Raw genomic sequence first — 72,089 nt, 5'->3', positions numbered from 1 at the left:
TTGTGTTCTTGTCTATGTCCGATATGAGGATGAGAAAAAGTACTGGAGCAAGCACAGTACTCTGGAGGACTGAGCTCTTCACGGTGATAGACCAGATTTTATTTTGTTGACTATTACACATTGTGTTCAATTAGTCAGGAAATTGTAGATACATCTGCATATTTTTCCGGTAATTTCTTTTGAACGCATTTTGTGTGCAATAACACCATGGTCACATTTGCCGAAGGCATTGACCAAATCTGTATAAATTATGTCAGCGTTTTGTCTGTCTTCTATGGCATCTAATTTCAAGTCATAGTTGTGAGATTTTTCCTACGCTTACCTCCCTTAGGAGGTGGACCTCAAGCAGAAAGGAGTGCTCAAGTGCAGTTTATACTTTAAACTAGAGACCATATGAAGGCGGGAGCAACCGCCAGGACTTCACCTTATGGGTGAAATCCCTGTCACTTCGCCGCTGGCTCCTGTTATGCCGTAGCACTAGTAAGGGTAACCGACAGGTTCTCACAGCAAATTATTTTTTGAGTGGCGCTATGAATCAGGATCGAATTCCCAGAGGCGCCTTCATTAAAAGATCACATTACTAGAACAATCGTAAAATACAGAACATTAGTGGAACAAGAATGGTTGAAGGGTTGACATCAAAGACCGTTTTCTACAACAATTAACAGTTTATTAACAAATAAATAATTTACTACAATCGTGAGTTTACGTTACGTTAATGTCCATCCTGTGGCACTTTAAAGACAGCTACTTAACAACCACGAAGAGCAACGACGTCTATTCAATGACGCGAGGCTGACTACTGAACTAACCTGAACACAGGTGTGCCCACTGACGACGCAAATTTAATCCAGAAGACCAAGTTTACCACCACAGTCAGCGTTACGTTACGTTAATGTCCATCCACTGGCACATTGTAAGACACCTATTCAATAGCCAATCGGGAAATAACAACAGTCTCCATACTGTTGTGGCTTCGTGCTGACTAAATGATCTAACTGAACGATGGTGTGCCCACTGATGACATAAGATTGCAATCAAGAAACCAATTAAGAAACCCCTGCAATACAGTTATTATTGGAAACAACATTAAGGCAGGTTCTAAGACAAATCTCCAATAACCTCCTATCAGTTACGTTAACACTTCTGGCGACTCCCTGTAACTATGTTGCAAATGTAATTCAAGTTAGGCAAGGTGGGACCCTGAGACACTCCCCCGGTAATCCCTAAGTTACTTTAACTCTCGTCTCCAGAGACGATAATCAAGCAAATTGCCTGAATCAATTACTAATTGATTGTGATTAATTATGTTAAACACGAACACTTGTCTCCCACAGACAAACAATAATAGTACTCAACGTTAATCACGAACACTTGTCTCCTACAGACAAGTTAAAATGTTAAATAATAACTCATTAGCTCTTAATTACATCACACTTGATCCGTCAAGCATTCAGTGAGTAATATCTAATTACTGTCAAACGGACGACTAATTAAATCCTAATCGAGTTACATTAATCAAGCTTACCACCCTCTTGGTAGCTTCGCTACAGTTTATGACAAGTTTACTTTAATGAGCGTGTGTTAATTACCCCTAATTAACCTTGAGCAAATAATTAAGTGTCCCACGGACCGATAATTATACACGAATGCGTCTCGCGCCAAACTGCCTAAGCAGGTCTCATCAAACATTGTAAATTCACGGTAGAGATGTTAATTACCCTTAAATAACATCTGGTGCTTAATCAACTGTCCCACAGACAGATATAATTAATCAAACGAATTATGCTAGCCCAATGACTTCGCCCTACGACAGTCAGTCAAACCCTTGACGTTAATTATCTGACGTTAATTAACATGAGCCACTAATTAGCGATCCCACAGACAGGTGATTAGTCAGGAGCATGTTACGTTAACACACAATACTGTCGCCCTATCAGTAGTCCCTCGACACAATATGTGAATTCACGATGCAAATGCTAATTACACAATTAGCTAGAGTGAGCAATTAGCTGTCACACGGACAATTAATTGCACCAGAAACGTATCTCGTTACTCAATGCTGCTACCCTTTCACTAATTCCCTCATTAAACAATGTGCAACCCCTTATAAAGTTAAATACCTCCTAATTAACTCTCCCTGAGTCCTTAATGATCCAAGATCAATACGAGAACACAACAGGATCTTGTCTCCACAGACAAGCAACACAACAGGATCTTGTCTCCACAGACAAACAACACAACAGGGTCTTGTCTCCACAGACAAGCAACACAACAGGGTCTTGTCTCCACAGACAAGCAACACAACAGGATCTTGTCTCCACAGACAAGCAACACAACAGGGTCTTGTCTCCACAGACAAGCAACACAACAGGGTCTTGTCTCCACAGACAAGCAACACAACAGGATCTTGTCTCCACAGACAAGCAACACAACAGGATCTTGTCTCCACAGACAAGCAACACAACAGGGTCTTGTCTCCACAGACAAGCAACACAACAGGATCTTGTCTCCACAGACAAGCAACACAACAGGATCTTGTCTCCACAGACAAGCAACACAACAGGATCTTGTCTCCACAGACAAGCAACACAACAGGGTCTTGTCTCCACAGACAAGCAACACAACATAGGTAACACAAGTCACACCACTCAGTGATATATACGTAAATGTGACGGCCCCGCACGCTTGCAACCCACTGCAACACGCTAATTACTGTGAACACCCACAGTAATGACACACACGGTTTGGCAACAATACAAACGTATACACGTACCTCACTGCCCCACACCTCTGCAATCCCCTGCAAAGAATTACTGTGCGATTTGCATTGAGACATTTACATCAATAAATAAATCTGAGTACTCATGTTAACGGTCTCCTTACACCTCACAACCTCATTCACGCCACTGACGCTGAAACACCGAAGCTGAACATCACTCAACTCCTCACACGTGGTTCTGCCTTAACCCCGTGCATAGACCCGGTGTAGCCACAGGGTGTAGACACAGGGTGTTGATGCAGGGTGTAGACACAGGGTGAAGACACAGGGTGAAGACACAGGGTGAAGACACAGGGTGAAGACACAGGGTGAAGACACAGGGTGAAGACACAGGGTGTAGCCACAGGGTGAAGACACAGGGTGAAGACACAGGGTGAAGACACAGGGTGAAGACACAGGGTGAAGACACAAGGTGAAGACACAGGCGCGGCATAAGGTGGCCGTGTGGCCCTCAGGCGTACACAACTGGTGTGCAGGATTCATGAACCGTACACACACACACACACACACACACACACACACACACACACACACACACACACACACACACACACACACACACACACACACACACACAATGTGTGTGTCGTGTGTGTGGTGAATTAGGTGAGTACACACACGCACGCACGCACGCACCACGAGCAGAGTGGTGCTCGTACACAGGGCGTGCTGGTGTGCACGTAATGGCGACGCGGGTGAGGTAGAACTCAATGTCCCAACACTGACCCGTAATTTCACTAAATTACACTGTAGACATTCTCCACCACTTGAGAAACCCTCCCCGATCCTACCTCCTGCCAAGCATCTTAGTCAATACAACAGACGACCACAGATGTTGGCTATAACGTTCGATCACAACCCTCGAAACACAAACCGTAACACTCTCTATTTTCCGCTTGTTACAACTTGTAATAAAGTTGTTACATCTTGGCTTAACGTGTTTATGACGGATTAGAACGTTGTTACAACTTGCTATATTGGTTGTTATAACTGGTTAGGAGTTGTTAAAACTTGTTCGAACGTTGTACCAACGTCGTAGTTTCGGTGTGTGTTTGGCGGGAACGAGGCTGCCAGCTGCCTCTGTTCACGATATTAGATATTAAGGAATATTAAGATATTAAGGAATTGAGAACAATATTAAGGAATTGAGAAAGAGTCCTTTCTCAATTCATTAATATCTTTCCCCACGATCGATCAGATCGGATCCAAGCACGATCCACGATAGCGGGGTCACCATAGGGATAAGGGAAACTGATGAGTAAGAAGGCGTTACGGTGGTGGAGGTTATTTTGAGACGATTTCGGGGCTTAGCGTCCCCGCGGCCCGGTCCTCGACCAGGCCTCCTGTTTTGTTACACACCCACAGGAAGCAGCCCGTAGCAGCTGTGTAACTCCCAGGTACCTATTTACTGCTAGGTAACTAGCATCAAGGTGAAAGAAACTTTTTGCCCATCTGTCTCCACCTCCATCGGGGATCGAACCTCAGGACTGCGAACCCGAAGCGCTGTCCACTCAGCTGTCAGGCGCCCTGAGGTGGCAGACGGGCCACCCCCTCAGGGGACACCTCGCCCCCTCAGGGGACACCTCGCCCCCTCAGGGGACACCTCGCCCCCTCAGGGGACACCTCGCCCCCTCAGGGGACACCTCGCCCCCCTCAGGGGACACCTCGCCCCCTCAGGGGACACCTCGCCCCAGACAACGCTGATCCTAGACTGAAATTATGGCCGGGCTCTTACGATCACAGATCACACGGCCGGATGTGTTCTCGCTGCTCCAGCTCTCTCTCTTGCACCAAGCTCCGCCGGGTGCATGGACATAAGGCAGCAAGACTTTCTTCACTCTCGATGGTCAGACCCCAACCCTTAACTTGGTGTTGTATGCCGAGTGAAGGTGGTAGGCCATCTTCAGTGAAGTTCAAGTCTCAGAGAGAGATCCTTCGTCCACATGCATCCCAAATCCTACAAGGTCCGGGGAACGCCCCATGACAAACACCCGTTCTCCAAGACATCCCTCCTGCAGCTTTTTAAAGACGTTGCAGGAGTGACACCCAACGACATCAAACAGGAAGGCACGGACATACTTTTCTACTTCAATAGTGAGGAGGAAGTCAACAAACTTCTGTTTTCCAGCGCTGTTTCAGCATCAACACCTTCGTCTCAACTTCCCACGTCAGTACCTGGTTGCACGCTCTGTCATCATCCATGATCTCAGCCAATGGATCGTGGAACAGGATGAAGTAGACGCTCGAGCATTCATGCGCGACTTCAGGAAATCCATCCCGGGCTTAGGGCTCCACGAAGCTCACTTTTTCAACGGAAATCGCTCCTTGAAGCTGACTGATCGAGACCGTCGCGGCGGCTACTCAGGCTAACAGAAATGGGGTTTACAGCTTCGGCATTCACGTTCCCCCATTCCGTGTGAAGATGGAACGTATCCACAACATCAACCAGTGCCTCAGGTGCTACGAGTACACCCACTCCACCAGCAAATGCCAACAGCCCATTCAGAAGTGCAGCCTCTGCTCAGCCAATCATCACTATTCTATTTGCAAGTCAAAAACACTGTGCTGTTTGCTTTGCAAGGGCGATCATCCAGCAATCTCCATTCGTTGCCCTCGTAGAAAAAAAATCAAGAACAGGGAGAAAACCTCATCTTCTACCGGAGCCAGTTCATCTGCGGCAACCAACCAACCAGCGACTACCACAACTCCGAATTTCAACGTCCAAGCCGCCATTTTCCCAGAGATTCCGGGAGTACATACAACTGCTACTGGTACTGCTAGTCACTGGGGGCCCAGCTCCCAACCAACCAGCAACGCATCGAGCCAGCCGGCGCCACCTCCAGCCAACCTCAACCACTCACTCTACAGCACAGTACAAGATTTGACATAGGCGGCCAGTATGATAGCTGGCAATAACCCCCGGGAATATGTTAGGATTCTAAATATTCTCTACAAGGCAAATGGACTTCCAACTTTCAACGTTCCTGAGGAAGTTTACAACATCACCACTTCACCCTCAAGTTCTCACGATCCGGATCCGGTCCCTGACATCACCGTGAACGCCGCCCTGCTGACAGATCTACTGTCAACAGCTACAATGCCTGCTCCTCCTGCAACAACATCACAAGTCACCCAGACGCCGACGCCTCCTCCGATGACAACTGCAACAGTTCTACCTCTCACGTGCTAACCATCTGAGCGATCTACATCGGAGGCAGGGCTCATGGAGCCTCAACGTGCAAGGACTCATAACTCGAGATCTACCGCCTCCGCTTCTGAGTCAGCCGACTCATCGGATGACGACGTCTCGGTTGGAACACCAACACCTCCACGGAAGCACCTCTACACAACTGAAGAACACGACCTCCAACGACAGCTTCACCATGTCAACGAGAAGCAAGACCCACAGACCGGCCAGGAAGCCTGGGAAGAACAACAACACCGACAATGTGCGCCTGAGAAAATCAGGTAAACAGTAGAACACCGACGACATGCAGTAAAGAACACCGCAACGAGAAGCCCGGCCTCCTGTAAGACTCATTAGCGAGCAACCATGGAAATTCCACCCTACCACCAAACCACAGCACCAGCTGCAATTCTCACCCACGGTGGTTGGACCACCACCTTTTCTCCTCCCTCTTCGACTTGTCTCCAGTTCCTAGGTCAAGATTTCTGCATCCTCCCCATCCTTCTCTTCCTGACTTACCAGTCCTATGGTCTTGAAACTGCGAAAAAACTGGGGTCGCCAAGACGCTGGCCTCCCCCCCCCCTACCACCACCACCCCCTTGTCTTGTCCAATCAGAGCGAAGCCGGCAGGCCTACGAGATGCCGCTGCCAACTACCGCTCTTTCCCTCGTCACGTGACCTGTGACGTAGACGAGGGAGGCCTGGGATGACATCACTACCTAGGCTGAAGGAGGCACGGGGACTTCCCCCCCCCCCTCTCCTCCTCACCCCCCAAAAAAGAACTTTGGCTCCAGTTTCAAGTACCTCCTTATACCTCACTCTTCTGCACACATTTTCTTGGTAAAATATGTAAAATGCTGTAACTCCTTCCACACAGCAGTTACAGCCTCCAACATAGACTTAATGAACAGCTTGGGCTTTCTTCAGACTCTCTACAAGGGCTTGTTGTGTGTGAACTTATTGTTCTAGAGCGCTAGTGCGCACCCTAGTCTCTAACATAATCTAGAAGAACTAGCTTGGTATTCCATTCCCCCCTCACAACAGTGGTCCAGCAACTGTGATAGGCAAGAGCACCCTGTTCTGAAACCATGTTGTTCAGGGATTATGGAGATGCTGTGATTCCATGTATTTTGTGATCTTGCTTCTTAGCACTCTTTCTAAGAGTTTTATTATGTGGATAGTGCTATCGGTCTGTAATTTTCTATCTGCTGTTTTTAGTATGTTAGGAATAACGCTCTGTCTCCAAAAGATGAGAAGGGCCTGCGACAATGGGTTTTTTACAGTTTTTGATGAATATGGAGTTCCAAGAATCAGGGCCTGGTGCAGAGTGCATAGGCATACTGTTTATGGCTTCCTCAAAATCCAGTGGGTATAGGGTGGCGTCTGATATACGATTTGATGTTGGTATCATATCCATGAAAAATTCATTTGGATTATGAATCTTTAGTGTGTTTAGTGGCTCGCTGAAAACAGTCATATTGATTCCTCAGTATTTCGCTCATTTCTTTGATGTCAACTGTGAAAGTTCCATCTCCTTTTCGCAGGGGCCCGATACTAGATGAAGAGATGAAGTTTTTTATCTTGATTTTGCATGGGAGAAAAAATATTTCGGATTTCTCTCCATGTCACTGATAGCCTTTTGCTCTCTCTGCCTCTCCTTGCTTTTGTATGATTGTACTTGTGATTTTGTATGTTTTGTATGATTTTGTAGCTTTAGTTCAATTGTTTTTATTTGTCCACCAGCCTTTGTCGTTCTTGAGTTAGCGTGTGACTCTAAAGTTGTTCCGCAATTCGTTTTTTTCGCCTATAGAGAGAAAGCCGTTCCAGTTTCAGTCTGCATCTCTTCCTCGTTTTTCGTAGGGGTATGCGGTTTGAGCATATTTCTAGAGCTACTGAGTATATTTTTTCCAGGCACTGGTTCAGGTTTGCATTTTCTAGCTATTCTTCCCAACTTATTTCTGCGAGGTCTTGGCTTATTTGCTCCCAGTTAATCTGTTTAATATTTAATTTGAATTTGCTGAATTCTCCTCCACTGGGCCTCGGGACTGGTTGTGCAGGTCTACTCCCCATGCTTGTCAGAACTTCAATTAGGTTGTGATCTGAATAACAGATATTTGTAATCATTATGTTCCTGATAAATTCATCATTATTAGTAAAAGTGAGGTCCAATGTGTTCTCGTTTCTACTTGGTTCCATTATTTGCTGGTTTAAGGCAAATAAATCTGTCGCACATCCGGCACCGGTCGGCCGAGCGGACAGCAGGCTGTACTTGTGATCCTGTGGTCCCGGGTTCGATCCCGGGCGCCGGCGAGAAACAATGGGCAGAGTTTCTTTCACCCTATTCCCCTGTTACCTAGCAGTAAAATAGGTACCTGGGTGTTAGTCAGCTGTCACGGGCTGCTTCCTGGGGGTGGAGGCCTGGTCGAGGACCGGGCCGCGGGGACACTAAAGCCCCGAAATCATCTCAAGATAACCTCAAGAAGATCCGTAGCAGGTCATTTGCATGTGCCTGTTCATTTATGCTACTTCCTGGTATTCTCTCTGATATAACTGTATTATCCAGGTGCTTCCATTTCAGGTGCCGTAGGTTGAAGTCTCAAAGCAGGATGATGTTTGGAGCTGGATTTGTGAGATTTTGTAAGCAGTGTTCTTTTTTCATTAGTTGATCTTGAAACTGCTGAGGATTTGCCTGTGGTGACTTACATACAATAACAAAATTTATTATAAGGATAATAGCTACATTTAAGATCTCTATTTTGACTATCAGCACTTCCACCATATCGTTTGTGGTGTTTAGCAGATCAGTGCAGACGAGTGTGTCCTTGATGTAGAGGCTGACCTAACCCTATAGCCTGTGTTTCCTGTCACATCTGAAAAGACTGTACTCTGAGATCCATATTTCATCATAATGGTAGTCCTTGGTGTGAGTTTCCGTTAGGGCTACAAACACTGCATTTACCTCGCGTAGGAGGCCATCTATAGAATGAACTTCGTTAGATTTGAGTGTTTTTATACCCTGGATATAAATAAATATATCTATAAACAATAAATAAATATAAATAAATAAATATAGCAAATAAAAATGATGTTATCGTGTTTGTGGAAGTGCTGGATGCTTTACTTGGTGTTAAATTAATTAATATCTGAGGCTCTGGTAGGGAGGCCACTGTGTTTGCGTCCTCTCCAACATTTGACCGAGTTGGTGGTAGAGTGTGGACATTTTTAGCCATTCTTCTTCTTCTCCTCTTGCTAAAAAATCATCTTGGTAAATAGTGTTGAGGCGCTTTTCATAGTGGCGGTCTGTCAGATTTATTCGTCTGGCACCTCTTATATGAAAGATGGACATTTTATCTTGAAGCAGTCTTTCCTATCCAAGGAGTTCTTGCAAAGTTCTGGGTGAAAAAAATCACAGCTTTCGGTACATGTACCTGTACTAAGGAGATTTCTGCACTTTCCAGGGTGATCGTACTTACATATTTGTCCTTCCCGATGTCCCATGTTTACAGGTATCCCATTTGTCCTTCCCGATGTCCCACGTTTACAGGTATCCCATTTGTAATACCGACACGTTTTGGGACCTAGTTTTGTTTGTTTCCCTTTGCCAGAGACCGCGCTCTGCTGTGGCGCCGCCCCCCCCCGATCCCGTGCTCTGCTGTGGCGCCACCCCCCCCCCGATCCCGTGCTCTGCTGTGGCGCCGCCCCCCCCCGATCCCGTGCTCTGCTGTGGTGCCACCCCCCCCCCCCCGATCCCGTGCTCTGCTGTGGCGCCACCCCCCCCCCCCGATCCCGTGCTCTGCTGTGGCGCCGCCCCTGACCCCCCGATCCCGTGCTCTGCTGTGGCGCCACCCCCCCCCCCCACCCCGATCCCGTGCTCTGCTGTGGCGCCACCCCCCCCCCCCCCGATCCCGTGCTCTGCTGTGGCGCCACCCCCCCCCCCCCCCCGATCCCGTGCTCTGCTGAGGCGCCGCCCCCCCCCCCCCCGATCCCGTGCTCTGCTGTGGCGCCGCCCCTGACCCCGAACTGTGCTGTGACGCCGCCGCCCCCCACCCCTCGACCCCACGCTCTGCTGTGGCGCCGCCCCCCCCCCCGACCCCACGCTCTGCTGTGGCACCGCCCCCCCCCCCGCGATCCCGGGCTCTGCTGTGGCGCCACCGCCCCCCCCCCCACCTCCGACAACGGGCTCTGCTGTGGCGCCACCCCCCTCCCCCCCCCCCCGACCCTGCGCTCTGCTGTCACAGTAGTAGCCTGTACCAATATTACAGTGGGAGGCTTCACCAACATTGGTGGGAGGCTTCACCAACATTAGTGGGAGGCTTCACCAACATTAGTGGGAGGCTTCACCAACATTACAGTGGGAGGCTTCACCAACATTAGTGGGAGGCTTCACCAACATTACAGTGGGAGGCTTCACCAACATTGGTGGGAGGCTTCACCAACATTAGTGGGAGGCTTCACCAACATTACAGTGGGAGGCTTCACCAACATTACAGTGGGAGGCTTCACCAACATTACAGTGGGAGGCTTCACCAACATTACAGTGGGAGGCTTCACCAACATTACAGTGGGAGGCTTCACCAACATTACAGTGGGAGGCTTCACCAACATTACAGTGGGAGGCTTCACCAACAATACAGTGGGATGCTTCACCAACATTACAGTGGGAGGCTTCACCAACATTACAGTGGGAGGCTTCACCAACATTACAGTGGGAGGCTTCACCAACAATACAGTGGGAGGCTTCACCAACATTACAGTGGGAGGCTTCACCAACATTACAGTGGGAGGCTTCACCAACATTACAGTGGGAGGCTTCACCAACATTACAGTGGGAGGCTTCACCAACATTACAGTGGGAGGCTTCACCAACAATACAGTGGGAGGCTTCACCAACATTACAGTGGGAGGCTTCACCAACAATACAGTGGGAGGCTTCACCAACAATACAGTGGGAGGCTTCACCAACATTACAGTGGGAGGCTTCACCAACATTACAGTGGGAGGCTTCACCAACATTACAGTGGGAGGCTTCACCAACATTACATTGGGAGGCTTCACCAACAATACAGTGGGAGGCTTCACCAACAATACAGTGGGAGGCTTCACCAACATTACAGTGGGAGGCTTCACCAACATTACAGTGGGAGGCTTCACCAACATTACAGTGGGAGGCTTCACCAACATTACAGTGGGAGGCTTCACCAACATTACAGTGGGAGGCTTCACCAACAATACAGTGGGAGGCTTCACCAACATTACAGTGGGAGGCTTCACCAACATTACAGTGGGAGGCTTCACCAACATTAGAGTGGGAGGCTTCACCAACAATACAGTGGGAGGCTTCACCAACATTACAGTGGGAGGCTTCACCAACATTACAGTGGGAGGCTTCACCAACATTACAGTGGGAGGCTTCACCAACATTACAGTGGGAGGCTTCACCAACATTACAGTGGGAGGCTTCACCAACAATACAGTGGGAGGCTTCACCAACATTACAGTGGGAGGCTTCACCAACAATACAGTGGGAGGCTTCACCAACATTACAGTGGGAGGCTTCACCAACATTACAGTGGGAGGCTTCACCAACATTACAGTGGGAGGCTTCACCAACATTACAGTGGGAGGCTTCACCAACAATACAGTGGGAGGCTTCACCAACATTACAGTGGGAGGCTTCACCAACATTACAGTGGGAGGCTTCACCAACATTACAGTGGGAGGCTTCACCAACATTACAGTGGGAGGCTTCACCAACAATACAGTGGGAGGCTTCACCAACATTACAGTGGGAGGCTTCACCAACATTACAGTGGGAGGCTTCACCAACATCAGTCAAATATCTGATAGACGAAGAATCTTATAACAATCATTTTTTAGGAAAATTGATAAGTAATATACCATGATCTATGGGAGGGGATAATATACCATGATCTATGGGAGGGGATAATATACCATGATCTATGGAAGGGGATAATATACCATGATCAATGGGATGGGAAAATATACCATGATCTATGGGAGGGGAAAATATACCATGATCTATGGGAGGGGATAATATACCATGATCTATGGGAGGGGATTATATACTATGATCTATGGGAGGGGGGATAATATACCATGATCTATGGGATGGGAAAATATACCATGATCTATGGGATGGGAAAATATACCATGATCTATGGGAGGGGATAATATACCATGATCTATGGGAGGGGATAATATACTATGATCTATGGGAGGGGGGATAATATACCATGATGTATGGGAGGGGAAAATATACCATGATCTATGGGAGGGGATAATATACCATGATCTATGGGAGGGGATAATATACCATGATCTATAGGAGGGGGGATAATATACCATGATCTATGGGAGGGGAAAATATACCATGTTGTACGGGTAGGGATAATATACCATGAACTATAGGAGGGGATAATTTACCATGATGTATGTCCAGGTATAATATATCATGATCTATCAGCCTGCTAGCAGGATTAAAAATTCGACTGCTGCTGTACTCACCAGGGTTAAGAAAAAAAAATTACTCCGTGAGGTGCTTGTCCAACCACTTGGGCTGGACGGTAGAGCGACGGTCTCGCTTCATGCAGGTCGGCGCTCAATTCCCAACCGTCCAAAAGTGGTCGCTACCATTCCTTTCCTCCGTCCCATCCCAAATCAATATCCTGACCCCTTCCAAGTGCTACATAGTCGTAATGGCTTGGAGCTTTCCCCTGACAATTCCCTCCATGAGGTGCCTGGTTGAGATCGGAAAGTAATTTAAACTTGGGAAGAACAAGTCCAGTTCGGGCCTAATGACCTCCCGCGCCGTGAACCTCATCGTTCGATCACAAATACAAATTAGGAACACCAAGGGAACACCGGAGTTTATTTTCAGACAGCTGCTTGAAATGGAGATCATTTGTGTACAGTTCTGAGGATACTGATGCACTCTTCTTCGTGATATTGATGTGATCCTTCAAGAATTGCTGAACGGCTTGAGGCGAATGGAAGAGACACTTGGAATTTTGGATGCAAATGATGCCCAGGACCTCCTCACAAGGTGTCCTGGTCCTCCTCACAAGGTGCCCTCGTCCTCCTCACAAGGTGCCCTGGACCTCCTCACAAGGTGCCCTGGACCTCCTCACAAGGTGTCCTGGTCCTCCTCACAAGGTGCCCTGGTCCTCCTCACAAGGTGCCCTGGACCTCCTCACAAGGTGTCCCGGACCTCCTCACAAGGTGTCCCGGACCTCCTCACAAGGTGTCCTGGACCTCCTCACAAGGTGCCCTGGTCCTCCTCACAAGGTGCCCTGGACCTCCTCACAAGGTGTCCCGGACCTCCTCACAAGGTGTCCCGGACCTCCTCACAAGGTGTCCTGGACCTCCTCACAAGGTGCCCTGGACCTCCTCACAAGGTGCCCTGGTCCTCCTCACAAGGTGCCCTGGTCCTCCTCACAAGGTGCCCTGGACCTCCTCACAAGGTGCCCTGGTCCTCCTCACAAGGTGTCCTGGACCTCCTCACAAGGTGCCCTGGACCTCCTCACAAGGTGCCCTGGACCTCCTCACAAGGTGTCCTGGACCTCCTCACAAGGTGCCCCGGACCTCCTCACAAGGTGCCCCGGACCTCCTCACAAGGTGCCCCGGACCTCCTCACAAGGTGCCCCGGACCTCCTCACAAGGTGTCCTGGACCTCCTCACAAGGTGTCCTGGACCTCCTCACAAGGTGCCCAGGACCTCCTCACAAGGTGTCCTGGACCTCCTCACAAGGTGCCCAGGACCTCCTCACAAGGTGTCCTGGACCTCCTCACAAGGTGCCCTGGACCTCCTCACAAGGTGCCCTGGACCTCCTCACAAGGTGTCCTGGACCTCCTCACAAGGTGTCCTGGACCTCCTCACAAGGTGTCCTGGACCTCCTCACAAGGTGTCCTGGACCTCCTCACAAGGTGCCCTGGACCTCCTCACAAGGTGCCCTGGACCTCCTCACAAGGTGCCCTGGACCTCCTCACAAGGTGCCCTGGACCTCCTCACAAGGTGCCCTGGACCTCCTCACAAGGTGCCCTGGACCTCCTCACAAGGTGTCCTGGACCTCCTCACAAGGTGTCCTGGACCTCCTCACAAGGTGCCCTGGACCTCCTCACAAGGTGCCCAGGACCTCCTCCCTAGGTGCCCTGGACCTCCTCACAAGGTGCCCTTGTAACAGACTAGGCTGTTGTAAGAATTATCCAGAGTGGTTTATCGACAAAAGAGAATGGGAAGCTGAGCCCGCATGGTGACCTGACCCCCAGGGGAATTCGCGGTGGAAATAACCGACGCTTTGTTCATAGCTGCGTATAATGAACCATCCTATAGTATTCAGTAATTTAGAGAAAATTAGCCTTTATTCATTTTGCATTAAAATTGTATTGTATAATAGTACTGGGTACAATATCAAGAGTATTCTAATTATTGAGTTTAAGTCACCATCAGTGACGTCACGAATCAGATCTAACTTGTAAAGCGGAGTGACCGGCGGTCATAGGTCATCAGGGGTTGACAGGTCTACTATTTCTCAAAGTTTTAATAACCATTTTTGTGATCGGGAACAGCTCTGCCGTTAGATGTTTGTAATTTAATTCAGTAAAATAATTCAACCAGTCTGGATCAATTAAGTACAACAGAGGTTAATTGTTATAACTTAAACCTGGCTAGTAACTTGGTAAAACTTTGACTAGGCGGAAGGATACAATGTTCTAGTCTGGGCTAGGCCAGACGAGGACAAGTCAGTGTGGTCACGGAAGCAGCTGGGAGAGGTCAAACATCTTACCTCTCCCCGAGACCAGCCCAACATCTTAGCTGGAAAACATAGAGGTATAGTTGCTATGGTTATGTATAGAAATAGTCTCATTTGCCATTCAGGTCAAGTAGGGAGTGTTAAAGTGACAGGGAGTGAACATATTTAGCTTTTTGTTTTAGTTTTCTTTTAATAAATTAATTAAGTTAAGAATTTGCATTTTTATCGTTTCCATGTGTTTTATGTGTACACTTGTCCTGGTCACGTGGTCCACACGAGGCAGAGTTGGATTGGGCGCCGATTCTAACATCGGATCGGAATTCATCATCCCCATCTAATTAATTCCACACTCAAGTTTCCGAGGTTATAAACTACTAGTGGGGATCAAGCCCCTAGGTTGATTAATTAGCGTGATCGATCCAGACCTCGATCATTGCTCTTGTGTTACTGGTCTGGTGGTGGCAGCGTAGAGGCGACTCTAGAGTTTTGCTCAGAGCCTAGGTCACGTCATACTGGGTGTAGAATCCTAAGTCGGTCAATCGTCTTAGGACCACGTGGCGTGGAGTTGGCTTTGGTAAAAGTTTTGGAGTCCCTTGGTAGAGAATAAAAAGTAAGAATACGGGTAGAGGGAGTAGAAGGAAGAGAAGTAGTGAGAGGAACTTAACCCGTGTTACAATGGTGCACAGCGGTGGTTTCAACAATTTTGTTTGAAATTGTTGAAAGGCTCACGCGTCTAGCCGTTCGAACACGTGCGCGGATGCTAAGGAGACAGCCGCGGGCCAGGATTAGCAGTGCGCCCCACAACAGTGCGTTTGAGTGGGGATTGGCGAATCTTGGGTCATGCGGGCTGATATGATTAAGGTTTAGTTAGTAAGATTAGGCTGTTAAAATAGATTTATTGAAAAGGAGACCGCTCCGAGTTGATTGGACTGGGTACCATACTCGACCCATTGCAATTAATTCAGAGGTGTTGGGAGCCGCCATACTCTCAACAGCAGTTCCTTGAGGGCTGTCGGGGGCGGATATATCTGTGGGACGCCAGTAGATAGTCCGAGGGCGTTATTAGACGACCCAAAACGCTAGGAAAAACGTAATCCGTGAAGGGCGTTGCGGCCTCCGAGGGACGGACTAGTAACCTACCTAGCAGCGATTCAACAACTAAGTGATCGCACACTTAGTGGAGGTTGAGTCGTCCCTAGTCATAATTGTTGCTGAAAGCTGCGTGTCGCTCTGTTGGAACCTAGAGGGTGTGGCCCCTAGGCTAGGTGTGGTACGGCGAGCCGGTAGGAGCAATTATAAGATTAAGTCGAGTGCCTTTTTGAATTAAGTATACTTAAATTTATAAAGTAATTTCAGTTTATTTGCGTTGTTCTAGATTAATTTTTTCCCCTAAATTCAATCCCCGGTTAAAATTTTTCCCAAGTGTTTAGCGTTTTCTTGCATATTAGGCTAAGTGCGTACGTTAAGTTTTGTTATTCCCTGTTGTATTAGTCTAAGTCAGAGGCGTTGTTACTAGAGTGTAGTTAATCCTCTGGACTTAGGGCTATATGTCGGTCACGATAGAAAAGTGAAGGAGTTTAAGGGATAGTAAGTTGCGTGTAAATGTTATTTGTCCATGGAATATTTCTAAGTATTTTGGGATAAGTTTTCGGCTAAGTCGATGTCGGAAACTCGTTAACTGTAATTAATTTGTATTCGTGGGTCACGTGTATGTTCTGGGTGTCATTAGGATTCTCCAGTCGATGCGGATGATATTTTCTAGTTGTTACCAGTAAGACGGTAAAATTGTGTTTGTAGACTTAGAATTCTGTTTTCAGTAGAAACGTAGGTGAAAAATTTTCTAAGTCCAGCTTGGGCTAGAATCTGACTTTTTGGCGGAAATTCTAATTTTCATGTTTCGTGTATATTCTGGGGTCAGTATTACTCTCTAGTGCGCGCAAGGGACGTAATTCTGTTCGTAAAGCATTAAACAGTGATAATTACGTTTTTGCCGAATTTAGTTATTTTTTCGAGAAAATCGTGTCGTACTTTTGTCAGAGTCCATTTGAGGTGAAAATCTCGGATTTTGGACAAAAATTCGAATTGGTGAGTGTTGAAACCGCCCGAAGTGTCAGTATTGTTCTGTATACAACGTCAGTAGTAAATAATAACGTATTTATATCTGGGAACGAGAAACCCAAATTTTTGTGAATTAAAGGAGTTTTGTGATATTTGGGGTGATAGAAATTTTTTTTCCCTCGGAGTCAGGAAAATTGGCAGAGTCCAGCAATGGAGTAAAAACGCAGTTTTTGATAAAAATTCAATTTTTAGTAAGCATTTATAGGTCCTGGGTGTCTATATTAATCGCTAGAGCGGTTTATTAACGTAAAACTAGTTATTTTCCTTCAGAACAAAAATTTTGATTTTTCAGCGTTTAAGCGAAAAAGCGCGGGACTTAGTTTTTTTCAGCGCGGCTGGTCCCGCTCCATCAGTCATCAGTGGCCACGCTGTTCACTTCAAGCGCGTTTAGTATTCAAGTACAGTAAATATTCTTTATTAATCCATCACGAGTGCTGCGCGTTAGTTGCGTTATCATTTAAATTGTGTTATATAAATTAGATTCTTTAATTTTTTTTAACGTAAAGGACTTAGGTTTCAGCAATAGAACTGCGGGATATTTCACGGTCAGACACGAGTGCGGGGCAGATACTCATTCATTGGATTCACTTCAGCGATTCTCTCGATAAATCGTTGTATTTCCTATTTTGGGAATTTAGTAGTTTTCTCTTAGAAAAAGAGTTGTGATTTTTTTTTTTTTATTTGTGTAAGATCACGGTTGTAGTGAGTCCGGGTCGAGGGTGTACTGAAGGGTAGTTTAGAAGAGACGTGGCACACCAGGAATCACAGAAAATGTTTAACCCAGATAATGACCAGTCAGTAGGGACCAGTGGGAATGGGAGTGTAGAGGATAGCACCTCTTCCGACACCACTGGGGACCGCTCAGGTAGCTCAACTGGCACCACAGGTGGGGTCAGTGGGACTGAAGCGACGAGTTCACGGGTTCTGCATGGGACTGGGCAGTCGAGGGTATCTTTCCATCCCTGGAGAGATACTATTATTGACATGAGTGGGGAGTCTTGCGAGGAGTCGTCCCATGAGTGGGGAGAGCCGTCTTGGGTTCCCCCACAAATAACATCGACGCCATGCCAGCAGGGTAGACAGGGGGCCTCAGTTAGTATGGCAGGACGTCCCACTTCGCTCGTTAGAGAACAGCAACCCGTTCAACGGGAACATGAACAACCACACCAACAGCAGGAACTACCCAACATAACACCAATACCACAACACTCACAACACCTAGGTACACCTCATCCGTCACTACAACAACCCCAACCCCACCTCCCATACCTACCCCATCCTCAATTCCCATACCAACCCCATCCTCAATTCCCATACCAACCCCATCCTCAATTCCCATACCAACCCCATCCTCAGTTCCCATACCAACCCCATCCTCAGTTCCCATACCAACCCTTCCCCCAACCCCAGGCCACTCCATACCCATTCCAACCCCAGGCCACCCCATACCCATACCCATACCCATTCCAACCCCAGGCCACCCCATACCCATTCCAACCCCAGGCCACCCCATACCCACCCCAACCTCAATCCACACCCCAACCCGAGGCCACCCACACCATACCTCAGCCTCAACCCCAACCTCAATCCACACCCCAACCCGAGGCCACCCACACCATACCTCAGCCTCAACCCCAACCTCAATCCACACCCCAACCCGAGGCCACCCACACCATACCTCAGCCTCAACCCCAACCTCAATCCACACCCCAACCCGAGGCCACCCACACCATACCTCAGCCTCAACCCCAACCTCAATCCACACCCCAACCCGAGGCCACCCACACCATACCTCAGGCCAAACCCCAACCTCAACCCAGTTCCCAACCCCGGGACCCACCCACTGCCAGTAGCTCCGCGTCACATACAGAGGGACTTGTGAGTCTGATTCCCAAGTTGACTCTGCCGACACTCAGAGGTAGGGAGTTGTCGCTTATTAAGGTGGAACGCAACCGCCAGGTGGAAGACTGGCTTTGTGAAATTGGTTCGATGCTGGAGGCTGTCCCAGAGGATAGATCGAAAATTGCTCTCGCTATGGGGGCTTGCGTGCACGTAGCCGGTCCACTGGCGGGATTTACAGAGTTTCAGCACCTGACATCTTGGCCTCAGTTTGTCCAAGCGATTAGGGACAGATTCAAAGACAAGGTTTCAGAGGATGAGGCTTACTTTTATCTCGAGTCACTTAAGAGGGATGACCGAAGCACTGTCAAGGATTTCGGGTCAATATTAAAGAGAAGGGTTGACGACCTCACTAAGGAACTGGGGTTCGATTCGAGTCAGGCAGAGCAATTCGCTAAAGAGTTGTTCTGCAAAACGTTACCTTCCGATATGGGGCCATTGTTCCTTGCGGGGAGAGCGGGTGTGAGTTATAAAGACCTAGTCCAACAGGCCGCCACAGCCCTAGACAGGCAGACGCGCGCAGGGACATCGGGCACTCAGTTGTCGCCATACGTAGAGGCGGTAAGTAAAGGCGAGGGAGCCAAGCCGAGTCACTGTGGCGCGGGTTCATCAGGCAGGAGGCAGCCCTCAGCGGCAAGTTCGAGCCACCCTGCGCGGGGTAACAACAGGGATCCGCGTAGGTGTTACTCCTGCGGGATGCGTGGGCACATACAGAGGGACTGTAAAGTCACTATTACGAGAGCATGAAAGCAGTCTCCTAGTGATGGTAGGCCTACTTTTGAGATGAAAGTGGAAGGTGTGAGATTGACAGCTTTTGTTGATACAGGAAGCCAGGCAACGGTAATTAAAAAGTCAGCCTTCAGCAATTTTAAGTATGCACGTCTTCAACGTTGCGCAAAGACATTAACAGCAGTCAATGGGGAAAAGATTGAGATCGTAGGTCAAGGTACAGTTAATTTTGAGATTGATGGGGAATTGCAGCCTCACACATGTACGATCGTAGAGAACCTTGATTTTCCTGGTCACATCTTAATGAGAACTGATTTTCTGTCGCGATTTGATTATTCCTTGTCTGCTCAAAAAGGGGCTAGGAACTGCAGGTTGCAGTTGGGACAGACTTCCTACCCAGTGGAGATGATCGACCATCCCCCAGTGGTAGCTTCAATTAAGAGGAAGCTGAAATATAATGCGCACTTTCCAAAATTGATTTTTAAGTCTCTTCCAGACACAGTTAAGAGGTCATGCGCCTTGCATGCATTGACCAAACAGAGTTGCCCACCACATTCTGTTAAATTTATTAAAGTAGCCGTGGGACGTCACATACAACCAGGTACCACCCTTCAGGTGGCTGGGAGATGTGATAGTTTATTAATTCCTCATCACTTAGTTGTAGTGCTCGATAAAGGTGCACTCATTCCAGTTATCAATCTTTCACATAAGACTTTTCGCTTCAGGGCAGGTGATAGGGTATCTCAGGGAACCATGGTGGAGGACACAGAAATCTTTCACCATGAGTCAGCTGAGACGCCAGCCGTCACTGCACAATGTAGTGCACTGAATATGTTGAACACTAAAACTCCATCCCAAGTACAATACGAAACGAGAAATGTTGCACAGAATGTAGAGGAAGTGGAAAAATTAATTTCAGCACTTGATTTGCAACATGTTGCACAGGCAGATAGGAAGGCACTGAGAGGAGTTTTACGAAAATTCCCGAAATTGTTTGCGACAGAGGATGACCAGATTGGTCTCCTTGATAAGATCGAGCACACCATTCCAACTGGTGACCATTTGCCTGTGTACACAAGACAGTGGAGGTTGCCGGAACAGGCAAAGAACATTATCAGGGAGGAGTGCCAGAAAATGTTGAGACAGGGCGTGATAGAGCCTAGTACGTCACCATGGCTCTCTCCTGTTGTGCTAGTTCGGAAACCGGACGGTAGTTATCGTTTCTGTGTTGACTACCGGAAGGTGAACGAATTAACTAAGGGTGATGTGTATCCGTTGCCCCGAATACAGGAGATAATAGATCAATTTGGTGCTGCTAAGTATTTCTCAACTCTTGACGCAAAATCGGCGTATTGGGCGATTCCGGTGGCAGAACAAGATAGGGAAAAAACAGCATTCTCGGATGGTAGGCACACTTATCAATTCCGTAGGATGCCGTTTGGTTTGAAGACAGCGCCTTCGTCGTTTCAGAGGGCCATCAACTTTATCCTTAGTCCGGTACTGGGTAGGCATTCTTTAGCGTACCTGGATGATGTTGTGATATATTCCAGGACGTTTGAGGAACACCTGCAGGACTTGACTGAGACTTTGAAGTTGTTAGATCAGGCAGGTTTCAGGCTGAATGTTCAGAAGTGCACCCTGGCGGCTCAGAAATTCAAATTTCTGGGGTTCCAGGTGTGCCCAGACGGTATCCGACCTGACCCAGATTCTTGCCGCGCCATTGCTGACATGCCTACTCCAAGGACAGCAAAGGACGTGCGTAGGTTTTTGGGGGCGGCCGGATATTTTCGTCGTCACATTGAAGGTTTCGCTGGCATTTCAGCACCCCTGACTGATCTGACAAAGAAAAATGCGAAGTTTGTGTGGAAATCAGAACATGACGAGGCCTATCGCAAACTGAAAGACCAACTAATCACGACACCGGTATTGGCTATTCCTGATTTTGAGAAAGAGTGGGAAGTGCACACTGACGCCAGCGGTATTGCTATTGGCGGGTGCTTAATTCAGCGAGACGCAGATAATTTACCCCATCCAGTAGCCTATTTCAGTAGGAAGGTCAAAGGACCTGAAGTTCGCTATTCAGCTACGGATCGGGAGGCACTGGCAGTAGTAGAATCAGTTAGGTATTTCGAGCCTTACCTATTTCAGCGGCATTTTGTAATCTACACAGACCATCGAGCGTTAACACACATATTTAAGAAGCGAACAAAATGCCCACGAATGTCACGCTGGTCTCACGAACTTTCGGCCCACTCGTTCCAGATCTTGTACAAGCCTGGTCCAGCACATGTTGTGCCAGACACGCTAAGTAGAAATATAGCGGCAGTTCAAATTAATGAAAACATTGAAACCATTCCATCAGATAAAATGAGAGAATACCAGATGAGCGAGCCTAGATGGAAAGAGATTATTGAGTATTTAGAGGGAGGAAAATACCCGAAAAAGAAAAAGAATTTACCTATACATGATTTTGAAATGAAACAGGGCGTCCTGTATTATGTTAATAGCCAGAATGATAGGGCAGTATTTCAGCTAGTTATTCCGGACGCGTTGCGGTCATCAGCGTTAAAGCTTGCACATGCTTCAAAAATTGCAGGGCATCCGGGGGTCTTTAAAACGCACTTAAAAGCGAAGTCTCTATTTTATTTTCCAGGATTACTTTCTGAGGTAATCAATTTTGTGAAGTCGTGCCCTCGTTGCCAGAGGAGGAAAGGCACCCTTAAGGTACAAGCCCCACTTCAGGAATTTCCTGAAATTTGTGAACCGTTAGATCGTGTGGGGGCCGATCTGATTGATTTACACCACAGTCATGCGGGTAACAGATACGTGTTGGTGCTAGTTGACCATCTGTCTAGATACACTACACTAGTTGCATTACCTCAGAAGGATTCTCGTACGGTTGCAGATGCGTTCTTGCGTAGGTTCGTTACTGTATTCGGACCTCCTAAAGTTTTAGTCTCTGACCGGGGTCAAGAATTCAATTGGAATATATTTAGAGAAGTTTGTAAGATTTTAGAGACAACTTCGGCTTTTACAACGGCCTACCACCCACAAGCAAACGGAATGACGGAACGGACTAATCGTTCAGTCAAGGATATGCTTGCAATCCTTGCTGAACATGATGCAAACACCTGGGATGAACACCTACCCTATGTTCAGTTCGCCTTGAATACTGCCATCCACCAATCAATTAACACCCAACCACTTCATTTGTTTACTGGTAATTCATGCAATTTCCCCTCAGGTCTGCTTAACAGACATAATGTTGCATACGGGGAGGACTATCCTTCAGAGGTCCTTGGAAAAATGAGAAATGCATGGAATATTGCAGCTGAAGCGTCCAAGAAGGCACGGACTCGGTATGCTCATTTTTATGACAAGAAAGTGCGCCCTCTTGAGTTGAAGGAAGGAAGCCTCGTATTGAGAGTGAATGAGGCTGCGCCCGCCAATCAGAGCAGGAAACTAGCTCCGAGGTGGCGAGGACCATATAGAGTAATTAAAAGGGCGGGGCCGGTTAATCTTGTTATAAAAGGAGTGTTCGAGGACCAGGTGGAAAGGACAATTCATGTGAATAAATTGAAACATTATCATGCTAGAGAGGAATTAGAACTGCCTTCAGCGGGTCTAGTTCCTGACTCAGCAGTGCTGACTCATGGCTTCACCGACGAGTCAGAAGATGAGGATGACCCTCTGTCATCGCTCATCAGTAGTCAGGTGCAGTCTCGCCACCCTATGGTGACGAGATCTCGCGCTGTACAGTAAAGTAACTTCCTTAGTTAGTATAATTTAGTATTCATTAGATTTTCCTGTAAAGGCAATGAGATGTACTATGTCTATACTTGACTCAGGTAGCAACTTTTACCGTGCTCTGGGGTTCCACCTCCACCAAACCCAGAGTATATCTATGCTTCCGCTGTGTTGTGTCTGTCTGTTCCCAGGTCTGATTGGTACACCGACCCAGTTGTTCCAGCCACACGTGAACCCTTGTCTGTAAAGACCGAGGGGGGAGGCACGTTACACAAAGCCCTCCCCCCACCAGACCCAGTAACCCATACATCAGTTACTTTGGGGATGAGTGACTGTCCAAAAGTCACCCGGCCGACGCCTCACGTCACTAACGAGGTTGTCAGGGCCAGCGAGCTGTCCACATTATAGCAGTCACCGGAGGTGCCATACAACGCCGGGGTAGCTGTCTCGAGATCACCAATACCCACCTGCTGCGTCATCAAGACTGCAGCCATTCCAGCAGTGTTGGAGGAGAGGTCAAGAAATGGAAAGCACGTAGCAGTACTCAAGAATTTCGCCGGAAGATTAATGATTACGTCATCTGAAGTAACAAGAAAGCGGAAGTAAGGCGGTCACAGGTGGAAGGCACGGTTTCCCTACAGAGTACCGGGACTCGCCAATAGAAGGTCGCAAAATTGTCTCCTTTGGCCTAAAGTCGGCGGTACGAGGGTATACACAGTTGGTGTTTACGGCCTAGTAACCTGGTGATATCAAGAAACGCCTGAGATGACGTGAGCAATGATGGAAGACGAGATTCACCTGTTCTGCAAACAAGCAACCCGCCTCTACGACCTTCTGACACCACTCCTGCTAAGAGACACTGTTGGTACATCCAGTTCTGCTCTGCTGTGGTCATCTGCGCCGTCAAGTTTAACATCAAGACTGCCGTGTGAACTGTGATTGATATGAAGGCGTGTGGACTGTCGAGAGCAAGATTAATGGCCGAAGTAACAGTATTCTACAGCTGTCACTTGGCACTCAGCTCTACTACACTCTGTCGTCATTCAGTAGTACCGGATGGGAGTACAAGAGGACCAGGTATTGATGTCTACACATGAGAAGAAGCAAGATCGACACCGTCATAGTCAGCGACTACATTCAGCATCCAGCAGCATCGATTTTTTTTTCTCGTTTACTCAATATGAACAATTGATACAAACAACAAAGTTGGCTCTGAACATCTGTGTAAAGAACATCTGGACACTTTTGTTTAAATGTTGAAAAACAGATTTAGAATCAATACTTTTTAAATGTTGAAAAACAGATTTAAAATAATTCTGGTATAATATATGAAAATTTTACTCTATAAATTGGTCAGTAATCAAAATCGAAGCCCCTGTGTAATTGTCTCAGCCCAGAACAAACGGTTATGGAAAATTATGTTGTGCTATTTTTTTCAGAATGTTTGAACACAGGAGAGGCGGACCAATATAAACATTGACACTTCTAGTGAGTGAGAACACTTGGCTGTACAGTCAGCTGAAACCTGTGATATAGTATAGGAATTTTTTTTATATTTTTAGATACATGAAATAAACGTTAGGTGTGTTCCTTAGCATGTCAAGGTTGACATTGATGGGGAGTGGTTAGTACACGGATGTGAGCTTGATAGTTCCGTAGTACGCTCCCGGATGACTGAAAGTTCAGTCTGATGATATAACTTTAATGTTTGTTTGAGCACGGTGTGGCCGGCTCTAGAGGACACATGGACTTGGCTAGTGAAGAGCCAAGAGAGTTTAATAGCTAGTTTTTGATGGTAGAGTAGGGACATGTTATTTAGCTATGTCAGTAAGGATAGGATGTATGTTTCCTGATATTAGAGGATTGCTGTCAGTTGACAGCTGAGAAATTTATGAAATATGAACATATTTATTATGATGTTGGACTATTATTTGTCAAATTTTATTAGTTAGGTTAGCTTTTGTTTGTGGCATGAGTTGAATTGTGGGTTTGGATACTAAACCTCGTGAATTTTAACAAATTAACAAGGTTTACTAAGTGCTTGTGCGGGGGGGGGTTGTAACAGACTAGGCTGTTGTAAGAATTATCCAGAGTGGTTTATCGACAAAAGAGAATGGGAAGCTGAGCCCGCATGGTGACCTGACCCCCAGGGGAATTCGCGGTGGAAATAACCGACGCTTTGTTCATAGCTGCGTATAATGAACCATCCTATAGTATTCAGTAATTTAGAGAAAATTAGCCTTTATTCATTTTGCATTAAAATTGTATTGTATAATAGTACTGGGTACAATATCAAGAGTATTCTAATTATTGAGTTTAAGTCACCATCAGTGACGTCACGAATCAGATCTAACTTGTAAAGCGGAGTGACCGGCGGTCATAGGTCATCAGGGGTTGACAGGTCTACTATTTCTCAAAGTTTTAATAACCATTTTTGTGATCGGGAACAGCTCTGCCGTTAGATGTTTGTAATTTAATTCAGTAAAATAATTCAACCAGTCTGGATCAATTAAGTACAACAGAGGTTAATTGTTATAACTTAAACCTGGCTAGTAACTTGGTAAAACTTTGACTAGGCGGAAGGATACAATGTTCTAGTCTGGGCTAGGCCAGACGAGGACAAGTCAGTGTGGTCACGGAAGCAGCTGGGAGAGGTCAAACATCTTACCTCTCCCCGAGACCAGCCCAACATCTTAGCTGGAAAACATAGAGGTATAGTTGCTATGGTTATGTATAGAAATAGTCTCATTTGCCATTCAGGTCAAGTAGGGAGTGTTAAAGTGACAGGGAGTGAACATATTTAGCTTTTTGTTTTAGTTTTTTTTTAATAAATTAATTAAGTTAAGAATTTGCATTTTTATTGTTTCCATGTGTTTTATGTGTACACTTGTCCTGGTCACGTGGTCCACACGAGGCAGAGTTGGATTGGGCGCCGATTCTAACATCGGATCGGAATTCATCATCCCCATCTAATTAATTCCACACTCAAGTTTCCGAGGTTATAAACTACTAGTGGGGATCAAGCCCCTAGGTTGATTAATTAGCGTGATCGATCCAGACCTCGATCATTGCTCTTGTGTTACTGGTCTGGTGGTGGCAGCGTAGAGGCGACTCTAGAGTTTTGCTCAGAGCCTAGGTCACGTCATACTGGGTGTAGAATCCTAAGTCGGTCAATCGTCTTAGGACCACGTGGCGTGGAGTTGGCTTTGGTAAAAGTTTTGGAGTCCCTTGGTAGAGAATAAAAAGTAAGAATACGGGTAGAGGGAGTAGAAGGAAGAGAAGTAGTGAGAGGAACTTAACCCGTGTTACACCCTGGACCTCCTCACAAGGTGTCCTGGACCTCCTCACAAGGTGTCCTGGACCTCCTCACAAGGTGCCCTGGACCTCCTCACAAGGTGCCCTGGACCTCCTCACAAGGTGCCCTGGACCTCCTCACAAGGTGTCCTGGACCTCCTCACAAGGTGTCCTGGACCTCCTCACAAGGTGTCCTGGACCTCCTCACAAGGTGTCCTGGACCTCCTCACAAGGTGTCCTGGACCTCCTCACAAGGTGCCCCGGATATCCTCACAAGGTGCCCCGGACCTCCTCACAAGGTGCCCCGGACCTCCTCACAAGGTGCCCCGGACCTCCTCACAAGGTGCCCTGGACCTCCTCACAAGGTGCCCTGGACCTCCTCACAAGGTGCGTCGGACCTCCTCACAAGGTGCGTCGGACCTCCTCACAAGGTGCCCCGGACATCCTCACAAGGTGCCCCGGACCTCCTCACAAGGTGCCCTGGACCTCCTCACAAGGTGCGTCGGACCTCCTCACAAGGTGCCCCGGACATCCTCACAAGGTGCCCCGGACATCCTCACAAGGTGCCCTGGACCTCCTCACATGGTGCCCTGGACCTCTTCACAAGGTGCCCTGGACCTCCTCACAAGGTGCCCTGGACCTCCTCACAAGGTGTCCCGGACCTCCTCACAAGGTGTCCTAGACCTTCTCACAAGGTGCCCTGGACCTCCTCACAAGGTGTCCTGGACCTCCTCACAAGGTGTCCTGGACCTCCTCACAAGGTGTCCCGGACCTCCTCACCAGGTGTCCTGGACCTCCTCACAAGGTGTCCTAGACCTTCTCACAAGGTGCCCTGGACCTCCTCACAAGGTGCCCTGGACCTCCTCACAAGGTGTCCTGGACCTCCTCACAAGGTGTCCTGGACCTCCTCACAAGGTGTCCTGGACCTCCTCACAAGGTGCCCTGGACCTCCTCACAAGGTGCCCCGGACCTCCTCACAAGGTGTCCCGGACCTCCTCACAAGGTGTCCTGGACCTCCTCACAAGGTGCCCTGGACCTCCTCACAAGGTGTCCTGGACCTCCTCACAAGGTGTCCTGGACCTCCTCACAAGGTGTCCTGGACCTCCTCACAAGGTGTCCTGGACCTCCTCACAAGGTGTCTGACTTTGCCCAGCCTTGCTTATTTCCTTAGGTGTGTTCCGTCTTCTGGTAACCCAGAGTCACCAGAGAATGGCAAACTCCTGAAACCATCCAAGACAAGGCAATACCCCTCCTTGGGGAAACGACCAAGTAGACTAATCAACGTTCCCAGTTAGACTAAGGGCTCTGGGTATACTCACGGCAACACACATTGCACGGCAATTGCTTGCATTCTTATCCTCGACCTGTGCAAGTATCTCAGTGAGAAATCAGATGCTTAAAAACCTCCATTTAGATTCATGATCCCAAATTCATTTAGAGTTTAAAAAGTAGAATACTCTTTCAGGATCTTCACCTCGACCAGGTTCTCCAAACGACTGCTACCCAACGATATGGGATAGTCCCTTAGTGGAGAATATTGCTTCAGAAATGCTGGTGGGAGCTTGCAGGAAGGATTAAGCATCCCTCCTCGTTGAGCAGACCCCCTCATGGTGGAGTCTTCCTGTTGTCCCTAATTATTCCTTGGGCACCCGCCTGGACCATCGGACCCTAAGTATTGGTGTTGCCCTGCGCCTTGCCGCCCCTATCTCCACCGAGCACCGGTGTATCTGCGGCCATGCACGGGCAGACCAATAGGGCAGTCATGATCTCATCTGTCGTAAGACACAGGGAAAGATTGCCAGACATGAAGCAGTCAATGACATCATCAAGAGAAGTTTGGCTACAGCTGGGTGTCCATCACAAAGGGAACCTCAGTTGTGCAGACCTGACAAAATCCACAAACACCAAGATGGAGTCACCCTGCAGCCAGGAAGGAGAGGTAAACAGGTCGTGTGGGACTACACATGTGCGTCTACACAGGCTGACATCTCTCTACAGTAAAGTGAAACCTTAAGATAATGGTGCTGCAGTCTACAGGGAGAACCGGAAAACTATTAATTAAGTACATTGATTAAGGACATTGTTGAAGGTTCATGGCCACGTTGGCTGCTTGCTGCCCTCCTCCACGACGGGTTCCCCGCTCTCAGGCACTTGACACAAACTCGCTTGATTGGATTGTCAAAGTTTTTTATCGAAGTGCTGTCGACTCTGTCCCTGTCGCCTGGAGCTTGTCTGTGGGGAGATGTGGCGTTCCGATATCACCGCCCAGGTCCACCACCACCACCCAGGTCCACCACCACCCAGGTCCACCACAACACAGGTCCACCACCCAGGTCCACCACAACACAGGTCCACCACCCAGGTCCACCACCCAGGTCCACCACCACCCAGGTTCACCACCACCACCCAGGTCCACCACCACCACCCAGGTCCACCACCACCACCCAGGTCCACCACCACCACCCAGGTCCACCACCACCACCCAGGTCCACCACCACCACCCAGGTCCACCACCACCACCCAGGTCCTCCACCACCACCCAGGTCCACCACCACCACCCAGGTCCACCACCACCACCCAGATCCACCACCACCACCCAGGTCCACCACCACCACCCAGGTCCACCACCACCACCCAGGTCCACCACCACCACCCAGGTCCACCACCACCACCCAGGTCCACCACCACCACCCAGGTCCACCACCACCACCCAGGTCCACCACCACCACCCAGGTCTACCACCACCACCCAGGTCTACCACCACCACCCAGGTCCACCACCACCACTCAGGTCCACCACCACCACCCAGGTCCACCACCACCACCCAGGTCCACCACCATCACTCAGGTCCACCACCATCACCCAGGTCCACCACCACCACCCAGGTCCACCACCACCACCCAGGTCCACCACCACCACCCAGGTCCACCACCACCACCCAGGTCCACCACCACCACCCAGGTCCACCACCACCACCCAGGTCCACCACCACCACCCAGGTCCACACCACCCAGGTCCACCACCACCACCCAGGTCCACCACCACCACCCAGGTCCACCACCACCACCCAGGTCCACCACCACCACCCAGGTCCACCACCACCACCCAGGTCCTCCACCACCACCCAGGTCCTCCACCACCACCCAGGTCCACCACCACCACCCAGGTCCACCACCCAGGTCCACCACCACCACCCAGGTCCACCACCACCACCCAGGTCCACCACCACCACCCAGGTCCACCACCCAGGTCCACCAACCACCACCTAGGTCCACCACCACCACCCAGGTCCACCACCCAGGTCCACCAACCACCACCCAGGTCCACCACCACCACCCAGGTCCACCACCCAGGTCCACCAACCACCACCTAGGTCCACCACCACCACCCAGGTCCACCACCCAGGTCCACCAACCACCACCCAGGTCCACCACCACCACCCAGGTCCACCACCCAGGTCCACCACCACCACCCAGGTCCACCACCACCACCCAGGTCCACCACCCAGGTCCGCCAACCACCACCCAGGTCCACCACCACCACCCAGGTCAACCACCCAGGTCCACCACCACCACCCAAGTCCACCACCACCACCCAGGTCCACCACCACCACCCAGGTCCACCACCACCACCCAGATCCACCACTACCTAGGTCCACCACCACCACCCAGATCCACCACTACCTAGGTCCAACACAGCATCAACAAGTCGTGGCCTCATTCCGCCACTCGACGTAAACCGTCGCTTGTCACCAGATGTAAACCATTAGTGTCCATCCCCCACATGAAGGCGCCAGACACACACACAAACAAATGGGTGGCGACAGTTAGAGACTGTCAAAGGCTTATGGAAGCAAGACACTGACAGGCAGTTAGAGATCTCTGATGACAAACCTCAAAGTGTTGTTGACAATTATCTCTGTGGCAAGAGTGCCACATCTAGTTGTTCTTGCGGGGGTTGAGCTCTGGCTCTTTGGTCCAGCCTCTCAACTGTCACTCAACTGATGAGAACCTGTGGTGTAGAGGGTGTTGCTGAGGCTTCCTTCAGTTCATTGTTACTGTCATGTGGTGAAGTTGTTCGCCAGTTTAGCACAGCTTGAGGCCATAGTGAAGTTCAAAGGGACACCCCGTATACTGAGATGACAATATGGCGGCGACTTTGACCTTCTACAAGTGTCCACCACCAGGAGTGTGATACATGTATCATATAGGAGCTGTGGCGATTGTCAGAGCGCAGGTGGAAGGTAGGACGCAGGCAGGACGCAGGTAGGACGCAGGCAGGACGCAGGCAGGACGCAGGCAGGACGCAGGCAGGAGGCAGGCAAGAGACGAACAGGGATGCAGATGAACACAATGGACGGGTCAAAACATAGACGCCAGGAGAGGAATAAGCTGGTAATGTAATGGATGTGTTCCTATGACGGTGTTCAGCAGGAGCAGGTCTGTGTTCATTAAGAGCAGGTCGGTGTTCAATAAGAACAGGTCGGTGCTCAGTAAGAGCAGGTCGATGTTCAGTAAGAGCAGGTCGGTGCTCAGCAAGAGCAGGTCGGTGTTCAGCAAGAGCAGGCCGGTGTTCAGCAAGAGCAGGCCGGTGTTCAGCAAGAGCAGGTCGGTGTTCAGCAAGAGCAGGTCGGTGTTCAGCAAGAGCAGGTCTGTGTTCAGAAAGAGCAGGTCTGTGTTCATTAAGAGCAGGTCGGTGTTCAATAAGAACAGGTCGGTGCTCAGTAAGAGCAGGTCGGTGTTCAGTAAGACCAGGTCGATGTTCAGTAAGAGCAGGTCGGTGCTCAGCAAGAGCAGGTCGGTGTTCAGCAAGAGCAGGCCGGTGTTCAGCAAGAGCAGGTCGGTGTTCAGCAAGAGCAGGTCGGTGTTCAGCAAGAGCAGGTCGGTGTTCAGCAAGAGCAGGTCTGTGTTCAGCAAGAGCAGGTCTGTGTTCATTAAGAGCAGGTCGGTGTTCAATAAGAACAGGTCGGTGCTCAGTTAGAGCAGGTCGGTGTTCAGTAAGACCAGGTCGATGTTCAGTAAGAGCAGGTCGGTGCTCAGTAAGAGCAGGTCGGTGTTCAGTAAGAGCAGGTCGGTGCTCAGTAAGAGCAGGTATGTGTTCAGTAAGAGCAGGTCGGTGTTTAGCAAGAGCAGGTCGGTGTTCAGTAAGAGCAGGTCGGTGTTCAGTAAGAGCAGGTCGGTGTTCAGTAAGAGCAGGTCGGTGTTCAGTAAGAGCAGGTCGGTGTTCAGTAAGAGCAGGTCGGTGTTCAGTAAGAGCAGGTCGGTGTTCAGTAAGAGCAGGTCGGTGTTCAGTAAGAGCAGGTCGGTGTTCAGTAAGAGCAGGTCGGTGTTCAGTAAGAGCAGGTCGGTGCTCAGTAAGAGCAGGTCTGTGTTCAGTAAGAGCAGGTCTGTGTTTAGCAAGAGCAGGTCGGTGTTCAGTAAGAGCAGGTCGGTGTTCAGTAAGAGCAGGTCGGTGCTCAGTAAGAGCAGGTCGGTGCTCAGTAAGAGCAGGTCGGTGCTCAGTAAGAGCAGGTCGGTGCTCAGTAAGAGCAGGTCGGTGCTCAGTAAGAGCAGGTCGGTGTTCAGTAAGAGCAGGTCGGTGTTCAGTAAGAGCAGGTCGGTGTTCAGTAAGAGCAGGTCGGTGTTCAATAAGAGCAGGTCGGTGTTCAGTAAGAGCAGGTCGGTGTTCAGTAAGAGCAGGTCGGTGCTCAGTAAGAGCAGGTCGGTGCTCAGTAAGAGCAGGTCGGTGCTCAGTAAGAGCAGGTCGGTGCTCAGTAAGAGCAGGTCTGTGTTCAGTAAGAGCAGGTCGGTGTTCAGTAAGAGCAGGTCGGTGTTCAGTAAGAGCAGGTCGGTGGTCAGCAAGAGCAGGTCGGTGGTCAGCAAGAGCAGGTCGGTGTTCAGTAAGAGCAGGTCTGTGTTCAGTAAGAGCAGGTCTGTGTTCAGCAAGAGCAGGTCGGTGTTCAGCAAGAGCAGGTCGGTGTTCAGTAAGAGCAGGTCGGTGCTCAGTAAGAGCAGGTCGGTGTTCAGTAAGAGCAGGTCGGTGTTCAGTAAGAGCAGGTCGGTGTTCAGTAAGAGCAGGTCGGTGTTCAGTAAGAGCAGGTCTGTGTTCAGTAAGAGCAGGTCTGTGTTCAGTAAGAGCAGGTCTGTGTTCAGTAAGAGCAGGTCTGTGTTCAGTAAGAGCAGGTCTGTGTTCAGTAAGAGCAGGTCTGTGTTCAGTAAGAGCAGGTCTGTGTTCAGTAAGAGCAGGTCTGTGTTCAGTAAGAGCAGGTCTGTGTTCAGTAAGAGCAGGTCGGTGTTCAGTAAGAGCAGGTCTGTGTTCAGTAAGAGCAGGTCTGTGTTCAGTAAGAGCAGGTCTGTGTTCAGTAAGAGCAGGTCGGTGTTCAGCAAGAGCAGGTCGGTGTTCAGCAAGAGCAGGTCGGTGTTCAGCAAGAGCAGGTCGGTGTTCAGTAAGAGCAGGTCGGTGTTCAGTAAGAGCAGGTCGGTGTTCAGTAAGAGCAGGTCGGTGTTCAGTAAGAGCAGGTCGATGTATAGTTTGTTCTCTTCACCAGAATGTCAAAATCCAGATCATCAACAGTCCTCTTACATATCAGTATGATTTCAAATTATGTAAATACTTTAATGTCAATAATTTTTTATATTTGTTTAATTTTTAATAATCGAGTCCCACAACCCCATAATTTTTGGTCCCATGGGTACTCTAGTTAAGAAGCCCTGCACTAAACTTTTTGATTAAAAACTAAAATGGAGAAATATTTGATTTTGAATTAGAAGGTTTATGTTATTTTGACGTTTAATCTAGATCAACATGAATAGGTTGCAAGTTAGAGACTTCAAGAAATTCTAAATCTTCAAATTATTTTGAAACAATAGCTAAAGCAATCAAAGAAACCCCCGCATCACGTGATGAATTTTGTCACGTGAAAACTAACACGTGAGTACACGTATTAATGTCCCGTCAAGCATGACATTTAGAGAGGACGGAAGGCAAGACATCGCCGCTCACGGAGGCAAGACATCGCCGCTCACGGAGGCAAGACATCGCCGCTCACGGAGGCAAGACATCGCCGCTCACGGAGGCAAGACATCGCCGCTCACGGAGGCCGCTCAACAAAATCAATACCAGAAGACTGAGGCGAGTGTGTGTGTGTCTCACGAGGACTCCATCAGCCGGCGGCCCTCGGGGACTGATGAGCCACGCCTTCCACAACTATTGGTGAAGGGCGGCAGGCTGCAGGCGCTGAAGGTGGTGGTGGCGGCAGGCTGCAGGCGCTGAAGGTGGTGGTGGCAGGCTGCAGGCGCTGAAGGTGGCGACAGCAGGCTGCAGGCGCTGAAGGTGGTGGTGGCGGCAGGCTGCAGGCGCTGAAGGTGGCGACAGCAGGCTGCAGGCGCTGAAGGTGGTGGTGGCGGCAGGCTGCAGGCGCTGAAGGTGGCGACAGCAGGCTGCAGGCGCTGAAGATGGTGGCGGCGGCAGGCTGCAGGCGCTGAAGGTGGCGACGGCGGCAGGCTGCAGGCGCTGAAGGTGGTGGTGGCGGCAGGCTGCAGGCGCTGAAGGTGGTGGTGGCGGCAGGCTGCAGGCGCTGAAGGTGGTGGCGGCGGCAGGCTGCAGGCGCTGAAGGTGGTGGCGGCAGGCTGCAGGCGCTGAAGATGGTGGCAGCAGCAGGCTGTAGGCGCTAAAGGTGGTGGCGGCGGTAGGCTGCAGGCGCTGAAGGTGGTGGCGGCAGGCTGCAGGTGCTGAAGGTGGTGGTGGCGGCAGGCTGCAGGCGCTGAAGGTGGTGGCGGCGGCAGGCTGCAGGCGCTGAAGGTGGTGGCGGCAGGCTGCAGGCGCTGAAGATGGTGGCAGCAGCAGGCTGCAGGCGCTGAAGGTGGTGGCGGCGGCAGGCTGCAGGCGCTGAAGGTGGTGGCGGCGGCAGACTGCAGGCGCTGAAGGTGGTGGCGGCGGCAGGCTGCAGGCGCTGAAGGTGGCGGCGGCGGCAGGCTGCAGGCGCTGAAGGTGGCGGCGGCGGCAGGCTGCAGGCGCTGAAGGTGGTGGCGGCGGCAGGCTGCAGGCGCTGAAGGTGGTGGCGGCGGCAGGCTGCAGGCGCTGAAGGTGGTGGCGGCGGCAGGCTGCAGGCGCTGAAGGTGGTGGCGGCGGCAGGCTGCAGGCGCTGAAGGTGGTGGCGGCGGCAGGCTGCAGGCGCTGAAGGTGGTGGCGGCGGCAGGCTGCAGGCGCTGAAGATGGTGGCGACAGCAGGCTGCAGGCGCTGAAGGTGGTGGCGGCAGGCTGCAGGCGCTGAAGATGGTGGCAGCAGCAGGCTGTAGGCGCTGAAGGTGGTGGCGGCGGTAGGCTGCAGGCGCTGAAGGTGGTGGCGGCAGGCTGCAGGCGCTGAAGGTGGTGGTGGCGGCAGGCTGCAGGCGCTGAAGGTGGTGGCGGCGGCAGGCTGCAGGCGCTGAAGGTGGTGGCGGCAGGCTGCAGGCGCTGAAGATGGTGGCAGCAGCAGGCTGCAGGCGCTGAAGGTGGCGGCGGCGGCAGGCTGCAGGCGCTGAAGGTGGCGGCGGCGGCAGGCTGCAGGCGCTGAAGGTGGTGGCGGCAGGCTGCAGGCGCTGAAGATGGTGGCAGCAGCAGGCTGTAGGCGCTGAAGGTGGTGGCGGCGGTAGGCTGCAGGCGCTGAAGGTGGTGGCGGCAGGCTGCAGGCGCTGAAGGTGGTGGTGGCGGCAGGCTGCAGGCGCTGAAGGTGGTGGCGGCGGCAGGCTGCAGGCGCTGAAGGTGGTGGCGGCGGCAGACTGCAGGCGCTGAAGGTGGCGGCGGCGGCAGGCTGCAGGCGCTGAAGGTGGCGGCGGCGGCAGGCTGCAGGCGCTGAAGGTGGCGGCGGCGGCAGGCTGCAGGCGCTGAAGGTGGTGGCGGCGGCAGGCTGCAGGCGCTGAAGGTGGTGGCGGCGGCAGGCTGCAGGCGCTGAAGGTGGTGGCGGCGGCAGGCTGCAGGCGCTGAAGGTGGTGGCGGCGGCAGGCTGCAGGCGCTGAAGGTGGCGGCGACGGCAGGCTGCAGGCGCTGAAGGTGGCGGCGGCGGCAGGCTGCAGGCGCTGAAGGTGGCGGCGGCGGCAGGCTGCAGGCGCTGAAGGTGGTGGCGGCGGCAGACTGCAGGCGCTGAAGGTGGTGGCGGCGGCAGGCTGCAGGCGCTGAAGGTGGTGGCGGCGGCAGGCTGCAGGCGCTGAAGGTGGTGGCGGCGGCAGGCTGCAGGCGCTGAAGGTGGTGGCGGCGGCAGGCTGCAGGCGCTGAAGGTGGTGGCGGCAGGCTGCAGGCGCTGAAGGTGGTGGTGGCGGCAGGCTGCAGGCGCTGAAGGTGGTGGCGGCAGGCTGCAGGCGCTGAAGGTGGTGGCGGCGGCAGGCTGCAGGCGCTGAAGGTGTTGGCGGCAGGTTGCAGGCGCTGAAGGTGGCGGCGGCGGCAAGCTGCAGGCGCTGAAGGTGGTGGCGGCGGCAGGCTGCAGGCGCTGAAGGTGGTAGTGGCAGGCTGCAGGCGCTGAAGGTGGTGGTGGCGGCAGGCTGCAGGCGCTGAAGGTGGTGGTGGCGGCGGCGGCAGGCTGCAGGCGCTGAAGGTGGTGGTGGCGGCGGCGGCAGCGGCAGGCGCTGAAGGTGGTGGCGGCGGCGGCGGCAGGCGCTGAAGGTGGTAGTGGTGGCAGGCTGCAGGCGCTAGTAGATTATTTGATGCCAGATAGAGCCAGCTATGTAGGGTAATCAGATAAGAAAATCAGAAGCGGGGAGCCACATAGTGCCACTCCATATTAGGTCACCCAAGGTGTGAGTGGTAGCAGTCGAAAAAACAGTGAAGATAGGTATCTATTATGTGCCACTATGATCATGTTCATTTACAGTAAAGTAGCTGCCTATGAAGGGTAATCAGATAAGAAAATCAGAGGCGGGGTGCCACTTAGAGCCACCCCATATTAGGTCGCCCAAGGTGTGGGGCAGCAACAATCGTAAAATAGTGAAGATAGGTATCTATTATGTGTCGCTATGTTCATGCTCATGTTCATTTATACAGAAAAGTATGGTAGTATATTTGTATAATAAACACTCAGGTGAGCGGTAGTTACCCCCCCCCCCCACCTCCCCCTATGGGACAGGTGTAAAAACAGGATCCTCGCAGTAGGGGCGGTCCCCCCTCACCAGCCCTCCTCATACTTGATGACCTTGAGTGTACCGTAAGAGGGACCAGCCTCCCTTAGTTGTTTTTAAGTTGGATATATTTTAAGCCTCTATACTTAAAGAAGGAGAAAAAGAAATAATCCTGATGATTTATAGATTATATTATCAAAGTACATAGGGTTAAACATAGTCGTATTGTAGGTCATCTCCACCCACATAATATTTATTAACAAGACCTCTCCTTCTCGCCCACAAGTCCGTTGTGGGGTCTTCCTCCCCCTCCTCCTCCTCCTCCTGGGACGAAGATGATGACTCATCATCTCCCAGAGAGTGAATGGGATGTAGTGCGCCTCCCTCAGGTGACTGACTGCTGACGTCATAGGGTTCACTCTCGCTGGTGGGGTGTTGTCCTTCCTCTCCTTGTGGTTCAATGACGTCACCACTTTCACTCTCGGTGGACATTCCTTGGGCTGAGGTGTTGGGGTGGGGCTCGGATGGTATGTCTGGGTGACCATACGCTAGGCTAGTGTATTTATTTAGGTAAAAGCGCTTATCATCAAATGCACTTAAACCCCTCTTAGTATTGAATGTGGTTGCCATCTGCCCCCCTATGTTTCTTATTTGTGAGTAATTAAAAGTATTTACTACACCATTACTGTGAAGGGTCTCTTTAAAGTGGTTATGTGTTAAAGATCTTTGCACAGCTCGGGGAATACCCTTAGCGGTGATGGAATTTTTATTGTCAAGCAAAAGCACACTATACATTTTGGGCTTGAGTGCCACAACTTCAAGGATGTGTTTATCTGACACCTCTGACTTTAACAGCCCTAAAACACCCTTTTTAGAAGGATCATACAAGGGGTGAGTTTCAGGAAAATTACTCGTATCCATCCACAAACTAAGGGGTTCTTTCCCCATCTCATTAAAGACATCTTCAGCTAGTAAGGTGAAAATGAAACTGTCTGTATCACTATACACCAGTTGTACCCTATCTGAATAGTGGTTCTTAAGTACCCTGTACCAAAAATGGTACAAGCTGTATTTTGCTAGCTCAAGAATCTGGAACCCAATGTAATTAGGATGAGTAATTTTAATGAATGGTCTGGAACTGACAGACAATAATTTATTGTCGCCTAAATGCACCATTCGTTTAAAGCGGGGATTCTTCACCTCTCGTAAAAAGACCCTAGCTGAAGTCACTAGTTTGGTGTCAATGGCATAACGAGCTGGATTCAGTAGCGTTTTACCAAAAACACTGTTCGTCAGTAATTTGAAGAGTGTTTTCCTATCATTACTGCTGGAGGCATTTCTATTGTTAACGTTGGTGTTAACAAATTCTGCCATAAAATCTGACTGGTGGAACTCGTAAATTGCATGTATTGTTTCCACTTCAAGTCCTATCTCAATAAATAGTTGTAAAAGGTGAAGAGATATGAAATAATGTTTTTTGGGGAGATGATCTCCAACCAGTTTGATGTTTTTGGGGGGGGAGGTGTGTGATGTTATTTGTTTCCAGAAGTCCCCTACTAAATGGTGAGATATCCTCCATACTTATTCCCCTATGGTGTAAACAAAGGGGCAGATCGTCTGTTAGTCTAGCTATTTCGGGTCTTAAAAGTTTGGTGTCAATTAAGAGCCAGTACCCTTTGTTAGAAGAGAAAGGCTGTTCTGTCATTATCTTCCCCCCGCTAATGAAGGAGTTCATCTCATCAGATGATAGTCTCCTTAGCCCCCCATGGGGCAATTTCCTAGTCATACAACTCCCATAGAGGCTGTTAAAGTCGAGATAAAGTAAGAATGAAGACCTATCCTCCTGGGGGTTAAAAGATGGGTTGACATAGCGGTTGTTAGCTCTGACATAACTCCTAACTGCAGTTGTAAAACCCCCTCGTATGTTTTGTGATAAGAGATTGTGCAACGTCACATCTGCACTTAACTCCAACGATATTCTACTACTTTTCAGGAAGCAGTCGTAGGAGTACCCTGGGAGGCTGCAATAGTGTGTCAATTCTAAAGAATATATATCATTTAGAATTGCCCTGTGGTGTGTAAAAATGTCAGCCAGTAATCCTACATCACACCTCAAATAAATGAGGAGGTAGTCTTTTAATGTCCTACACCCCGTAGCCTCCCATACTAATTTAGAATGTCTATATTCGTCCAAAGTTATACCTGATTTGTTTAGGGAGCTGTAGAACATTTCAATAGGAGGGAGTGATGTGTCATTAAAGCAGCTGATTTTTGTGGTATATTCATAAGGGAAAAACTGCTTACCCTTTAAGAGTAGGTGGTGACTCTTTTTGGGCAAACCCTCTATCATTGAGTGAGTGAATGTTAAGGGGCTGGCTGAATCAATGTGGGTCTTTGCTAGGGATGAAAGACTACCTGTAATAAAAGCCAGTGAATCAAGAAATTTAAGCTTCCCTATTTCCACCTTAAGATATTTCGTCCCCTGTCTCATGAGGATATTGCTCTTAATATTTGAATCCATGGTAAACTCCCTCAAAATTAAGCCCATGTCATAAGACATATTATGGGCAATTAGAACTAAACTCTCCAGAGCATTCTTGTGGCGGAGGTTGCAGTAATTACATAGAGCTCCAATATAATTGAGCTTTTCCCTAAGGTGATCATGATGTTGAACCTTGAAATTGGAGGGGGTAAATACCTGCTCACAAAACTGGCAGTGAGTCTGTCTCCTAAAATGGATCATATCCTCAAGAGACATGTCTATTTCATAATGGTGGAGGGTAGATCTGATAATTTCCCATTTGGTGGCAACTCGCTGCATGAAATGAGTAACACTGTCCCCCCCAAAATAAGTAAATTTATCAACGACAGTGTGGTTCCTATCAACAATTATATAGCTGTATGCTATAGGTCTATGTATGGCTGTAACAGAACCTAGACAATCCTCAGTGCTTAGGACACACTCGAAATCAAAATAGCCCACATGGGAAGGGGCATAACCTTTCCCCGTATTTTTAAAATGGAGTGTGTCCCCAGGCTGAGGGTAAATAATTTTCTGAGTGATGTCGCAGGAAGATGAGTGATTTGTTAGCTCAGACGAATTTTGATATTCTGAGAGACAGTTTCTACAGAAGACTGTCTTTCGTTTGTGGCTGCGAGTAAAGTTCCGAAGGAACTTATCGAACTCTTTTATCAGGGTCACATGAGATTCCCCCAATAACAATAAAGGAACTATGATCGAGTACTGTCTGCTACCACGACGGCAAAGAGAGACGTGATAGACGCCATCTGTATGTTTGTGTATTGAATACAAAAAAATGGATAGTTTATTTCTATTCTCCAATTTAGAGATATCCTCCCAAGACAGAGGGAAGGATAAATTGTCGTATTTGACCATTTTCCTAACCCTAGAGTGAGACTCTACAAGTCTCCCTATACGTCTCCACTTCCACCCTTGTTGTGACGCCAGAAAAGCAGCAATGCACTGAATAATACATGTTTTATTGTTACCAGCCGGGTTTGGGTTGAAGACCTCATGCCGTCCCCTTAGAAATGGGGGATAAGGGACATAATCCCCCAAAACTGACCTTACACTTGCATTACAGATGACGATTTTGAGGAAATCGACATTATATAATATGAAACCACTCCCCTCTGTTTCTGAAAGGAGATCTTCCAGTCGTGTAATCATATAAGCCACCCAGCTATCAATAAGATTACCCACATCCTCAAGAGTTACCAGTCTAGCGGGTGTTGTTATGAAGTGTTCTCTAAAGTCATCATCTTCCGTGAGTCGTTGTTTCAAAAGTGTTACCTTTACCTCGAGGAGGATTTTTAATGATGAAGTAAAATTGCCATGTCCCCCAAGAGAATTCATGTAATTCTCTATTTCAGATATGTAATAGTCCCTAAAGTTGCTTAGGAGTCCTATAGGATCTGTGGCGAAGGCTGAGGGGATGGAATATTCCAGCCTAGTAAAGAGATTCCCCAGAGCCCCCACCCTATTAATTAAGTGTGGAGTGTCTATAGCATCCTCCTCATCTGGGGAATTTTCATCACTATTTAGGGCATTAAGTCTATTGATGACAGGGGGTCTAAGACCACTAGGGCCCGGCTGAGAGATGTCACCCCTATCACCATCATCACCATCATCATCATCACTCATCGCTTCCTCTCCCCCCTCCCCTCCACCTAAGGGGTTATTGTCACGCTGTGCTTTGTCATGTTCCTCCCCTACCTGCCTCTGAATCGCTCCTGGAATGGAATAATAATAAATAATAATAATAATAATAATAATAATAATAATAATAATATTAAAAAGGCAACACCCTCTCACAAATCCCCATGACATAAGTTCTCAAAAAAGATTCTTAAGAGAAATAAAGGTGGAGGGTTTATTCACTCACCACGGGGGCATGTTTGTAGATGTTCAGAGGTCAAGTCCTCACACACAGAGGTCCCACAATTATCACAAGGGGAAGTGTGGTGAGGTCTCAAGGATGTATTTCCACACAAAAAGCACAAGAAGCCATCCTCTCTGGAAGGGAGGGTGGGCTGGCGACGTTTACCTAATGAAGGAAATAGTGTATAATTTATATACACTCTCTCTCCCACACTCATGGGGAAGGGGAAAACCCCTCTTAATATTTTTTTTATTTGAAATAAGTGAATAAATAAATATATAAAATACGGTCATACCTCCAGCACAGGTTCTCCTGTGTTCACCACTAGACTGTACACATACAGTTTCTCCGCAGAAGAAACATGTGTAACACCTATGAACGAAGAGATGTGATGACCCCCATCCACAAATTCTACAAATATCACCAACTCGAGACATAACGATCACGCTTACCTAAAATAAATAAATAAATAAATAAATATATATATATATATATATATATATATATATATATATCCCCCCAGCACTCAAATCACTCCACTTCTCATTCCTGCCCCTACTTATCTATATAAATATATATATATATATATATATATATATATATATATATATATATATATATATATATATATATATATAATATATTTATATATATATATATATATATATATATATATATATATATAAATATATATAACCCTTATATGAAATAGATACTAATTTACTTACATCTCGGACTAGACGGGGAGGAGAGTGGATGGTTTGGTCACAATTCAATAATACATGATGTGGGGGAGGTGTAGCGTCCTTTTATTGACTCGGAAACGTGGGGGGCAACGTTGCCACATACAACACCTCTCAGTCCTTTTGTAAGAGAAGGGTTAGGCCTGCTGTAGAAAACTTTTTTTTTTTTTTTTTCTCTCTCTCTCTCGTCTGGAGGTCATCACTAGGGGACTTCTACTTCAAAAAAACATCAGGAGGACTGGCTATGTCCTGAGGGGGACACATCCCTTGATGGGTGAATACACTCACACTCACACACACACACACACACACACACTCTCACACACACACTCTCACACACTCTCACACACACACACACACACACACACACACACACACACACTCAATATATATATATATATATATATATATATATATATATATATATATATATATATATATATATATATAATATGAATATATAAGCGACCACTCCATAGGTAATTGAACCATTTATGGGGAAAATATGGAGGAGTGTGCGTCTGTCACAGACGAGCAACTTAATATTTTCCACCACCCGGCAAGAATATTTGTAGCTGGATTCAGTAATTCTGGGAAAACGACCCTAGTGGGGAATTTATGTGTTAAATACCACGGAAAATTCTCAAAAATTTTAGTGTCATCTGCAAATAATACAGAACAACCTCTTTCAAACATTCCCTCTCTGCGAAACAAGGTTACTGTCTCCCAGGATCTGATTAACCCACTAGAGTATAAAGATCCTTTTTCAAATGAGTCAGTTTTGTATATAATTGATGACTTATACCTGGAAGCCATACAGAGTCCAATTATAGCCAATATCTTCACAAGAGGGAGACACGGTAATATTTCCGTAATTCTAATTAGTCAAAATTTGTTTCCCCAGGGGAAATACGCCAGGACAATAACTCTGAATTGTAGTCATTATATATTAATGAAGCAGAGAGACATAAGCCAACTTGAAATTTTAAGTGGACAGTTATATGGGCGAAAAACAACTAGTAGTTTCGTTGAAATATACCGTCGGGCAATATCCCAGAACAAGTATGGTTACTTATTGGTCGATCTGACGGTTCCTGAGGCATTACAACTACGAACGAGCATCACCAACGAAGACCACTGTGAAATTGTGTATCAAATGTAATCATCAACGACAACAAAAAAATGTCTCTAACGACACAGAAACGAACAATTCTCACCAGTATCTATAATGACATTTCTAGCCCAGGTGGTTTCACAGGGTCAATTCAAAAATTGTATAAGGCTGCCAGACTTAAAGACCCCAACATTAGTGTTGCAGATGTGAAGGAATTTCTCCATGGGGAGCGATCTTACACATTACATAGAGGAAATTTAGTTAGGTTCCCCCGACGGAAAATATTAGCCCCTAAACCTCGTACCATAATTGCCTGTGACCTAGGGGACTTTTGTAGTTTACAAAAATACAATAATGGTGTTAAATATATTTTAATTTGTGTCGATGTTTATTCCCGCCTAATGCAGACTCAAACTTTAAAAACAAAAAATTCGAGTGAAGTGTTAGTCGCTCTGAAGAAGATATTAGAGGAAACGCCTCAGTTTCTCGGTGTAAGGCGGATATTCACTGACCGAGGTAGAGAATTTTACAACAAGTCAGTTCAAAATTATTTTAATAAGAAAAATATTAAATTATATAGTGTATTTTCGGAAATGAAATCTAGCATAGTGGAGCGAGCCATCAGAACTTTAAAACATAAACTGTATCATTATATGACTCAAGCTAATTCATTAAAATACACCCACATCCTCCCTAAAGTTGTGGACGTGTACAACCACACTTTCCACAGGATGCTAAAAAATACTCCTCATGCCATTCATAAGTTGCAAAATATTGAAGATATACGAAGACAGTTTAAGGTCATGTATTTAAACAATGACTCCTCCATAACTGCCATCAGTCCACGGCTGCACCTTGGACAGCATGTGCGATTGGCAAAGCGCAGGAATATATTTCACAAAGGCTTTTGGCACCAAAATACAGAAGAAATATTTGTAGTGTCACATATTGACAGAACACATCCAATCCCGACATATAAAATCAAAGATTTAAACAACGAGACGATCAGTGGCATGTTTTATGAGCAGGAATTGATTGCAACATCCCTTCCAGACTATTTTCCTGTAACGGTATTACAGTCTAGGAAAACATCGAAAGGACACAGAGAATATTTCGTCAAGTGGAGAGGGTACCCAGATTCTGCCAATAGTTGGATTAAAGCTCAAGACATCGTCAAATTTAACAAAAAATGACAGTTCAAGAGGACTCTCTCGTAGAGAAACATCATCAGTTGTTATTTTTATTAAACAATTTATCACCCAAGAAGCGGAATAAACTAATCAAGGCTTTAAAACGGCAGGAAATTGAATCAATTTGTGAAATTTTTGCCAATTTTCTGAAACGAAACATCCCAGTTCAACCTCAGATAATTAATGGCTTACAGAGATATCAGAACGACATACGATCTGTAGCGCGTAAGAAAACTCCCTTATACAAAAAGAAGCTCATACTGACCTCCAGACGTGGTGGGGCGATATTAGCAGCTCTGCTACCTTTGGCTGTATCGTTAATTTCCTCCCTAATAAGGTAATTGCGTAAATAAGTAACGAGAGAATAAAATGGTGAAAGAATATTGCCTGGTACCACGATTCATAGCTGAAAAATATTTATTTAATAAAAACAAGAACTCACTATCACCTCCTAATGCTGTGGGTCTGCCCTCCCCCGGTGGTGATGGTAGTGAAAGTATGTCCTTCTCTTTAAAAAACGAATCCACCCCAAGTAATAATATCGGGGGAGCCCGTAACCTACCCACCTGCGACTCCGGTAGGGGTGATGGGGGGGTGGGGGAAGAGGACACTCCTTCCTCCCACCTGACAACAACGGGCTGTGGGCGGTGTTGCCGTAGTAGCACCTCCAGACGGGCGGGGCTGGTCACACACCCTTTAAATGACATTGGGGCCCCCGGCGACCGTCGCCCGCCGCCGCCCTTAAAAAGAAAAAAAAAAACGCGGGCTGCCCGGCGCGACCATCGCCTTTTAAAAAAAAAAATAAATAAAAAAAGGGGACATTCCATCCTCCCGCCCGAAGTGCAAGTAATTGTTGCTGGCCACACTCCACATAAAGCCACCATCACACCCCAAAATCCAAGTCTGGACAACTTAATAAATGTGAATTTTAAAATTGAGGAAATTCCTCATGTCAAAGCATTATTGAACATGTTTGGACAAAACAGGCAACAGGTGATGTGGGATAGTCGCGGAAATTTATTAAAGCCTGTACAAAATTTAAATATTTTAGATATAATTAAAACTCTAGCCTTCACAAAGGGGCAATTTAGGGCAAGTGACAAGGAAGATGTAAGGGTTTTACTGAGGGTGGCTGGCATAGACCCAACCCTCATACGTAATTATCGCGCTAGATCTCAGTTAAAAGGGGGGAGGGGTATCCATAGGAGACCCCATTGGGAGCCGTATTGAAGACCTATATGAAGACCATCTTAAAGACCACCATATTCAGTTGCATATCCACCATGGAGCAAGCTTCTAGACCCACTCCTCCCCCAGCTACACCCCCAGAAGACAAATCTCCCTTATTAAAGAAGTTGGTTGCTACTCAGCGGTACTACAAGTATGTCGAGCACAAATGTAGATTGATATATGCATTGTGGGATTGTTATGACCGTCTTGTGTTGAGTGCCCCTCCAGAACGGTTTTTTAAGTCATTTGGAGAGACGGTGAAACGTTATGAAGAATATTCATCCCAGGAAATCCAGACGGAGATATGGCAAATGGAAAAATTAACCTTCCAACATCGAGACCAGATTACAGCCTTCGAGACTGGACGGAGTGTGTATGGACTTTTAAGGTAGGGAAGGCAGCCTCTACGCCACACCCCATACATCCCTCCCCCCTCCAGGTGGGGGACACAGGTGTATTTAAAGGCCTCCACCGTCACCCTCGGTCACCATAGTTGACGACGACTCTACCCCGTTCCTCTCAACCGCCCCTCCGCCATGGCTTTATCGTCCATTAAGTCAATAGACAGCGACATCACCGACACCCACGCCTTTGGGGTCGGTGATGTCATCGTGTATGACCTCCCGGCTGCTGTTGTGCGTCCCTATGGACTGGCAAGTGTAATTTGGAAATGTTACAACTATGCCCGTGTGGAACGTGAAGGACTGACTCGTGTCAACAGGGCCACAATACGTTACCGGTCTACCCCGGGTGACATCGAGGTGAAGATAGCTCCCCTACCCTCCGACGGTCAAGACATTGTCGAAGAGCCAGTCTTGTTCTTCCGCCCCACCATCGTGGCGCTAATTTCCGCTTTCGGTGCAGGAGCACCCTTCGAGTCCAACCCTATAGCTCAGGAGCAAGTGCAGTCTTCCTCCGACATCCACTACATCACCAATGTCACCCTGGATACTGCCAAGAATAGGCTGTTTTGGCTGAAAACAGCCCTAACAAAGGTTGGCAATCTCATGGTAAGAACTCCAACCATGTTTCGGCTGGTGGTGCCCCATGGGCTGGGGGCCTCCCGTGATGGCATGGACAACTGGCACAAGGACGTCGGGCCCATGCTCATTTCACTCAACGCTGAGCTGGCCAAGCATAACAAGGAGTTGGTAATCCTCAAACGTCCCTCTACCGTCACCCCATCGATGGTACCCCTCCCGAATGATGATCCCAGGGGAGAGGGTGATAGTAAAACTATCACCCTAGATGCAGTGGTGGGGGAGGGTGCCACCACCCCAGGAAGCTCTTCTCGTTCTACACCACCAGCACCACCAGCCACCCCCAGGAAGAAGAGACACCTACAAGAGTACTCATCCACCTCCAGCGCTGCTCCACCCCCACCCACAACATCTGGCACGGCCAAACGACGGATCGAAACCACTATTGACTTCGACCCCCTCTCAAATCATCGTATTGACACCATCCTCGATGGAGAGTCACAGGAAATATTCCTGTTATCCTCATCACCGAAAAAACAACGAAAGCTGTAACCATCAACGCTCAAAGAAGACGTGCCAGCACCACCACAGTCAGTAACAGCAGCAGCAGCAGCAGCAGCAGCAACAGCAGTACCTCCATCTACAACAGCTTCGGTGGTGGTAGCAGTAGCAGGTCCACCGACGATGGTGACAGTGTTGTCAGCGGTAGTGGTAGCGGCAACGGTACCACCAACTACAGCAGTTCCGGCGGTGACAGCGGCAGCAACAGTACCATCATCGCCGGCAGCGGTAACGGTAGCGCCAGCAGTACCACCAACTACAACGGTTCCAGCGGTGGTAGCAGCAGCAGCAGCAGTGCCGTCAGCGGTGGCAGCGGCGTCAGTGGTACCAACAGCTCCCCCAGCAGCAGCGGCAGCGGCAGCAGCGGACGACAGCAGTACCAACAGCTGCTGCTCTTTATATGTAATTTGTTATGGGGGAACAAAATGTAGTCCCCCCCCTGTTGTAGTTCTTTTAAAAGTAATATTTCCTTAGTAGATTAATAAAATAAAATATAAGTAATGATGTTTTATTCCCACCCCAGTCAGTACATAACTTAACAATGGACGAGGAACACTACATATACCTCACTAGCCTCGACCAAGAAGATATATACAACAACACAAGTTCAGCATTTACAAACACCATCCCCACTCTACATTTAAACCCTTCCATTAAACATGAAGTGGCCTTAGTCAACATACTCCTACCCAGACGAATTAACGCTATCATCAAGGATGAGGGGGAGTCTGGTATAGACGTCTATGCTACTTTTAAGCGAGGAACTCTTTCTAAAAGCCCAGAACATCTCATCTACACCTACACTCCCAAAACCAACATATTATCCAGAAACATCACATTCATCACGAGTGAGCTTAGCCGACAAATAATCACCGACATGAAGCTTAGCTTCCGAGGTGATTTCAAAATATACTTCTCAGAAAGAGAACCAATCCTCACCTATGATCAATCCTTAGAGCGCGTGTTACTATCCTCTACACTTAACAATGAAGGCACTGGTTCCTTATATTCTCTTAGTCTTCAATTTAAACACAGAATAGCTAATGTACTTGGTTTTGACAGCAGTCGCAAATACACCATTTATCAGGCAAAATCAGATGACATTACAGCAGCCTCAAAGATCGTGGCCTCATTCCCCCCAGACAATGACGGAGGTTGTGACTATTTACTCATTTATAGTGACGTCATCGAGCCGGATCGTTACGGGGGACAAATTGTAAATATCTTAGATGCAATCAATTATCATGACTCTTATTCTAGAGGGGCTCATCCCCTAGTGTACAAGACATTAAATACTAACACGTTGGAGAAGGTGAGCATTAAGATAACAGATCAGTTTGGGCGAAAGGTTAGTTTTGAAGATGGGAGGTCGGTTACGGTAGTCTTACACCTCCGCCCTAAGGTATAACAATATAATCTATATAAATATAAATATATATATATATATATATATATATATATATATATATATATATATATATATATATATATATATATATATATATATATATATATATATATATATATATATAGAAGTGTTTACCCACATCATCGGTTATTATAAGCAGAGGAGTCGGGATGCGAGTACCTTTCCACACACCCTCCCAGAAGGAGTATGGGGAGATCTTCTCCCCCCTCTCTGGGAGATACGGGGTGAGGGGGGGAGCGATGAATGACATACGCACATTCCAAGCGCCTTATCTCAGATCTGGTGGTGGTTTTTTTGGGACCTTAGCCGGCTTGGCTCGACGAGCCATACCATTTTTCATGAAAACTGTAACGCCGACTGCTATCGATTTTGGGAAAAATGTTCTTGGTGATTTAACCAGTGGTAGACGGGATGTAAAGAGCGCTCTGAGAACTCATGGTATTGATGCTCTTAAGACTGTGGGGAAGAAATTGGTAGCAGGCGGGAAAATTAAAAGACTCTCTAGGAGAAGAAAAAATAAAAATAATAAATGTAAACGAGCCCTTGGGTATAAAAATGATGTATTTTCACTACAGTAAGCAGTCATACTTCACCTTTCGGAGGAGATCATGGCGGAGGCTAGTGGAGCTGGGTTGAAAATCCCTGTAGAATATTATACTTCCAGTATTATTGACCAATTTCCTAGAAGTAACAGAATACGTAATGTGGAGAGTTCAATTGCCTCCACACAGCAAATAGACATTCTACCTGTTAACCTCCCTATTAATCAACGTTTGCGGGATAATTACTTAGAATTCCGCATCCCCGGAACCCAGGGCGCCTTCTTAGATCTAGCTAATATTGTTATAGATTTTAAGGTATCTTTAACGAAAGATGACGATACCACAAAATTGGAAGAGGATGACCATGTGGAATTTGTTAATGGGTTGTCAAATACCATGTTTAAAGGTGTTCAGGTGTTTTTAGGAGAGCAGGTAGTTGAAACAAATTCTAATTTTAATTATTGGTCGTTTATTAAATTAATTACCTCCATGCCTCCATCAAAAATGTCTTCCTTGGGGAGGATTGGAGCCTTTCGTAGGGACTGGAGTGATGATGGTGTAATCCCTAACGAATTTACTAATACATTTTTTACTGGGGCAACCGCCAAGGATAAAAAATTTATGACCGATTTAAAAGGTAAAGGATTGTCAATGTGTTTTCCCCTACTATTGGACGTAACAACCCTAGACCAATACATATTAGATAATATAGATGTGCGCCTAAGATTGGAGCTCTCCCCACATGCTTGGGTGCTAAATACAAGTGTGGACGATGGCTCTAAGTATCGGCTGCATATGGATTATGCTAAGTTGTGGGTAACACGAGTGTTCCCATACCCAAGTGCTTACCTAGCCTTAAACAGCTCACTGTTAGCATCCCCCGACCCCATAAGCTATACTTTCAATAAAACCATTTCTAAAACATATGTCCTAGCAGGGAATCAAACTAGTCTCTTAATTGATCAGCCTTGGGCGCAAGTAATTCCTCACAGGATATTCATGGTAATTGTGCCAATGAATTATTTCGCTGGCCTTCACCAAGGTAATGGATTATATTTTGAAAATGCAAAACTGAAAAATATTGCCATGTATTTGAACAATAATGCAATTTACCGAATTGGTGGTGATTTCGACAATCATTATGCCCGCCTTTATTACGAAACTTTGAAGACATTAGGCTTAGAGCGTGATTCACTTCTAGCCTATGACACTTTTAATAAGGGAAGATCGATATTCGCCTTTGACTTAACCACCATCCAAACAAAGGATTCCCTCCCTGTGGAGAAATCTGGCAACTTGCGTATGGAGCTTGAGTTTGGCGGTGGTGTTACATATAACAGGCTGGTTTTACTGTTTGGGGAAACGACCGGGGTACTATCCATCGACGGACAGAGAACTGTTCTGTGTGACGTGCGAGCTTAAAAACATAATGAATTGTAATGATATAAATATTAATTTAAAAAATAATCTAGGGGATCGAGCACTCTACCTAGGTTGTTATAATGCTGATGAAATAGAACATTTAAATATCTCATCAAGAAAACCTATTGTTCTCATAACTAATATTTTACCATCACATAGCAGATTAACTATGGGACATTGGGTAGCTATTTATGTTGATAAAGTTAAACATCGAATGTTTTTTTTCGATAGTTATGCAATGTCGGCGGTTACTTATGGACATTATTTTCAAGGATTTATTAAAACTAACACAATAACAAAGGTGTTTGGAATGTGCTACAGACTCCAGAGTGATTTTACCCTTGCTTGTGGACTGTATTGCGTAATGTTCGTCCATAGGGTGAGTCACCTGGGGTTGCCTTCAACAGTACATTACTTACATAATGTATTTTCAAGCGTTAGTTTAAAATTAAATGATAAACGAGCCCTCGCTTATGCGAGACGATATTTTCCTATGAAACATCACTGTGTTAGGACATTTTGTAGAGGAGTAAGGGTTGGTTCTTATAGGTGGTGTAGAGAATATTTTTGTTAGCTAGGCAACCCACCTAACAGGGGGATTACCCCACATATAAAACACCTCTCACCCCACAACCTCCCTAGAAGACCCCCATCCCCCTTATCCTACAAATGGAAGGCGTCTCCCCAGAAACACACGCAGGGAAGATTGAAGTCCTTGAAGGGCCTGGTTAGTATTACCCTCACTTTCTGGTAAAGATTTATTTTTTTTCCCACAATAGAAAGTTTGCTCAACCTCTATTTTACCTCTTCTTTTTTTTCAGTGCAATTCTTAGGACCTGTCCACATTTGTAGAGTAGTAATTCTACGAGGAAGGTCTGCCCCAAACAAGATGCTGTTACGTACCCTAATTGATGATGCCTGATGTAGAGGACACAAGGACGCTCCTGCAGGGGGAGAGGTATGTACTAACTGTTCTTAGAGGAAATAGAATATTTTTCAAATAAAAGATATAGTCCTATAAATTATTTTCCCCATCTCTTTCCAGAACACTTCAGATGAGAGTCAGAAGGAAAGTCGTCCAAAAGACAACCAGCCAACTCACCCCACTCCCCCAAGAGAGGGGGGAGGGGGTCAAGACCTCCCCCCACTCACCACGGATGGGGAGACGTCAGAATTCTACTCAGATGAGGAAGGGGAGGTGGAGGGGGGAGAGGGATAGGGGCCATAATTAACTTCTTATACATCATTTGTGATTTTTACCTAATAAAACATTAATAAATTCTTTGATTTTTTTTAACCCCTGGAGGAGATTTATAATTTAATACCCCTATATAAGACCCACTCAACCTCCGCTGGGTGTGGAACTCTGTTACGGTAAAGTCAAGGCCATTAGGTGCGAGGAAGGGTACGGGCGACCACCCTCACCGGGAGGAACCTGTTTTACACCTGCCCCATAGAGGAATGTGGGGGCGTAACTGGCACTCACCCACGAGTGTTTATTATACAAATAAATTCATTTTTACTTAAATATATTGTCATACTTTACTGTATAAATGAACATGATCATAGTGGCACATAATAGATACCTATCTTCACTGTTTTTTCGACTGCTACCACTCACACCTTGGGTGACCTAATATGGAGTGGCACTATGTGGCTCCCCGCTTCTGATTTTCTTATCTGATTACCCTACATAGCTGGCTCTATCTGGCATCAAATAATCTACTGGCGCTGAAGGTGGTGGTGGCGGCAGGCTGCAGGCGCTGAAGGTGGTGGCGGCAGGCGGCAGGCGCTGAAGGTGGTGGGGGCGGCAGGCTGCAGGCGCTGAAGGTGGTGGTGGCGGCAGGCTGCAGGCGCTGAAGGTGGTGGCGGCAGGCGGCAGGCGCTGAAGGTGGTGGCGGCGGCAGACTGCAGGCGCTGAAGGTGGTGGTGGCGGCAGGCTGCAGGCGCTGAAGGTGGTGGCGGCAGGCGGCAGGCGCTGAAGGTGGTGGGGGCGGCAGGCTGCAGGCGCTGAAGGTGGTGGTGGCGGCAGGCTGCAGGCGCTGAAGGTGGTGGCGGCAGTTGGCAGGCGCTGAAGGTGGTGGCGGCGGCAGGCTGCAGGCGCTGAAGGTGGTGGCGGCAGGCTGCAGGCGCTGAAGGTGGTGGTGGCGGCAGGCTGCAGGCGCTGAAGGTGGTGGCGGCAGGCTGCAGGCGCTGAAGGTGGTGGCGGCGGCAGGCTGCAGGCGCTGAAGGTGGTGGCGGCAGGTTGCAGGCGCTGAAGGTGGCGGCGGCGGCAAGCTGCAGGCGCTGAAGGTGGTGGCGGCGGCAGGCTGCAGGCGCTGAAGGTGGTAGTGGCAGGCTGCAGGCGCTGAAGGTGGTGGTGGCGGCAGGCTGCAGGCGCTGAAGGTGGTGGTGGCGGCGGCGGCAGGCTGCAGGCGCTGAAGGTGGTGGTGGCGGCGGCGGCGGCGGCAGGCGCTGAAGGTGGTGGCGGCGGCGGCGGCAGGCGCTGAAGGTGGTAGTGGTGGCAGGCTGCAGGCGCTGAAGGTGGTGGTGGCGGCAGGCTGCAGGCGCTGAAGGTGGTGGCGGCAGGCGGCAGGCGCTGAAGGTGGTGGGGGCGGCAGGCTGCAGGCGCTGAAGGTGGTGGTGGCGGCAGGCTGCAGGCGCTGAAGGTGGTGGCGGCAGGCGGCAGGCGCTGAAGGTGGTGGCGGCGGCAGACTGCAGGCGCTGAAGGTGGTGGTGGCGGCAGGCTGCAGGCGCTGAAGGTGGTGGCGGCAGGTGGCAGGCGCTGAAGGTGGTGGGGGCGGCAGGCTGCAGGCGCTGAAGGTGGTGGTGGCGGCAGGCTGCAGGCGCTGAAGGTGGTGGCGGCAGGCGGCAGGCGCTGAAGGTGGTGGCGGCGGCAGACTGCAGGCGCTGAAGGTGGGAGACATGGGGTTGTGGCTGCGACTCTATCACAAGATACGCTACTCTAGTGATGTTATCGGGAGCAATTACCTGGGGGAAAGTATCGACATGGGAGGGACAAGACCCCGGATCATGAACGAGTCCTGTACATAATGTGTCGCTGAGTGGAGCAGCATCGCGTCCAGCAGACAGTAGTCAAGCCTGAAATCACGTTCAAGGGCCTTCATCCATTACTCTAGCACGGTGCTGGAGAGCTGGTTGTTGGGGGGGGGTGAAAGGGGGTCAAAGTGCCGTTATAATCTATCGTTTCCAGCCCTCTTGATCGAAGGATGCACCGCGGGTTGGTGATTAGGAGGTAACTTAATGACTCTGTCGGTAGTTGAGATGTTACGTCTGACTGTATGGAGATTATTGACGTCAAGTGAACCCTTGACGTCATAAGACTTCAAGTAATCACTTGATTACGTCATTACGTTATATCTGACGTCAAAATAATTTACATAATGATTGTTGACAGTGGTAGAACAGTTGGCCAGTGTTCCAGCGATGGATGTTGACCGGTGTATCAGGACGCTGGCGCCTGAAGTAGGGTGATGAGGACGCTGGCGCCTGAAGTAGGGTGATGAGGACGCTGGCGCCTGAAGTAGGGTGATGAGGACGCTGGCGCCTGAAGTAGGGTGATGAGGACGCTGGCGCCTGAAGTAGGGTGATGAGGACGCTGGCGCCTGAAGTAGGGTGATGAGGACGCTGGCGCCTGAAGTAGGGTGATGAGGACGCTGGCGCCTGAAGTAGGGTGATGAGGACGCTGGCGCCTGAAGTAGGGTGATGAGGACGCTGGCGCCTGAAGTAGGATGATGAGGACGCTGGCGCCTGAAGTAGGATGATGAGGACGCTGGCGCCTGAAGTAGGGTGATGAGGACGCTGGCGCCTGAAGTAGGGTGATGAGGACGCTGGCGCCTGAAGTAGGATGATGAGGACGCTGGCGCCTGAAGTAGGGTGATGAGGACGCTGGCGCCTGAAGTAGGGTGATGAGGACGCTGGCGCCTGAAGTAGGGTGATGAGGACGCTGGCGCCTGAAGTAGGGTGATGAGGACGCTGGCGCCTGAAGTAGGGTGATGAGGACGCTGGCGCCTGAAGTAGGGTGATGAGGACGCTGGCGCCTGAAGTAGGGTGATGAGGACGCTGGCGCCTGAAGTAGGGTGATGAACGTGTGTTGCTCCCAATGCTGGCAGTGTTGATGTTGCACGACGGTGTTATAATATCTTGTGATATTAGTCCAAAACTTCCTTTTATGGTTGGTGCTGTGTAGGTCTTTAGTTAGTTGCTCGAGTGTCTTGTAGAGTGTCGCGGATATTACCTCATCGACATTGTGGAATTTTTTGGTTTACAAATGGAGAGAGGAGGTTGTTGCCCGGTTATTCGTGTTCTCAGCGACCAGAGTGATCAAGGAAGCTGTGGATCAGCTTGTCTTTCGAGTCTGCCATGTCCACCCTCTTGGGGTGAACGGTAAAGCAACGGTCTCGCTTCATACCGGTCGGCGTTCAATCCCCGACCGTTCAAGTGATTGGGCACCATTTCTTCCTGCCCGTCCCATCCCAAATCCTTATCCTGACCCCCATTCCCAGTGCTATATAGTCGTAATGGCTTGGCAAATCCTCCTGATGCTTCCCTTCCAAGTCTGCTCCATATTTACATGAATGTACTGTACTGCTTTTCCTTGAGTGGGGCTGGTTACCGTGGGGGGGGGGGGGCGGCTACCATGGGGGGGAGGTTGTCCGCGGTTATCTTGAGATGATTTCGGGGCTTTTTAGTGTCCCCGCGGCCCGGACCTGGACCAGGCCTACCCCCCCCCCCAGGAAGCAGCCCGTGACAGCTGACTAACACCCAGGTACCTATTTTACAGGGGCATAACAGGAGCAAGTCCAGCGTGTTGTCCGCACCGCCGATCGGCTGTGCGGACTACTTTGTGGAGTGAACTACTTTGTGGAGTGAACTACTACTTTCCTGAACTACTTTGTGGAGTGTGTAGGCGCGACTCGTCTGATACTGATGTCTGATATTCCTGGTATCCTGATATTCTCTCCTCTTGTTTCTGTCGGGGACAGGAAGCCTGTTAGGTTTCTCGAGGCTCCCTAGCTATTGATTTTCCCAAGCAGGCAGCCCACAACAGCTGACTAACTCCTTGGTACCTGTTTACTGATAGGTGAACAGATGCGTCTGGTGAAAGGAAACACTGCCCAAACATTTCTGTCCTGCGGTGGAAGTCGAACCCAGGACCTCGGGGTTGTGAGCCGACTGCGCTACATGATCCTATGTGTGTGTCGTTGATGTTAATTAACAATTATATGTTAATAGTACTAATAAATACTTAATATGATGATTGATGTCTGTATTACAGAATCCGTTGATGATTATCATAGTTTTGGGACTCGTTGTTATGTCTTAACTCAGTAATCATTTCTGACAAGAGCAAGTTGTGTTAACTTCCAGAAACTAAAGACTCTTTTCATTCAGGAGTTGTTGTGTTGTGTTTTAACATTCATTGCTTTCACTGATTTTTGTAATACTCACTAATCCCTTATTTTATACCCAGTACATTCCTTGTTATACCAATATCACCCTTGTTATTCCAACAACCAAGTTACTCTACCCCCTATTCCCTTTTTATAACCAATATTTCTTGTTATACCCATTATTCCACTTGTTATACCCATTATTCCACTTGTTATACCCATTATCCCACTTGTTATACCCATTATCCCACTTGTTATACACGATATTCACTAATACCCCCAATGCCCCCTCCCCCATATACTCAATAACCCACTTATAACCATACCTCCCATATTTTATCCAATATCCCTATGTTTATTGATGAATAAACAACATAGGGATATTGGATAAATTAAGGGAGGTATTGGTTATAAGTGAGTTATTGAGTATATCAAGGGGGCCATTGGGTGTACTAGTGAATATTGTGAATAACAAGTGGGATAATGGGTATAAGAAGTGGGATAATGGGTATAACAAGTGGGCAGCACCCAGCACTGCCTGGTGGGTAAACATTGAGCAGAAGAAGAGCAGTCTCTTCTCATACACCGAGAAGAGACGGTAGACAATCTGCAGTGATGCGGTAGTCATTGGGACCTTCACCGTCATCAGGATCTACCGCATCAAGGTCCGGTTTTGGGGGAACCAGATTTCACCGGGCCCCAAATACTTAAGAAAACTGTTGACATCACGAATGCTGCTCCATTGGACATCGGAGACGATGCCGACGGCGCTGTACTTCTATACTCAAGCGAGGAAGCTCTGGAGCAACTGTTTGCCCCAGATCACCAGGACGCTCTACTCAACTCTGACCTTATCATCCTACCTACTCGACGCTACCTGGCCGAGCGAACCATCTTCGTCAGCCAAACCAGTGTCTGCACCACTGTCCAAGACCCTGACGCCATACTTGATAGTATGAACACAAGGAACTCAGCCCTGACTGCAGTTAAAGTCAAGGTCATTAAGAACGACGACAGCCCTCGGCCTACCCTCAAGGCTACATTCTCAACAGCTGCAGCAACGACCCAGGCCGTAGAAAATGGCTTCAGGTGTTTGGATATATCAATCACACCTGACACCGTTAAAAGAACGTTATTACGTCATTCGTCAGTGCTTTAAGTGTTACAAGTACGAACACGATACCAAGCTCTGCCCCCAAGCTGAAGCAAAGTGCAGCATCTGCACCGAAAACCATCATTTTAAAAACTGTCTATAACCAACCAAACGGTGTCTCAACTGTGGGGAAGCACATACAGCTGTCTCTATAGACTGCCCTATAAGACAGGCAGAAATTAAGAAATCAACAACCGCCACACCATCCACCAATCAGATTGCTAGTTTCAATATCCAGGCATCGACGTTCCCTGTGCTACCAAACTCCTCTGCTACACCAGGCCTGGTGTAGAGGCCTGGGTCCCCACTGGGTCCCAAGCACACAGGCGACGGCAGTCCAGCCAGCCACCTCACCAGTCAACCAATCAGCGGCCTCGGCCGCCACCACTCTTATCCCAGTCCAGATGAGTATAGCTGAGAAGATGGCAGGGACAGACGTCGCCAAATACGTGAGAGTACTAAACATGCTGCTTGCCCAAAACAACCTACCAACGATGTCGATCCTAGGGGACCTACTGCAACCTCACAACGTTGCCTCAACCCAAACAAACCAGATCCCAACAGCACCAGCAACCGAAGCAACACCAGGGACCCAGGCAACAACTTCCACCCAGTCCACCTCCACCCCTCACCAACCAGACCACCAACCAATGGAAACATCAACACCTTCCACTGGAGCACGAAAGAAATATGAAGGACTGTCAAAGAAAAGAAAACAGAAAATAATGATTGACCAGACTGTTGCATCAGACACAACATCTGCAACAGCCGAAACAACACCATCAACACAGGCCTCAGCAACATCCGAAATAGACACAAAAAACCTGCTACTGTCTATGTGCCCAACGAAGTAGAACACAATGGCAACAGCGCTACAACAGCAACAGCACTACAACAGCAACAGCACTACAACAGCAACAGCACTACAACAGCAACAGCACTACAACAGCAACAGCACTACAACAGCAACAGCACTACAACAGCAACAGCACTACAACAGCAACAGCACTACAACAGCAACAGCACTACAACAGCAACAGCACTACAACAGCAACAGCACTACAACAGCAACAGCACTACAACAGCAACAGCGCTACAACAGCAACAGCACTACAACAGCAACAGCACTACAACAGCAACAGCACTACAACAGCAACAGCGCTACAAGAAAAACCTTGCCCTAGCATGTAACAAGCTCATCTCCGAACGGTACAGAGACGAGCTCCCCCACCCCATGTTCGTCCACTACTCTACATTGGAACATTTCATAGACCTCACCATCCTGCAGAAAGAGTACATTGACCCAGTCTTCATACAAAATAAAATGACGCAAATTGACTTCTCTATCGAAGACCAAGACCCGGAAGGAACTCCAATACCAGAGCTGGCGTACAGAGCATTCAAACGAAGTTCCGACCCCCATACCGTCAACACCTAGACTACCGAACAACCATTAAAAGAACGAAAGGGTTCACCATCACCATAGGAAAGACGCCTCCTCCGAGCCAGACAGAAGACCTCATCTGAACCAGGACAACACTTAACCGCCTCTCCACTAGTCTCCTGCCTCTTAAGAAGATCTCAAGCCCCAAGCCAAGAACAAAAACATATGCCAACCCGCGGTGGACAGGCCACCGATCTTTCAAGCCTCCTCTCTCTCCACATCCAGATCCTCTTCCAAGAATTTCACCGCCCCATCCTTCTTCCTCTCACATCCTTTCCAATCTCTTTGGACATCAAAGCAAAAAGCGTCTGTTGTTAGAGTTGTAGAATTCACATCGCCCTGAATATGTAAAATATTGTGCAAGATAGGAGCAATTGGGAGGATTTCGTCGCCTTTCGGCCACAGATGCATTGTGGGCCGAAATCTGTCGGTCGACGATTCATGTGGCTGGAATTGTTGTGTTTGTTGTCGTTGATTAGAGCACGAGATGAACAGTGCAACGATGTTGTGGTGGCCGTCGTGCGTCGACTGTGGTGGATGCTACAGTGGCCGTCGTGCGTCGTCTGTGGTGGATGCTACTGTGGCCGTCGTGCGTCGACTGTGGTGGATGCTACAGTGGCCGTCGTGCGTCGACTGTGGTGGATGCTACAGTGGCTGTCGTGCGTCGACTGTGGTGGATGCTACAGTGACCGTCGTGCGTCGTCTGTGGTGGATGCTACTGTGGCCGTCGTGCGTCGACTGTGGTGGATGCTACAGTGGCCGTCGTGCGTCGACTGTGGTGGATGCTACTGTGGCCGTCATGCGTCGACTGTGGTGGATACTTCAGTGGCCGTCGTGCGTCGACTGTGGTGGATACTTCAGTGGCCGTCGTGCGTCGACTGTCTTGGATGCTTCAGTGACCGTCGTGCGTCGACTGTCTTGGATGCTTCAGTGACCGTCGTGCGTCGACTGTCTTGGATGCTTTAGTGGCCGTCGTGCGTCGACTGTCTTGGATGCTTTAGTGGCCGTCGTGCGTCGACTGTAGTGGATGCTAAAGTGGCCGTCGTGCGTCGACTGTGGTGGATGCTACAGTGGCCGTCGTGCGTCGACTGTGGTGGATGCTTTAGTGGCCGTCGTGCGTCGACTGTCTTGGATGCTTCAGTGACCGTCGTGCGTCGACTGTCTTGGATGCTTCAGTGACCGTCGTGCGTCGACTGTCTTGGATGCTTTAGTGGCCGTCGTGCGTCGACTGTAGTGGATGCTACAGTGGCCGTCGTGCGTCGACTGTGGTGGATGCTTTAGTGGCCGTCGTGCGTCGACTGTCTTGGATGCTACAGTGACCGTCGTGCGTCGACTGTCTTGGATGCTTCAGTGACCGTCGTGCGTCGACTGTCTTGGATGCTTCAGTGACCGTCGTGCGTCGACTGTGGTGGATGCTACAGTGGACGTCGTGCGTCGACTGTGGTGGATGTTTCAGCGGTCAGAAGACCAGACATCTGAGCGCATGTATTCCAGTTGGAAACAGAGCCGGAAGCTGGAGAAGTAGTTTGGTGTATTGAAGAAAAGCGCTACATAGCTTACCTCCCTTAGGGTGGCGAACTGCCTGAGGCTAGTGCTGAGGTCACCACTGCCCAAGCTTGAGCTCGTGGGCACCTTTCCGGCTTCTGGAAGATTCTGGCCTCTTTCCTCAGGGGTTTGGCAGCTGCTCTGTGATTGGCTCATTATGAGAGCTGTTGCCCTCTTGGCTGATGCATCTTTGTCTAGCAGACAATGGCATGAGCCCACTAGGCACATAGCTGCTGTGTTCATCATTCAGTATATGGAGGTCACCAGCAGTAGACGTGTGTGTGCTTAGCTGAGAGTTGGCTAAATCTTGCTAAGTCAACTATCTATAGACTCCATGAAGTTCTCTACGCTTGACGTATGTCCCCGACATGCGTCCTACAGAATCATTATTTCATGTGCTCCGTTATATCGGAAGAATAGTGGAGTAAGAGTGGAGTATTCCACAAAAGAATAGTGGAGTAACAGACTGTTGTATCATCACTTATCAGTGGAATCCTACACATTACAATAGGTGACCTTAGTGTTGCCGGGGCGAGTTGCATGTGTTGCAACACATTGCTAGTTGCCAGCACTAATTGCCAGGTGCGGCATCTGTGTGGTGAAGCCTTCGTCTGGAGCTCGGTCGACGTCATCATCGATTCAGTCATCAGTTGAGTCAAAGGTTCACTCAAAGGTTCAGTCCTCGTTGTCCCAGTTAACGAGGTGTGGATGGATAGAGTGGGGGGTAAGCCAGCCAATTACGTACGTGTCTAATTGTTCCCTCACTCTCGTTACCTCGTGAGGAATTCCTTGGAATCAACCACCTGGTTAAGCGAGACTTCATTAGTATCAGCAACGGATGAAGATCTGCCGGTCAAGGTAACGTTTTTTGTTTCTAGAGGTCGTTAGCCCCGTGTGGTCGTTAGCCTCGGGTGGTCGTTAGCCTCGGGTGGTCGTTAGCCCCCCGTTTCATCGTGGCATCACACATTTAGGGTCGTTTGTGAGCACCGTGTTCACTGTTATATTGCTAGTGTGTGTGTTAAGTAATCAAGTAATTATTTCCACATTGAACAAAGTCTGTGTGACTCAATTTGCATTAAGAGTATTTTAGTATTTGTATGTGGGTGTGTAATATATATATATATATATATATATATATATATATATATATATATATATATATATATATATATATATATATATATATACATACATTGGCACCAGAGGTGGTACCCTCACACATTTATTTATATATATATATATATATATATATATATATATATATATATATATATATATATATATATATATATATATAATTATGTCGTACCTAGTAGCCAGAACGCACTTCTCAGCCTACTATGCAAGGCACGATTTGCCTAATAAGCCAATTTTTCATGAATTGTTTTTCGACTACCTAACCTAACTTTTTCGGCTACCTAACCTAACCAATAAAGATAGGTTAGGTTAAGTTAGGTAGGGTTGGTTAGGTTCGGTCATATATCTACGTTAATTTTAACTCCAATAAAAAAAATTTGACCTCATACATAATGAAATGGGTAGCTTTAACATTTCATAAGAAAAAAAATTGAGAAAATATATTAATTCAGGAAAACTTGGCTTATTAGGCAAATCGGGCCTTGCATAGTAGGGTGAGAAGTGCGTTCTGGCTACTAGGTACGACATTATATATATATATATTTTGTAACAGTCTTTTTTGAAAACAAATGTTGTTGACTATGACCGAAAGGGTAAGATTAATGAATTTACCACGAATCTTCTTAATATTTCTAATGTTTTCCTTCACTGTCGAGTGTAGTTGAAAAATTAACACTTCAAAGTTTATTTTCACATTTTATTTATGGTCTGACGCCTAGAAGCGTTTCACAAGAACACTTCTTACATTTTCAAAGACAATTTTACATACTCAAATTGTGCTTATATTCGTTTTTGGGTGAGGTGACAGGATAGAAATGTTTAGGGTGAGGTGACAGGATACAAATGTTTTGGGTGAGGTTATCTTGAGGTTATCTTGAGATGATTTCGGGGCTTTAGTGTCCCCGCGGCCCGGTCCTCGACCAGGCCTCCACCCCCAGGAAGCAGCCCGTGACAGCTGACTAACTCCCAGGTACCTATTTACTGCTAGGTAACAGGGGCATTCAGGGTGAAAGAAACTTTGCCCATTTGTTTCTGCCTCGTGCGGGAATCGAACCCGCGCCACAGAATTACGAATCCTGCGCGCTATCCACCAGGCTACGAGGCCCTGAGGTGAGGTGACAGGATACAAATGTTTAGGGTGAGGTGACAGGATACAAATGTTTTAGGTGAGGTGACAGGATACAAATGTTTTAGGTGAGGTGACAGGATACAAATGTTTTAGGTGAGGTGACAGGATACAAATGTTTTGGGTGAGGTGACAGGATACAAATGTTTTGGGTGAGGTGACAGGATACAAATGTTTTGGGTGAGGTGACAGGATACAAATGTTTTGGGTGAGGTGACAGGATACAAATGTTTTGGGTGAGGTGACAGGATACAAATGTTTTGGGTGAGGTGACAGGATACAAATGTTTTGGGTGAGGTGACAGGATACAAATCAATGGGAAAAGACAGAACGCGAAACAACGGGTATATTGGGTATTTTATCTTGTTGCTTCTGTGCTGGTTCGGTCAGTGGACCAGATATATAACAATGATTATCAGTGTCCTGGTGACCTACAATTGTCATTTGTTACTGTGATCTCTTTGGCAGGAATCGACACATCATTGTTGTGTAAACTTGATGTATAAATAATATGTATACTGTATATCGCTTGCCATTTCTTCTGACACGAGTGTGTGTCATGAGTCGTCTGGTGTATACCAGTGGCCTCCCTGGTGCCTGCCGGTGCCAAGGGAGTGTCAAGTTAGCTGACTTTGTGACCTTACAAGTGGCCAGAGACCAGTTCCCTCCGTCATTCCTTCCCGCCGTCCCATCCCAAATCATTATCCGGATCCCTTCCAAGTGCTATATTGTCGTAATGGCTTGGCGCTTTCACCCCTGATAATTCCCTCTCCATCCCTGTTTGCCTAGCTCTTGTAGAATTGATACTCTCTCATGACGTAGAGGAACCATGTGTCATAATCTCAAGTTGTTTTAATAAACCAGAATTTGGTTACACTTTCAGGCATACCCTTTGTTCTCTCACACGGCTCCTTGGCTCTATGGCTCTTTCTTGACACCATCTCAAGGATGGAGCTGCTTCACAGTCTTGTGCCACACATACACCCATGGTTTAATCAGAGATGAAGGCTAGCTAAGCAGCAAAGTAAAAGGGCATGGAGAAACTATAGGAGTAACAGGACACTGGAGAGCAGAGAAAGATACCAGAATGCCAGGAATGAATATGTCAGGATGAGAAGAGAGGCAGAAAGACAATACGAAAATGACATCGCAAGCAAGGCAAAGACTCAGCCTAAATTGCTGCATAGCCACATCAGGAGAAAAACAACAGTAAAGGAACAGGTTATGAAATTAAGGATAGGGGCAGAAGGATTCACTACAAACGACAAGGAAGTGTGTGAGGAAATGAATAAGAAATTCCAAGAGGTCTTCACCTTAGAGCAAGGAGAAATCCCAGAGATAAGAGAGGGAATAGCTAACCAGGAACCACTGGAAGAGTTTGAGATCACCAGCGGGGAAGTAAGGAAGTGTTTACTAGAATTGGATGTGACAAAGGCTATAGGCCCAGATGGAATCTCCCCTTGGATACTAAAGGAAGGAGCAGAAGAACTGTGCCTCCCGCTCTCCATGGTGTATAACAAATCACTGGCAACAGGGGAACTGCCAGAAATTTGGAAAGCAGCTAACGTAGTCCCGATATACAAGAAAGGGGATAGACAGGAGGCACTGAATTACAGCCCAGTGTCCCCAGCCTGCATACCATGCAAGATGAATGAGAAGATTGTGCGAAGAAAGCTAGTGAAACATCTGGAGCGAAAGAACTTTGTAACACAGCATCAACATGGATTCAGGGATGGCAGGTCCTGCCTCACAGGGTTACTTGAATTCTACGACCAAGCAACAAAAATAAGGCAAGAAAGAGAAGGGTGGGCAGACTGCATATTTTTGGATTGTCAGAAAACCTTTGATACAGTGCCACACAAGAGGCTAGTGAAAAAACTGGAGATGCAGGCTGGAGTGAAAGGGAAGGTACTCCGTTGGATACAGGAGTACCTAAGTAACAGGAGACAACGAGTCAGTGTGAGGGGGGAGGTCTCAGATTGGCGAGACGTTACTAGTGGAGTACCGCAGGGGTCAGTCCTTGGACCTATACTGTTTCTGATATATGTAAATGATCTTCCAGAAGGTATAGAATCGTTTCTCTCAATGTTTGCCGATGATGCAAAAATTATGAGGAGGATTGAAACTGAGGACGATAGTAGGAGGCTACAAGATGACCTAGACAGACTGAGTGAATGGTCCAACAAATGGCTGTTGAAGTTCAACCCGAGTAAATGCAAAGTAATGAAACTAGGCAGTGGAAATAGGAGGCCAAACACAGGATACAGAATAGGAGATGAAGTACTTAATGAAACGAACAGAGAGAAAGATCTAAGAGTTGATATCACACCAAACTTGTCTCCTGAAGCCCACATAAAAAGAATAACGTCTGCGGCATATGCGAGGCTGGCTAACATCAGAACAGCGTTCAGGAACCTGTGTAAGGAATCATTCAGAATCTTGTACACCACATATGTAAGACCAATCCTGGAGTATGCGGCCCCAGCATAGAGCCCGTACCTTGTCAAGCACAAGACTAAGCTGGAAAAAGTCCAAAGGTATGCCACTAGACTAGTCCCAGAACTAAGAGGCATGAGTTACGAGGAAAGGCTGCGGGAAATGCACCTTACGACACTGGAAGACAGAAGAGTAAGGGGAGACATGATCACAACCTACAAAATCCTCAGAGGAATCGACCGGGTAAACAAGGATAAACTATTCAACACTGGTGGAACGCGAACAAGGGGACACAGGTGGAAACTGAGTACCCACATGAGCCACAGGGACGTTAGAAGGAACTTTTTCAGTGTCAGAGTAGTTAACGGATGGAATGCATTAGGCAGTGATGTGGTGGAGGCTGACTCCATGCACAGTTTTAAATGTAGATATGATAGAGCCCAGTAGGCTCAGGAATCTGTACACCAGTTGATTGACAGTTGAGAGGCGGGACCAAAGAGCCAAAGCTCAACCCCCGCAAGCACAAATAGGTGAGTACAAATAGGTGAGTACAAATAGGTGAGTACATCTGTCGTGTGTGGCTCTCTAACGTCTCCTAGCGGGTGTTGTCTCCGCACGACGACCACTACTGACGCAAGGTTATAATATCATAGCGGAAGACATCAGTACTTCACAGCGGAAGACATCAGTACTTCACAGCGGAAGACATCACTACTTCACAGCGGAAGACATCACTACTTCACAGCGGAAGACATCACAACACAGCGGAAGACATCAGTACTTCACAGCGGAAGACATCACAACACAGCGGAAGACATCAGTACTTCACAGCGGAAGACATCACAACACAGCGGAAGACATCAGTACTTCACAGCGGAAGACATCACAACACAGCGGAAGACATCACAACACAGCGGAAGACATCCTTTCTTCACAGCGGAAGACATCCTTACTTCACAGCGGAAGACATCCTTACTTCACAGCGGAAGACATCACAACACAGCGGAAGACATCCTTACTTCACAGCGGAAGACATCCTTACTTCACAGCGGAAGACATCCTTACTTCACAGCGGAAGACATCCTTACTTCACAGCGGAAGACATCATTACTTCACAGCGGAAGACATCATTACTTCACAGCGGAAGACATCACAACACAGCGGAAGACATCACTGCCACAGCAGATGACATCCTTACTTCACAGCGGAAGACATCATTACTTCACAGCGGAAGACATCACTACATAGCGGAAGACATCACTGCCACAGCGGAAGACATCCTTACTTCACAGCGGAAGACATCCTTACTTCACAGCGGAAGACATCCTTACTTCACAGCGGAAGACATCCTTACTTCAAAGTGGAAGACATCCTTACTTCACAGCAGAAGACATCACTACTTCACAGCGGAAGACATCACTACTTCACAGCAGAAGACATCACTACTTCACAGCGGAAGACATCCTTACTTCACAGCAGAAGACATCACTACTTCACAGCAGAAGACATCACTACTTCACAGCGGAAGACATCACTACTTCACAGCAGAAGACATCACTACTTCACAGCGGAAGACATCCTTACTTCACAGCGGAAGACATCACTACTTCACAGCGGAAGACATCACTACTTCACAGCGGAAGACATCACTACTTCACAGCGGAAGACATCACTACTTCACAGCGGAAGACATCACTACTTCACAGCGGAAGACATCACTACTTCACAGCGGAAGACATCACTACTTCACAGCGGAAGACATCACTACTTCACAGCGGAAGACATCACTACTTCACAGCAGAAGACATCACTACTTCACAGCAGAAGACATCACTACTTCACAGCGGAAGACATCACTACTTCGAGTTACACTTTCACCCACTGGAGTGTCCATATCGTGTTAGGTCTTCGGGGTAACTCACGGGTAACTCACCGCGGGCTACTGCAAGGTGCAACTCTAAGTCTTCGGTGTGAACCCGACCATTGCATATGTCGTAGTCAACACCCATCTTGATATTCTCAATATCCCCCCTCCTTCCCCCTTTGTTATAACCAATACGACCTTCTTATAGGGAAGATAGCGTTGTTACAACCAATACCTCCGTTGATGTAGCCAATATCCCCTGGTTATAACCAAAACGACCTTCTTATACCTCATATTCTGGCCGTCTGGTGTCTGCTCTCTCACTCACAGAGATCTGCCTGTCTCAGCTGTGGACTCTCAGTCACAGAGATCTGACTGTCTCAGCTGTGGACTCTCAGTCACAGAGATCTGCCTGTCTCAGCTGTGGACTCTCAGTCAGAGAGATCTGACTGTCTCAGCTGTGGACTCTCAGTCACAGAGATCTGACTGTCTCAGCTGTGGACTCTCAGTCACAGAGATCTGACTGTCTCAGCTGTGGACTCTCAGTCACAGAGATCTGACTGTCTCAGCTGTGGACTCTCAGTCACAGAGATCTGACTGTCTCAGCTGTGGACTCAGTCACAGAGATCTGACTGTCTCAGCTGTGGACTCACAGTCACAGAGATCTGACTGTCTCAGCTGTGGACTCAGTCACAGAGATCTGACTGTCTCAGCTGTGGACTCTCAGTCACAGAGATCTGACTGTCTCAGCTGTGGACTCTCAGTCACAGAGATCTGACTGTCTCAGCTGTGGACTCACAGTCACAGAGATCTGACTGTCTCAGCTGTGGACTCAGTCACAGAGATCTGACTGTCTCAGCTGCGGACTCTCAGTCACAGAGATCTGACTGTCTCAGCTGCGGACTCTCAGTCACAGAGATCTGACTGTCTCAGCTGCGGACTTTCAGTCACAGAGATCTGACTGTCTCAGCTGTGGACTCACAGTCACAGAGATCTGACTGTCTCAGCTGTGGACTCACAGTCACAGAGATCTGACTGTCTCAGCTGTGGACTCACAGTCACAGAGATCTGACTGTCTCAGCTGTGGACTCACAGTCACAGAGATCTGACTGTCTCAGCTGCGGACTCTCAGTCACAGAGATCTGACTGTCTCAGCTGCGGACTTTCAGTCACAGAGATCTGACTGCCTCAGCTGCGGACTCACAGTCACAGAGATCTGACTGCCTCAGCTGCGGACTCACAGTCACAGAGATCTGACTGCCTCAGCTGCGGACTTGGTCAACAGAAGCAAGATCAAACTTTTCAAGTTAATATAAACTAGATCAAGATTGTCAAAGTTGAGAGTTGTGGAGACGGGGGGAGGATGAGTCTGGTCTCAGATGACGATGATCTTCACTGGGGAAAAAAACTTTTCCTCAGCTGTATATATTCCTGCGGGAGAAGCTTCCTTAACTCTTAAGAGGAGCTTAAGAGTTACCCCACAAAAAAAAAAAAAAATAATTGTTGGCGATATTATAAGATACAACTGTCTGAATGTTGCTTCGTGCGCGATGTTGTGTTCATATGAACAACCCATCACACCCCACAATACTGACCATCACACCCCACAATACTGACCATCACACCCCACAACACTGACCATCACACCCCACAACACTGACCACCACACCCCACAACACTGTCCACCACACCCCACAACACTGTCCACCACACCCCACAACACTGATCACCACACCCCACAACACTGTCCACCACACCCCACAACACTGTCCACCACACCCCACAACACTGTCCACCACACCCCACAACACTGACCATCACACCCCACAACACTGACCATCACACCCCACAACACTGACCATCACACCCCACAACACTGACCATCACACCCCACAACACTGACCATCACACCCCACAACACTGACCATCACACCCCACAACACTGACCATCACACCCCACAACACTGACCATCACACCCCACAACACTGACCATCACACCCAACAACACTGACCACCACACCCCACAACACTGACCACCACACCCCACAACAATGACCACCACACCCCACAACACTGACCACCACACCCCACAACACTGACCACCACACCCCACAACACTGACCACCACACCCCACAACACTGACCACCACACCCCACAACACTGACCACCACACCCCACAACACTGACCACCACACCCCACAACACTGACCACCACACCCCACAACACTGACCACCACACCCCACAACACTGACCACCACACCCCACAACACTGACCACCACACCCCACAACACTGACCACCACACCCCACAACACTGACCACCACACCCCACAACACTGACCACCACACCCCACAACACTGACCACCACACACCCCACAACACTAACCACCACACACCCCACAACACTGACCACCACACACCCCACAACACTGACCACCACCACACCCCACAACACTGACCACCACACCCCACAACACTGACCACCACACCCCACAACACTGACCATCACACCCCACAACACTGACCACCACACACCCCACAACACTGACCACCACACACCCCACAACACTGACCACCACACCCCACAACACTAACCACCACACACCCCACAACACTGACCAACACACCCCACAACACTGACCACCACACACCCCACAACACTAACCACCACACCTCAAAACACTGACCATCACACACCCCACAACACTGACCACACTCCACAACACTGATCACCACACACCCCACAACACTGACCACCACACAACCCACAACACTGACCACCACACCCCACAACACTGACCACCACACCCCACAACACTGCCCATCACACCCCACAACACTGCCTACCACACCCCCACAACACTGACCACCACACACCCCACAACACTGACCACCACACACCCCACAACACTGACCACCACACACCCCACAACACTGACCACCACACACCCCACAACACTGACCACCACACACCCCACAACACTGACCACCACACACCCCACAACACTGACCACCTCACACCCCACAACACTGACCACCACACACCCCACAACACTGACAACCACACACCCCACAACACTTACCACCAGACCCCACAACACTGACCACCAGACCCCACAACACTGACCACCACACACCCCAACACTGACCACACACCCCACAACACTGACCATCACACCCCACAACACTGCCAACCACACCCCCACAACACTGCCTACCACACCCCCACAACACTGCCCACCACACACCCCACAACACTGCCCACCACACCCCCACAACACTGCCCACCACACCCCAAAAACACTGAACACCACACCCCAAAAACACTGAACACCACACACCTCACAAAACTGACCACCACACCCCACAACACTGCCCACCACACCCCCACAACACTGCCCACCACACCCCCACAACACTGCCCATCACACCCCACAACACTGACCACCACACCCCACAACACTGACCACCACACCCCCACAACACTGCCCACCACACCCCCACAACACTGCCCACCACACCCCCACAACACTGCCCACCACACCCCCACAACACTGCCCACCACACCCCACAACACTGCCCACCACACACCCCACAACACTGCCCACCACACCCCCACAACACTGCCCACCACACCCCCACAACACTGCCCACCACACCCCACAACACTGCCCACCACACACCCCACAACACTGCCCACCACACCCCACAACACTGCCCACCACACACCCCACAACACTGACCACCACACCCCACAACACTGACTACCACACCCCACAACACTGACCACCACACCCCACAACACTGACCACCACACCCCACAACACTGACCACCACACCCCACAACACTGACCATCACACCCCACAATACACACCATCACACCCCACAACACTGACCACCACACCCCACAACACTGACCACCACACCCCACAACACTGACCATCACACCCCACAACACTGACCACCACACCCCACAACACTGTCCATCACACCCCACAACACTGACCACCACACCCCACAACACTGACCATCCCACACCCCACAACACTGACCATCCCACACCCCACAACACTGACCATCCCACACCCCACAACACTGACCATCCCACACCCCACAACACTGACCATCACACACCCCACAACACTGACCATCACACACCCCACAACACTGACCACCTCACCCCACAACACTGACCACCACACCCCACAACACTGACCACAACACCCCACAACACTGACCACCACACCCCACAACACTGACCACCACACCCCACAACACTGACCACCACACACCACAACACTGACCACCACACACCCCAACACTGATCTTCACACACCCCACACCACTGACAACCACACACCCCACAACACTGACCATCACACCCCACAACACTGCCCACCACACCCCCATAACACTGCCTACCACACCCCCACAACACTGCCCACCACACACCCCACAACACTGACCACCATACCCCACAACACTGCACACCTCACCCCAAAAACACTAAACACCACACACCCCACAACACTGCCCACCACACCCCCACAACACTGCCCACCACACCCCCACAACACTGCCCACCACACCCCCACAACACTGCCCACCACACCCCACAACACTGCCCACCACACCCCACAACACTGCCCACCACACACCCCACAACACTGCCCACCACACACCCCACAACACTGCCCACCACACACCCCACAACACTGTCCACCACACACCCCACAACACTGACCACCACACCCCACAACACTGACCACCACACCCCACAACACTGACCACCACACCCCACAACACTGACCACCCCACAACACTGACCATCTCACCCCACAACACACATTATCACACCCCACAACACTGACCACCACACCCCACAACACTGACCATCACACCCCACAACACTGACCATCACACCCCACAACACTGACCATCACACCCCACAACACTGACAACCACACCCCACAACACTGACCATCACACCCCACAACACTGACCACCCCACAACACTGACCATCACACCCCACAACACACACCACCACACCCCACAACACTGACCACCACACAACACTGACCATCACACCCCACAACACACACCATCACACCCCACAACACTGACCACCACACCCCACAACACTGACCATCACACCCCAGAACACTGACCATCACACCCCACAACACTGACCACCACACCCCACAACACTGACCACCACACCCCACAACACTGACCACCACACCCCACAACACTGACCACCACACCCCACAACACTGACCACCACACCCCACAACACTGACTATCACACCCCACAACACTGACTATCACACCCCACAACACTGACAACCACACACCACAACACTGACCATCACACCCCACAACACTGACCATCACACCCCACAACACTGACCATCACACCACACAACACTGACCATCACACCCCACAACACGGACCATCACACCCCACAACACTGACCATCACACCCCACAACACTGACCATCACACCCCACAACACTGACCATCACACCCCACAACACTGACCATCACACCCCACAACACTGACCATCACACCCCACAACACTGACCATCACACCCCACAACACTGACCATCACACCCCACAACACTGACCATCACACCCCACAACACTGACCACCACACCCCACAACACTGACCACCACACCCCACAACACTGACCACCACACCCCACAACACTGACCACCACACCCCACAACACTGACCACCACACCCCACAACACTGACCACCACACACCCCACAA

At 48.7% G+C, this 72,089-nt stretch overlaps 3 protein-coding genes across 3 annotated transcripts; 1 reads left to right on the top strand and 2 right to left on the bottom strand.

Moving 5' to 3' along the window:
• Positions 1 to 6,005: 6,005 nt before the first annotated feature.
• Positions 6,006 to 11,832, top strand: LOC138366607 (ice nucleation protein-like). Its single transcript, XM_069327667.1, has 2 exons — positions 6,006 to 6,250; positions 10,368 to 11,832. Exons 1-2 carry the CDS (start codon positions 6,006 to 6,008, stop codon positions 11,830 to 11,832), a joined length of 1,710 nt encoding a protein of 569 aa, XP_069183768.1.
• Positions 11,833 to 28,194: 16,362 nt separating this feature from the next.
• On the bottom strand, positions 28,195 to 33,566 carry LOC138366606 (zonadhesin-like). The gene is made up of 3 exons (XM_069327658.1): positions 33,508 to 33,566; positions 30,860 to 33,043; positions 28,195 to 28,372 (listed from the first exon to the last, which is right to left on the bottom strand). Exons 1-3 carry the CDS (start codon positions 33,564 to 33,566, stop codon positions 28,195 to 28,197), a joined length of 2,421 nt encoding a protein of 806 aa, XP_069183759.1.
• Positions 33,567 to 33,711: 145 nt separating this feature from the next.
• Positions 33,712 to 45,883, bottom strand: LOC138366605 (uncharacterized). Its single transcript, XM_069327652.1, has 3 exons — positions 45,851 to 45,883; positions 34,644 to 35,084; positions 33,712 to 34,392 (listed from the first exon to the last, which is right to left on the bottom strand). The coding sequence occupies exons 1-3, from the start codon at positions 45,881 to 45,883 to the stop codon at positions 33,712 to 33,714; spliced, it is 1,155 nt and encodes a 384-aa protein (XP_069183753.1).
• Between the last annotated feature and the right edge of the window lie 26,206 nt (positions 45,884 to 72,089).

This window comes from Procambarus clarkii, chromosome 2, assembly GCF_040958095.1.
Source record: "Procambarus clarkii isolate CNS0578487 chromosome 2, FALCON_Pclarkii_2.0, whole genome shotgun sequence".
NCBI lineage: Eukaryota > Metazoa > Arthropoda > Malacostraca > Decapoda > Cambaridae > Procambarus > Procambarus clarkii.
This window is presented reverse-complemented; position numbering and strand designations above follow the sequence as displayed.

Excerpts from the sequence above, each read along its gene's own strand:
- LOC138366606 (XM_069327658.1), bottom strand. The coding sequence starts at position 33,566 with ATGTCTTGCCTCCGTGAGCGGCGATGTCTTGCCTCCGTGAGCGGCGAT. Across the intron at positions 33,044-33,507 it reads AGCGGCGATGTCTTGCCTCC|AGAACAAACTATACATCGAC; the intron begins GTGAGCGGCGAT and ends ATTCTGGTGAAG. Across the intron at positions 28,373-30,859 it reads TTGTGTTCATCTGCATCCCT|CTGTAGCCAAACTTCTCTTG; the intron begins GTTCGTCTCTTG and ends ATGGACACCCAG.
- LOC138366605 (XM_069327652.1), bottom strand. The coding sequence starts at position 45,883 with ATGACATCACCGACCCCAAAGGCGTGGGTGTCG. Across the intron at positions 35,085-45,850 it reads CCCCAAAGGCGTGGGTGTCG|CGCCTGCAGCCTGCCGCCAC; the intron begins GTGATGTCGCTG and ends CACCATCTTCAG. Across the intron at positions 34,393-34,643 it reads CGCCACCACCTTCAGCGCCT|CGCCTGCAGCCTGCCGCCGC; the intron begins GCAGCCTGCCGC and ends CACCACCTTCAG.
- LOC138366607 (XM_069327667.1), top strand. The coding sequence starts at position 6,006 with ATGGAGCCTCAACGTGCAAGGACTCATAACTCGAGATCTACCGCCTCC. Across the intron at positions 6,251-10,367 it reads TGTGCGCCTGAGAAAATCAG|TGGGAGGCTTCACCAACATT; the intron begins GTAAACAGTAGA and ends CCAACATTACAG.